Source organism: Mytilus californianus, unplaced genomic scaffold (genome assembly GCF_021869535.1).
Source record: "Mytilus californianus isolate M0D057914Y unplaced genomic scaffold, xbMytCali1.0.p SCAF_3, whole genome shotgun sequence".
In the NCBI taxonomy this organism is placed as follows: domain Eukaryota; kingdom Metazoa; phylum Mollusca; class Bivalvia; order Mytilida; family Mytilidae; genus Mytilus; species Mytilus californianus.
The window spans coordinates 115,374,888-115,446,976 of NW_026262679.1; the positions used below are offsets into that span (position 1 = coordinate 115,374,888).

General features: G+C 32.4%; 1 protein-coding gene across 11 annotated transcripts; it reads right to left on the reverse strand.

Annotated features, from left to right (window-relative positions):
• Window positions 1-20,981: 20,981 nt before the first annotated feature.
• Window positions 20,982-60,073, reverse strand: LOC127735899 (G-protein coupled receptor dmsr-1-like). 11 transcript variants are annotated; one of them, XR_007998643.1, is made up of 4 exons: window positions 46,952-47,024; window positions 24,315-25,969; window positions 24,235-24,274; window positions 20,982-24,156 (listed from the first exon to the last, which is right to left on the reverse strand). XR_007998643.1 is itself a non-coding variant. In XM_052246322.1 (2 exons), the coding sequence occupies exon 2, from the start codon at window positions 25,903-25,905 to the stop codon at window positions 24,679-24,681; it is 1,227 nt and encodes a 408-aa protein (XP_052102282.1). In that variant the 5' UTR covers window positions 25,906-25,969; window positions 59,966-60,073; the 3' UTR covers window positions 20,982-24,678. The 11 variants fall into 11 exon arrangements, 2 of the variants coding, with proteins under 2 accessions (XP_052102282.1, XP_052102281.1); XR_007998649.1 differs by lacking the exon at window positions 24,235-24,274 and having other exon boundaries at window positions 20,982-24,076; XR_007998648.1 differs by lacking the exon at window positions 24,235-24,274 and having other exon boundaries at window positions 20,982-24,116.
• Between the last annotated feature and the right edge of the window lie 12,016 nt (window positions 60,074-72,089).

Consider the following 72,089-nt stretch of genomic DNA (forward strand, 5'->3'; position numbering starts at 1 on the left):
ATAAAAGGGCATTTTACTGTTTTCTCAAATATGGCGATAGAACAGGCTCATGAACAGAACGTTATTTTCAAAGGTAATGGGGTTGCCGAAGTGTTCACCACCCTAACCGAGGATCCAGCTGCCTTGAGACGTTGGATGGTAGCCGGACCAGAAATCAGTAGACTGATTAACCAGTTCGAAGAGAGTGCGTCTGGTAGAAGGAACGCAGATGACAGTCATCATGAAAGTTCTGTGTCATTGCAAAGATATTTCATTGACAAAGTGAAAAGACTGAAGACTGTTATGAATCATTATTGAATCCCATTTGTTGAGGATTCTGGAGATATCTACAAGATAGACAGCAAAGATATTGTACAAGCAGACACAGGGAAACTGTCGCAAATCAAACAAACTGAATGCAATCAGTAGGTTGACTTGAATGCAAAACAAGGCAAACATTTATGAACCGATAAAGAATAACAAGTTTCTGTTGTTCAATCCCCAACCAAAGAAAAGTTCTGGTGAAACAACAAGCAAGCTTGACCTCACTCGAGAAGATTGCCGTCTGTTTCATAAGCCTGGTACCTTTGATAACTACTTAAACCACTGGGTCGATGCCACTGCTGGTAGACGTTTCGTACCCGAGGGTATTATCAGCCCAGTAGTCAGCACCTCGGTGTTGACATGAATATCAATTAAATGGTCATTTTTATACATTTACTGTTTGCATAAGTATGAATTATTCGAAATACTAAGGATTTTCTTATCCCAGGCATAGATTACCTAAGCCGTATTTGGCACATTTTTTGGAATTTTAGGTCCTCAATGCTCTTCAACTTTGTACTTTTTTTGGCTTTCTAACTATTTTGATCTGAGCGTCACTGATGAGTCTTATGTTGACAAAACGCGCGTCTGGCGTATCAAATTATAAGCCTGGTACCTTTGATGACTACTTAAACCACTGGGTCGATGTCACTGCTGGTGGGCGTTTCGTCCCCAAGGGTATCACCAGCCCAGTAGTCAGCACCTCGGTGTTGACATGAATATCAATTAAATGGTCATTTTTATACATTTACTGTTTGCATAAGTATGAATTATTCGAAATACTAAGGATTTTCTTATCCCAGGCATAGATTACCTAAGCCGTATTTGGCACATTTTTTGGAATTTTAGGTCCTCAATGCTCTTCAACTTTGTACTTTTTTTGGCTTTCTAACTATTTTGATCTGAGCGTCACTGATGAGTCTTATGTTGACAAAACGCGCGTCTGGCGTATCAAATTATAAGCCTGGTACCTTTGATGACTACTTAAACCACTGGGTCGATGTCACTGCTGGTGGGCGTTTCGTCCCCAAGGGTATCACCAGCCCAGTAGTCAGCACCTCGGTGTTGACATGAATATCAATTATATGGTCATTTTTATAAATTTACTGTTTGCAAAAGTATGAATTTTTCGAAATACTAAGGATTTTCTTCTCCCAGGCATAGATTACCTTAGCCGTATTTGGCACAACTTTTTGGAATTTTGGTCCTCAATGCTCTTCATCTTTATACTTGTTTGGCTTTCTAACTATTTTGATCTGAGCGTCACTGATGAGTCTTATGTAGACGAAACGCGCGTCTGGCGTATCAAATTAAAAGCCTGGTACCTTTGATAACTATTAAAAGTGATGAACTCAGACACATTACACATTAACATGAGAAATACAACAATGACATACAAACAATTTAATGAAGAATATGACAGAAAGATCTACATAATATCTAAATCAAATCACAAAACGTTTGGTTTAAACAATACTTGTTTATTTACTCAAATCATGATAATATATATATGCATATATACGATGATACTTTATATGCAATTGGATTTAGGAACATGCAACATTGCTTATTTTAATCTATCTTAAAAATGATGACATACAACATAACTAGTACATTTGTACTTGGGGTCTGCTCTGTCAATTTGAATAAAGTAAGAATTGTAAATACAAATAAAACTTGATTATATTGTAATTTGAGAAAAAAAAGTGAGAAAAAAGCACAAGTGAATGCAATGAACTAAATGAAATGAAAGAAAAGCATATAAATGAAGTGTTCATATTATGATGTGAACCTTTTACTTTTCAATATTTATTTCTATACCAATGTATAAAGAGTTCTATTTTACTTCGTCAGTAAAAAAAATCTGACCTAGAAAGCAAAATATTCACATAAATACACTGCGGAACATCTGCAAGAAAATTCATAACCACTTGGCGTATGTTAGTTTAATATGGGCATGTTAATAAAAAATGAGAGCTTATTTCTATAAAAACCATAGCGACAATTTGGCGAATCTACTAAATTAGGTAAAAATGAATGGAAGATTAAAGGCACTAGGCTCATTTTCAAGCGTCCATGGAGAATTTTTCTAATGCGGTTTCCACCATAACAAAATATTTAGGTTTTTTGATAAACAATGATATACTTATTCAAAACATTTTAAATAATATAATGTTAATAAACTTACATTTTGTTTTAATTGAATGTCGAATATAGTAAAGTGGTCGAAAGAATGCGTTATAAATTTCATGCGTTTTAAGTGCTTTTCTGGATTTACATACATCTGGAACGCTCAAAGCCGAATATTTGAAAGCCAAGGATGTATAAGAACCGAAACAGTTGAAGAGCTATATGACCAAAAAGGACCTAAAAAAATAGCCAAATCCATATAAGGTCAACTTTGCATGAGGGAGTTGAAACCTTAGTTTATTTATAATTTCAAAATCTATAAACGGACAATTTGAAATGCACCGTAGTTTTCTTATGAAGTCTTGTTCACCTCTAGATAACCTTGTGAAAATAATGTAATTGTCCGAATTAAAATACAAATGAAATTGACAATAAAATTATCCTCGATGTATTTTCTATGTTATGATATAATTTTTTTGGGAACGTTTCAAATCTTTAATTCACAGTAACCCTTACATGAACTAAACGTACTTGATATTGCTGTCAGAATCCACACATAAAGAATCCTTGACATTTTTTTTTATATCAAAACATCGTTTTTAAACAAACATAAAACTTAATTGGATATTACATTTTATCCTCTAAGTCTATAAAAAATAAAGAAATTTGAAAATAACGTAATTAAAACATATCTAATTTAATTTTCAGACAGTTATATTGACTTAAAAATGTTTTGCTTTTTACCTCTTTTGTCTAAATATTAATGGAAAAAATTCATCAAAGATACTTTGGAAAGAAAATATCATTTTAATTCAAGATCATGTTTTGTTAATTACTTTCTTTTTATCACGATAATATAGTACTGTTATAGTTACTACACTACATAAAAGGGAAATCCTATGTAGGCGTGTAGTATATATGTGGGATGAAATCCTATGTAGTCATGTAAATTATGTGTGGGATGAATCTGCGGCCACATTAGTATCGTTGATGAGTTTGTCATTGATGTTTTATCTCATAAATCGACTAAAAAGATACAAATCAAGGTAAAAAAAAAAACAAGCAAAAGACTGGTGGAATAGTATGAACTTCTAAAAGAGCGAAACCTACTGCGTCTACAGTGTAAGCAAAAACAAAGTATGAGTAGTATACCTTCTGAACATCATACTCTCGCCTATCATGTGTTGGCCAGTGTCATCCATTGTAAACTGAATTGTGTATTTTACACAAGGGCAACGTTGATATTTTTTTTTCAAGCAGGATTCCAGTTTGTCGTGTATGATGCTGCACTGATTTTATTGTTAATTGAACTTGTATGCTTGTGTAAAATCATATATATGGAAGAGGTTTTTGGAAACCTCACATGTACCAAGGCAAAATATCCCATATTCTATTTTTGTAGCTTATGTTCTAGTATGACTGTTAAATATGATCTAATTCACCTTTTGTGTGGTATATTTGCATGATAAATTATGAAAAATAATTAAATTGCGTGACTGTATCGCTAATCGTTAACTTTTTACCTGAAATGTTATACTGTTTTGCGCTGCCGTTCTGTGATGTATTTTTCTTTCTATAGGGTAGCGTGTTTTTTGTACTATTAGAAAACATGTCATTGAGACCTTTTCATACATTCATTTTAATTCTATTTGATAAATGACAATCAGATATATGCCTTATTTGAGACTACTACTCAGTCAACCGCTCTTTTATTAAATAACTGCATTGTATTTCTGCCAAGGAGGTTGTAAGAGATCATACAACCTCCTTGATTTCTGCTTATGTTACTTTTGATATATCTTGTCTCTAAGCAGTCCCAAATTAATGAAAATTAGAAAGAAGAAACACACGCGGAAAAAACGGGTCGTTTTACATAGAAAGAGTTTCACTAAGTCGAAACCCGTACCGTTCATTTTTAAAGATTCCCAGTTATCAATGTCACTTCAATGACCTTGATTCACTGCGTTCATTTCTTAATTTTCTTTGTGAAGAGTTTTAATAATTTTACAAGAACTAAGATTGCAACTCCTACAGACAAAATTAAACTCAGACAGTGTTTTACTTTATGTTGTCAGTATAAAACTTTCAGGATTATTTCTGTAAATATTGCGTTGGCGGGATTCAATAATTTTAAACCTGTTACCATTCAAAAATCAATTTTCTAATTCAAAACTATAATGCATGAAATAAGCACGAAATAAGTTTTTTGTCTGTAATAGTTAGTAAAATGTAATATTTGAATAGTTTCGTAATACTTTCGAAAATTAAAAAAAAGGCATCTTTAAACAGAAAATAAAGTTCTGAATGAAATTCACTGATGATGCATCAATAACAGTTGTGGAATTGATGAAAGGATTCCCGATGAGAACGTTACAAAGGCGAACAATTCAGTGGTGACAATGCAATATGTTTCATATAAACTTTCCTTCAAATACTTTGTAGATATCTATAATTTAAATCCTCAACAAAAGTAAAACGTTGAAAACCAAGTTAAATAAAAAAGAAAAAAAATCATATTAAAAAGCATTACAAAACAAGTTGAAAATATAACAACTCTTTCTATAAAACCTAGGTTTAATACTTTTTCACTCAATTAGTGACAACCACCTGTAACTAATATTAAAACTAGATGTAATTTAGTCTGATATTGCCATTTTGACAATTATATCATCTTAAAATGCATATATAGGGTTATATTTTAGTGGAAAAATCTAAAACTGTTCAGACCTTTTACTGTAAGCTTATCTGGAATTTTACTATTTTGTTGTTTCAGTTTAATCTAGAACTGTTTATATCTTTTGTACCTGTTTTACTTTTAATTAATCAAGAACTGTTCAAACTGTTTGGTTTGAGATAATATAATATAATATTAAAACTAGATGTAATTTAGTCTGATATTGCCATTTTGACAATTATATCATCTTAAAATGCATATATAGGGTTATATTTTAGTGGAAAAATCTAAAACTGTTCAGACCTTTTACTGTAAGCTTATCTGGAATTTTACTATTTTGTTGTTTCAGGTTAATCTAGAACTGTTTATATCTTTTGTACCTGTTTTACTTTTAATTAATCAAGAACTGTTCAAACTGTTTGGTTTGAGATAATCCAGAACTTTTCATACTTTTGATTTAAATTAATCGGATCGAACAATTGAAAGGCATCAAACTACCAATTTGAAGAGCATTGAAAACCAAAAGTTCCAAAAAGTTTTGCCGAATTTGATTATGGCTATCTATTTTTGCGGGTAGTAAAGCCGTATTATTTTGACTGATTGTAACAATTTTATGAACAATAAATTACACAGAAAACGGATCATGACTTAGTAAATAATTGTTCAGTCTTTCAATATCAAAACTGTTTTTATTTCAGTTCAAACCTTGCTGTCTAATGAACCGGACACACGGTCATGAAAAATAGTAAGACATCATACAGATACAGACTGGTTGACGTCTCCATTCCGGTTTAGGTTCGGTTCGAGTTATTCAATCGGTAGTTGTCTTTTGTGCTTATTTGCAAACTTTTGTTTGCCTTTATTCTTTTGGCTATGATGATGTATGCTCTATTTTGACTTAGGTTTTGTAAACCATCGATACATCTTAATTATCTTGATAACGCCTTGGCGGTCTCTTGGTAACTTCCTCGACTCAGTGCGGGAGGTCGTTTGTTCTCCTCCCGGCCCTGGCCAAATTAACAACTTTAAAATTTATATTTGCTGCTTTTCCGCCAAGCATATGGCTTTTAGGATTACGATCAAAGAATGGTCGGTTAGAAGTCAAAATAATGTGTGTGTCCGGATCAGGTGACATGTCTTCTTGCAGACTGTTATCTTGTGAAATGGCATTCTAAATATCCGAGTCAGAGTGTCAGTCTTGTACAAGAGGGTTCATATACGTATCTCATTAACATGTTCTCATCCTAAAATGCATTAAAGAATTAGAACAAGACTAATGATAAAGTTAAGATGCAGGACAGTTTAAAAAAAAAGATAAATTAGAGGTAAAAGTAGTTGACCGATGTTCAAATCTCATTAATTCATTGAGAAGATACAATTCATGGTGAACAATCCTAAAAGGTGTCGTATGAACTCCAATACGAGCAAGACCAGGTGCGTCAAAACGCTCAAATCCAAAACATTGAAAGCCAGGGATGTATAAATACATAGAATTGTTACGACCTATATGAAAAAATGGAAATAAAAAGAATAGCCAACATTATCTATGGTCAACTTTGACTAAGGGAGTTGGAACCTTAGTTTCTTTATAATTTCTTAATCTACCACTGACTATACCGAGCTGATATCGTTCCCTTGGAGACTAACAATCCACCAACAGTGTAATCGACAATAATTGGTTGAATTAACAAAGGCATTTTAAAATTTAAGACATATGTTTTTCATTTTGAGAGGCACCTATAAACAACCAAGATTTCACAGCATTTGTAAGGTATATGTTTGTGGTTTTTTTTTGTGTTTTATATATATATTTATAGTTTTCGACGGTCATGTACAGTTTTGCATTGGCTCATGGTCGAAATAAAACACGACCGGTAAGAAAGTTAACTTTCTTTTGCGGGTCAAATTATTACATTGATTCACTTTTCATTTTTCAACAAGTCTTGTTGGAGGTAAGAATCGTTCTCCTGTACTAAAGATGACGAAAATGTAAGGAATTTGTGACATTACTAGAATGCTACTTTAGCATTTTTTTTTATTTAGAACATAACCTTTCAAAAAATGATTCATTTATTTTCATTGGTATGCGGTCGGACGAAAAATGAACCTTCATGGATACTTGGTTTTGTGGTTTTGAGTTATGCACACAAGTCTGTTGAGCAATTTATTTCGTGGTTCACCTTTTCTTACGAGATTTACGAAAAGTATTAACCCTTGAAACATTATGAACCCACAGAATATGCCCGCCGTTGTGGTATTGTGCTATGGTCATTTTTGGTATTCTTGTATTTCATTTTGCTTATGTGCTTTGTCTATAGAGTGCTATATGCCATTTTATTTGTCTTTGTTGGAAAAGTTATTTGTTTTATACACTACAAACCAGTAAAAGTCTGAAATGGCCTATATTTGTACTCGACTGTACTGATTTTTACTCGACCAGTCTGAATTAGTCTGAAATTTACTTGATAATACTCGACTGTAGTCTGAACCATACTTAACAGTCTGAACTTGTACTCGACCTTTACTCGACCAGTACTAAACCATTTTATTTTCGTCTGAACCATGCTCGACCTAGTCTGAACCGTGCTCGACCTAGTCTGAACCATACTCGACCTAGTCTGAACCATACTCGATCTAGTCTGAACCATACTCGACTAAGTCTTAACCAACCCAGACCTAATTTTTGTATCTATCTATTGTATTTCATCAATTTAGGAACTGTTTTTAACAGCTATTTCCCCTGGCTAGAAATTTGAACAACAATTTAAAATTTAAAATGTATTCAATATGGCATTGAAACCAAAATTTCACAATAAACATAATATAAATTCAACACCATATTTATCAACACTTACATATATATATATCACCTTTAAAATAAAAATAAAACAAACTGATCAAATAATCTCAAAAATGAATTGTGACTAATGTTTTCAATGTTATTCAAATTTTTTTGAATGTTTCAGATATATTTTATGATTACTTGACAATTTTCACCATTTACTTAAGCCTTGTATAGATTTATTGTGTCAGTTGAGTTTAGTTAATAATGCAGTGAACATTTTTTTTATTAAAATATATTTAAAATAGTATATAAAGCAACTTAATAAATTTTTAAAAATCACACCTTTGTTTTGTAAAACCAAGAATTTAATATAATCATGATAATAGAACTTCCATAGCAATCCTTGATAACCATTTAAAAAAGGAAATGTGTTCCAAAGTTGCAGAAAAAATTTATTTCAATTAAATTTAAATAACTTTTGTCAAGATTAAAGACATGGCATACAAGAAGCACTTTAATAAGGTTTATTTACCTCAGTACATGTGTGTTTTACAGGTAAAAAGAAAGCCTTTTTTCTTAAACTTGTGTATTACTAGTGAATTCAAAAGGCCTTGCAATTTAAGTTTTACAGGATGTTGCAATTTTTTATGAATGTTAATTACAAATTAATACTCTCTGACCAGGTGTGATCTTTTTAATGAGTTTGCCCTAAGCAGGAAGTATTACTTTATACTTTACCACTAATCAGAAGAAATTTTTTTATCTATTTCTTTAATTTTTTTATCCCTTTTTGATATATATTATATATAATATATCCCAAATTATAATAAGAATAGATATATTTCTAATATAAGCTTAAACAATTTCAGTGATTTTTTTGGCTGTTGTTACCTCATTAAAAAGATAATTATATAACTTTTGTATGTAACCATGAAACCTATATAGTTTTTCTTTAGGAATTTAAGAAAATTAAGTTTAAAAAAACTAAAAAAAAAACACATGCCAAACAAGAAGCACCTTAATAAGGTTTTATTACCCTCAGTAAAGGTGTGGTTTTTAGTTAAAAGAAAATCTTTTTTTTAACAAAACTCTAAAACTTTAAAATTAATACAATTAAATTATTATATCAGATAATTTAATTTAACTATCTCTATTCGATAAATCTGAGAATCATGTAAGGATGTAAAAATATGTTTTTATATATATCTTTATTTTAATGTGGCTGTTGTCATGTCAGAAAAAAAGAAATTAATTTTAACAGCTAAAATTTAAAAAAAGTATAGGTTTTTTGGTCAAGTATGGTTCAGACTGGTCGAGTATTATTCAGACCTTTGGTCGAGTATGGTTTAGACTGAAAAAATTGGTCGAGTACAGGTCGAGAATGGGTTAAGACTGTTTCAAACTGGTCGAGTAATAGTTCAGACTATTTTCAATGGCAAAGATAAGGGTCAAGTACAAATCAGTACGGTCGAGTATGGTTAAGACTGGGGTCGAGTAATGTCGAGTAAAATTCAGACCAATTCAGACTGGTCGAGTAAAAATCAGTACAGTCGAGTACAGATATAGGCCATTTCAGACTTTTACTGGTTTGTAGTGATAGTGATTAAGATTATAAGACAATGTTGACTGCTGTACCTCAATTTTTTACATTTTTACCTGTTATGTCTGTTTGTTTTGCTCACACATTGTTGTCAATATGATGAAATTCTATGCAACTGTCATACAAGTGAGAAATTTAGCTAGCTGTAAAACCAGGTTTAATCCACCATTTTCCACATAATTAAATGCCTGTACCAAGTCAGGAATATGACAGTTGTTTTCCATTCGTTTCATGTGTTTGAGTTTTTGATTTTTTCATTTAATAAAGGACTTTTTGTTTTGAATTTTCCTTGGAGTTCGGTATTTTTGTTTTTTTACTTTTCAATAACGAGAAATAGATGTCGGTTTCAAAGTAGATAGCTCGTAAAATATTCAGCAAATTTCAATCATCATTGAACATACAGGATAATAATTTATTATATATGTATATCAATTATTCATATTTTAAGATATATTGTCAAATCCGTTTTTCAAAGAAATAAGATTTGCTATTTTTCAAAAACATAAACGTTTGCACAAAGTGAACGAACAATACGAAAGATAAATGTTGATTAATTAGGCAGGCAGAGCTTATAATTCTATAATCTTTCATTGGCACGAGTTGCTTTCATACGGCATGTGTTTTTTTTCCATACGAAATGAAAGCATATCACGAAATCAAATGATTTGTGTTTCAGCCAATACAAGATTAGCTTTTGTATGAATTGGACACCTACTGTAAATATTTAGAATTGTATATAAATATGAAACAAACCCTATTGTTTCTTTTTCATTTAAAAATGACGAAAATTTGTAACCTTAAAAGAATTCAAAACATAACCCGAGAATAGAGCATGGAAACGGGCAATGTGTCAAAGAGACAACAACCCGACCAAAGAGCAGAAAAACAGCCAAAGATCACCAATGGGTCTTCAATGCAGTGGGTAAATCGCGAACCCGGAGGCAGGCTCCGAAACATACAAATGAACCCAAATTTTAAAAAAACAAACACAAGATTAACAAAAGCTAGAGGTTCTTGACTTGGGACAGGCGCAAAAACGCGGCGATGTGAAACATGTTTTGTGAGATCTCCAAACCTCCTCCTATACCTCTAGCCAATATGAAATAAACAAATACACAGCAAAACGCACAGAAAAATTTAGTTCAAAATTTAAAAGCTAGTGAGTATTAGTACATTTACTTAATTTAAAAATATCTACAGATACTGCAAGCAAAGCTCAAAAATTATATTTTATTATAGGGATATAAAGATGAGTATAATTTAGTGAACTTGCCTTGCAGGCATACACTCCAACCTTATTTTCGACACACCCTCTGGCAAGAATCATTAACATCTTTCAGGGTACTCAAATTGTCTAAACTCGGACACTACTTGCACAGACACACACACATATACTTTGTTGGTATGTGGTATAAAAAATAAAAAAAAAAACAGTGGTGTGTCATTTCAATCACGTAAGTACCGAAACACAGGGCTCTTGATGATGACTTTAGGGACTAACCGTTTACTGTAGTGATACTGACATAGTGGTTCTTTATCTTTTTACCATGGCGTTTTCAGTTTATCTTGGGTTTTTTTCGTAGTCTTATGGTTGTTGATTACCCTCTAGTTATCCACCCCACATTTTAACGTTAATGTCTTACTTGACCCTTCAACAACGTCATAACTTGTTACTTCATTTAAGCAATTTCATTTTACCCATATATTGAAAGTAGTAATTAAAGTGTCTTTTGAAAACACTACCTTTTTTAATGAAATCATGTAAAAAAATTATCCTTTTACCTTTTATTATTTCCTCAAACCAGATGCCTTTTCTTGGTCGTTTTACAATACTTATTGATATTATAAATTTGAATAAAAGGAAACAAAGGGTGAAGACAAATAAAACGTAACCATTTAAAAAACGTAAACCAAACTAGCCATGTCAGACTTACACCGACACTGTATTGTGTACGATCTTTGTTGCTTGTCTTCTTTGTGTCTTGAGTAAGACCACTTCCATTTCATTTGTATATTAGTGTGGGTTACATGACATTTCTTGTTTTTGATATGATCAATGATGACAAAAACATATACTTAGATTCCGTGAGAGTTAAATTATCCATTGAGAGAGAGACTTCTTTCCAGATATCTTTTTTCAAATTTTTGTTGTTGATTTTTATTCTTTCCTGCAGTGTTGTATTATTGTTTTATGTAAAATGATTGCTAATAGAAATTCAGATAATTTCAATTGAACGTATGTCAGTGTGACTGGTATTATCATGGAGATTTTCCTATTCAAAATTTTAATTTCTTTGGCGGGAGTGAGCGAGCTGTTTTTTTTTTTTATTATTAAACTGTCAATAGTTGAAGTCTTTTCTTTCGTTCATGAATATATGCATGAAATATGTCTTTTCACTTGAGTTATTAATTCTACTATGTTAAATAGTTGCGTAATATCCATAAAAGTCAAGATTTAAGTAATTCCATATCCAAATTCAATGGTTAAGAACAATACAGAGGGATGTAAACGGAAATTTCCGTAATATTACACGCTTACATACAAAGCAGATTTTTAAATCTTATCGCATTCGAAGAATTTTGAACATCAGTCTTTTTCTTAATTTGATACTTTTTATAACATGGTTGTCTCTATACTTCAGACCAAATGAGACTTTTTTTCATAACAAGTCTGAATATTTCTACATACATAATAAACTAAAGCACCCAAATTAATAATTTAGATAAATATTTAAATGAATGAAACGATCATAGAAATAATATTGATGTAAAATTCACTGTCCTATTTCCCACCAAGGTCATATTGGCCACCATAGGCGCCAACAATAAGCAAAACCTTTACCATATAGTCAGACATAAAAAGCCGCGACTAAAGTTTTACGGATAAGAATAACAGTGATGAAACACAAACTAGTTCTCAAGAAGAATTATCCGATAGTCAATTCAACGATGAAGATATGTATCATTTAATGCAATCAAGTTTCGGACAACTTGATAAAAAAGCATTTGAAGATGAATTAATAAAACATATACCTACAAAAAATATGCGATCCGTTCGAAACTCACTTTTCGATGATAAAGATATGTGTCTGATGCATTCAAGTTTCGGACAACTTGATAGAAAAACATTTAAAGATGAGTTTATAAAACATACAACATCAAAATATATGCGATCCATTCGAAACTCACTTTTCTACCTTGTACGTAAGAGAGAACACACTCTGAAAGACGCAGAGCTTGTTGAGAGAGCATTGAGAGACGAGATCGGTGAAAAACTCGCAGATGATATTTATATTAATTTCCAGTTTCTAGAGGAAGCTAATTATATTTCAGAATTGAAGCAATGCATATCTAAAAGTCTGTGACGTATGATGATAGCGACTTGCAAATTATGGATATATGTGTAAAATTAGCAAAGAGAACAAAAACAAAACAAACAGATACCGTCGCATTTATTATAGCGTTGATTTTAGAACTCAAACAAAGTTTTGAGGAACATGTAAAAAGAACGAAAGGGAAAATTGACAAAATGGTAACGAAGTATGACACAGAAATTAAGACTTAAAGAAATAATATTGATGCAAAAGACATTGAACTTATAAACCTTAAATCTCAACTCGCAGAATTCCGCGATAAAAATACAAAGTTAAAATCTGAATTGAAACTGAAATCATAACAATTACGAGAATTAGAAGATAAAAACAGGCAAAAATATGAACAAAAAAAAAAACAACGTTAAAGATCTTGAATCGTTTAGAATCGATCGACGGAAATTGTTAAAAGTTGTCGAAAAAGCATTTTTTGGACGTCCTTAAAGATTCAACATTTGTACGAAGTAACTGCGCCGAATCAATAAAACCCGAAAACGAAACAGAACAGATGGGAACGGAAGCACGAAGGGAAAGTGTGAACATGACGACTCCTGAACAGCGACATTACCCAACTTATCAACACTCACAGGATACATATAATGAGAATGATGAAAACACAAACGGACGTTTTGTCAAATCCAGTTGTATCATCAGGTAATGACCAAATAGTAGAAGGCAACACAGGACAGTCAATTGAACCATTAGTTTCGGACAGTGATACTTCCGTATTTAAGGGAGTAGTTCGTAAAAAGACTAAACGAATCGTACTTTACAATGTTCGAGCCGACAAACCATATGAACTTGTAAATGGAGCCGTAAAAAAATATGCAGAAATTATTAAATAAAGTGTCCTGTTGCAAGTCTTGTGCACTGAAAACGGCATTATACGTTTGAATCTCGACTAGTGCGATAGTACCAATGATGGTGTATTGTAAATTCCCCACGGTTTCACTATTCCATTAGTCAATGACACAATTTAATATATATATTTTGACTCTAAAGTTTCGGTTTAAAAACAATGAATTGTTCTAAACTAAGTTTGTTAATCCCTCGACGAAAGTAAGCACTTTATCAAGTAGATTTTCCTAATTTGATTAGGATTCTATAGACTTCTTTTTTTGTCATTCCATTGGACAAAATCAATGCAATTTCTTAAATGAATGGAACATTAGTAAAATATATGAATCTGAAAATGAACTAAACAACCGAATGATACCAATTATATTGCATAAGACACATGTTTCTTAAATACTGAACACTTCCCGGTATGAACTAAATGACTACAAAACATCCGACTAAACCTATGGCGTTTATATATTTCGGTTGATACGATATGCCTCAACATAGTCACATGCTGGCGTTCAATACTATATATATCATTTCACAAATTGATTTATTGTTACCGTGTATCGCTTTCTCAAATTATAGGCGAAGATTGACTGATAAATTGTTGTTTGATAAACGTTCAGTGGCAAATATTTCACGCATATTCAGAACGAGAACACATATACGATCAATACAATAAATAGTTTTTGCAAAGTGTGTCTATTAGGATAAAGGGTGGGAAATTTAGACTGATAAAGGTTGACATGTTGGGAAAGGAACGGAAATTTTGCCTACCAACAGGTTATCTACCGACCACTCAAATAATTGTTGCAAGGTTTCTTACACATGCTTCGAACATATTATTCTCCTTACGCGAGGCATCTGATTGAATATCGCCGTTCTAACCGGATGTGGCTGTATATTGATACATCCCACACTGCAAACGGATGCCTCTCGTCAGCATTCTTCCCCAGATGAGTGAAGTCCAGGTAACCATCTTTATATAGACCTGTGGTTAAAATTTATTGAAGATAATCATTATCTGGTATGGGTTTTGTTTATTGTTGTATAGATTCAGTGACCTGTAATAGTTTACATCTTTGTCCTTTGCATTTATACTTTTTTATTAGATATGAAACCTTTACCTTATTACGATAGTGTATACCTATTGTCATGTTTGATATAAAATTATCCTAATATTTGTAATAGCCATAATAATTTTCGTAGAAGTGGAAAACTTGATGCCCGAATTTACGTAAAAACAATAAGCGGCGGCTCATAAAGTTGACAGAAGGACATACATAATAATAATCATTTAGGTGAATCAAGAGCTTCAAGAATGACAGTTTTTTGGCAAAATGTCCGACAATTTTTTAAAAAGTATTAACAAAAGTACCGAACTCCAAAGTAAATTCAAAAAGTCTATAAAAACTGACGAAATTAAACTTAAGACTATATCACCCAACGAGACGAATGGAAAACAACTGTCGTATACCTGATTTAGTTTATATTTATGGAATCACTTCAGTAGTTTAAACTTTACCTCTAAAATGACCAAAAGAGTTTATTTGCACTTAAAAAAACCAATAGCGTCGAGACAGTACAAAAATGAAAATTATATATGTTTTCTTGCATAATCTATAAAATACAAGATTTTACATATCTGACATATACTAATTTTTGTACTTTTATAAACTAAAACTTTTAATTTCTGACATCTCATACGAAATTAATCACGAATTCAAAATTTAATGCGACTTTTATAAGAAAAGAACACTATTCACGCTGGCTAAAATCTCAAGCACGTGGAGTATCTATTTGACTACAAAAGTCTGTAAAATACACTCTAGACTTCAAGAATACGGCATCAAACTGCAATCGTCAAATCTTTATTAAACATGATTTTATTGTATACAATCTTCTCGGCATATGCTATTGTTCTCATGGATGGGTTTAGCACACGACTGAGAAGCTGGTGCATCGTATCAGTAATGATTAACCAGATACATGTTACTTAATTGGAAAGTACATATGCTCATTAATTGTGCAATTTCAATGTGAGCAAAAGTCAAAATTTATAAGACACAAGTGACCAAAAGTTATCGTTGTTTTTTTCTGTTATTTTTAGACTGAAGACTTAGATAAGTACAGAATGTACAACAGGAAAACAGAGATATGTGTAAGGAAGGAAAGTTATTGGTATGAGGGAGGAAGGTCATACGTGTGAGGGAGGAAGGTCACGAGTGTTGGGGAGGAAAGTCATAAGTGTGAGGGAGGAAGGTCAAAAGTGAAGGATAAGAAGGTCAGTACTTTTTGAATTTTTTTATAAGAGTAAGGAGGAAGGTCATAAGTATGAGGGATGAAGGTCATTAGTATGAGAGACGAAGGTAGAAAGTGTGAGGGAGGAAGGTCATTAGTATTAGGGCGGAATCTCATGAAAGTGAGGGAGGAAGGTCATTAGCATTAGTGAGGGAGGTCATTACTGTGAGGGAGAAAACCATTAGTGTGAGGATGGAAGGTTATTTAAGTGAGGGATGAAGGTCATCAGTATGAAGGTCATTTACATTAATGAGGGAGGTAATTAGTATGAGAGTAATGAGGGAGGTAATTAGTATGAAAGATGAAGGTCATATGTTTGAGCTAGAATGGTCATGAGTGTGAAGGAAGGTCCTTTGAGTAAACCAGGGAATTAATTTATATGAGGGAAGATGGTCATTAGTATGAGGGAGAAAGGTCATTAGTGTGAGGGAGGAAGGTCATTAGAGTGAGAGAAGAAGGACATTCACTTTGTTATAACTGATTAGGTTGAAAGCAATATAAAATAACAAAAATAATCAGCAAAGTAATATCTAAAAATAAGTCAACATGAAGAAAATCAAAATAGGAGTAATTGCCCTTTAAGACTGATTTTTACCCAAATTTTGTAATTTTGCCAGGGACAATTGGAATTACATTGTATCAGTTTTATCAAAAAATGCTCGTTTGGCGATACATACTCCTTGGATCCTCTAGATTAAAGATTATATTCCTGATATCCACACAATGATTGCAGACTAGTATGAAGATAAACAGGAAAAAGTGTTTGATTGATTGGTTGATTTTTGTTGACTCAACGTCCCGTGGCAAATATTTCGAGTATATTTAGGAAGAGAATAAGTTAACCATAAATCAAAACGGTATGATCTGCAAATTTGGTCGACCAGGATGAAGAGCGAGATTGTCACTGAAAAATAGGACTGGAATTTTACTGATCATTATGCCTTGCAACGGACGCCACTCTTATTACGAGTGGGAAAAATCCAGGTAACCACATTTCCATAACCCGCATTATATTAAGTCTGAGTGTAGTTTTTGAATGTTAATGTAAAGTTCCAAAGTCAATAAAACTTCCGATGTCAGTCTTTAATAAAAAAAAACCCCAAAAAGGTCATTAGTATGAGGGAGAAAGGTCATTAGTGTGATGGGGGAAGGTCATAAGTAAAAGGGAAGAAGGTCATTAGTATGAGGGAGGAAGGTCATTAGAGTGAGAAATTTCAGAAACATCGGTCGACTCACTCTTCTTGTTTCTTTCGTAAATTCCAAATTCATTCTGGTAATAAGTAATAAGATCGGTTAGAGGTTAAGATTGTGGTAAGGGTTTCTGGGTGGACATGTTATTCATAAATCACATGAAGTTACCCTTCTGCTTCTTCAATTCAACACCAGATTTTGGGGTCTCAATCAACTTCTCACAATGATTACAGTTTGTATTTGATAGCATTATAGGACAATGATACATATACTAGTAACCATGATTATTTTAGAGAGTGAATGCAGGGTTCTTTATAATACATTACCTTGAACATTCCATCCGATAAGCAGTCCAAATACATACTTTCTAGCTCGTTATTACAAGACCATCCTATTATCAACTCGTTTAAAAAACATTATTATCGTCCGTGTTTTCGCTGCGATTGCTTCATCGACTGGTTCCTTACTTGTTTATTTCTATCTTGTTTTTGACTTTCGAATAAAGTCTCTTATCTTGTATATACAGTTAACCTTTTGACCTGATAAAGTTGACATGTGTATAAAACTGGTGGTAATGAAAACCATTTGATTAAACTTGTAACAACAGTTTGATCTATGGCTTCTATTTTCTGACACCATCGTTTATGTCCTGTTAGAGTGCTTTATGCTTTCCGTTAGTTTCTTTTCATTCAGGAGATTGCCATTGATTTTGTGAATGAAAAGAGAGAAGGAATTAATCTAGAAAAAACTTCTTAATTAAGAATTTGTATATCCCCGAACAAAGAGATTGACTGCATATTGCATATCACTACTTACGGCTTGTCTCACAATTTTTAGGATATTTTATTCAAGCGACGTTTATATTTTTCCTTCAAAGAGGCTATTCAGTTCGTACTGTAAAGTGCTTACAAAAATGTACTAATTACTGAGGTCGAAATGGAGAAGAAAAATGAGAAAAACAAACCATACAGAAGCATTTTCGAACAGAGTTAATATAATACAAATGATAGAAGGATAGAAGGATGGATGGTTGTTTAACATCCAGTGGCAAATTTGATGCATATACATGAATATGAACTCTGCTTTGTACCAGACCGTAAGCTGGGACGGATTTTTAATGTGCTAGTTTAACAAGTAACAATCCGCAAGAAGATATGTCACCCTACCCGGGCACATTATTCGGACTCCGAACCGACCAATCTTCGCTCTAATTCCTTAAATGACGCGTGCTTAGCGGAGAAGCAGATGATACAAATTAAAAAAAAAAAAAAATACAAAAAATTATCAAACAAAACAAACTAACAGTCGACAAAACACTACACGAATCCTGCTTGAAACAGGGCTGGTACTTAAACAGGGCTGGTACTTAAACAGGCCTGGTACTTAAACAGGCCTGGTACTTAAACAGGGCTGGTACTTAAATAGGCCTGGTACTAAAACTGGGTGGGTACTTAAACAGGGCTGGTACTTAAACAGGGCTGGTGCTTAAACAGGGCTGGTACTTAAACAGGGCTGGTACTTAAACATAAATATTAGCACATCTGGCATTAGAAGAGAGGTGTTCCGTTAGTTTCTTTTCATTCAGGAGATTGCCATTGATTTTGTGAATGAAAAGAGAGAAGAAATTAATCTAGAAAAAACCTTCTTAATTAAGAATTTTTTATCCCCGAACAAAGAGATTGACTGCATATTGCATATCACTACTTACGGCTTGTCTCACAATTTTTAGGATATTTTATTTAAGCGACGTTTATATTTTTTCTTCAAAGAGGCTATTCAGTGCGTACTGTAAAGTGCTTACAAAAATGTACTTATGCCAATTACTGAGGTCGAAATGGAGAAGTAAATATGAGAAAAACAAACCATACAGAAACATTTTCGAACAGAGTTAATATAATACAAATGATAGAAGGATGGATGGTCGTTTAACATCCAGTGGCAAATTTGATGCATATACATGAATATGAACTCTGCTTTGTACCAGACCGTAAGCTGGGACGGATTTTTAATGTGCTAGTTTAACAAGTAACAATCCGCAAGAAGATATGTCACCCTACCCAGCAACATTATTCGGACTCCGAACCGACCAATCTTCGCTCTAACTCCTTAAATGACGCGTGCTTAGCGGAGAAGCAGATGATACAAATTAAACAAAAAATACAAAATACAAAAAATTATCAAACAAAACAAACTAACAGTCGACAAAACACTACACGAATCCTGCTTGAAACAGGGCTGGTACTTAAACAGGGCTGGTACTTAAACAGGCCTGGTACTTAAACAGGGCTGGTACTTAAACAGGGCTGGTACTAAAACAAGGCGGGTACTTAAACAGGACGGGTACTTAAACAGGGCTGGTACTTAAACATGACTGGTACTAGTACTTAAACAGGGCTGGTGCTTAAACAGGGCTGGTGCTTAAACAGGGCTGGTACTTAAACATAAATATTAGCACATCTGGCATTAGAAGAGAGGTGTTCCGTGAGATTCTACTCCTGATATGACAGTCGTAATATTGTCATATAGTTTATACCCATTGTTTGCAGTGTACAGTAATGATCGAGATGTAAGATTGGAACAAAATGAAAATATGTCTCCTATCATAATATTTCTGTGTTGATGAAACAAACGACTGTATACGACTATAATTTTATATTGTCTTAGACAGTACCCTTCTTAAAATGATTACAAACACATATGTATAATCTTGATTGTAATGCTTCATGTATTCCAAACACCAATTTATTTTCTTGTTCCATGCAGTCTCGAGAGCCTGCCGAAGAATTTTGTCACTGGTAACTCAATAAATGTAATGAGAAATCCATAGATCAACATATGCGGTCTCAATGAACGGAGCATGCGTTTACAGAAAAGGTATGTGTTTTGCTTTTAAATATTATAGGTACCAATAAACCAAAACAAATAATTTCAACAAATAAACTCATCATTGAAACTAGGCTTAAATTTGTGTATGCCAGAAGCGCGTTTCACGACAAAGGTATCACGACATTTCGGTTTTTCGTTTTAAAATGTTTAGTATTTTCAATGTTCAGAGCTTTCCCGATTTTTTAGTTCGGTTCTTTTGTGTATCGTGCCAATTTTCATAATCGTTTGCTAGTTGAAATCAAATAAAAAATCTAAGAATCCTGCTCTTTGATTTCAACTGTTAAACTATTTAATGATTTTTTAATTACTAGTTTGCTTATACAGGTTCAGCACACACCATCGCAATGTACTAAATAAACTTATCTCTCCGAACACACCTTTGGGACATCCTAGGTATACTATAGCATGCAAAATATCAATGAACATGTCAAAGTAGGTCCTCAGATCACATAAAGATACAATTTATAGGTATATGCATGTATTTGTTTTTTAGTTGATCAAAATGTACCTGTTGTGCTTTTGTATATGCATGTTTGCACCTAGAACAAAGAGATGTTTCTGAGATAGCAGTATCATGGGTATTTTCAATTAGATAGCATTAATGGCTTCGATATCAGTTTTATTTCCTATACTGAACACAATTACACACTAAACCGTTAAAAGCTTCACATTTGATACGGTGATGTATAGCGTTGCATCAGATTGCATCGAATACTCTTTTTTCCATTAAAGTCGAGGAGACTGTATTTCGCGGTAAAGATGGCACTTTTTAGTGTTGACGATATCAGCTATTTAAGTAATATTTACAGACTCATCTAAGAAAATCAATTTTGTGTGATTGTCATCTCATTTCAAACGGTCATATAATCAAAGGACCAATACAAAAGGACAAACTAACGATTTTAAATATCTTTATTGCTTAATTCATGACTATTTGAATAATATGTTGTTAAAATATTTGTGTGATACATTCGAATATGTGTTTGTAATCTTGAAATAGAATGATATTAATTATGGATATTTCTACAGTGAATACACTATTATAATATACACAGTAAAGACTGGCAAACAGAAAATATAAAAGTTTCTGCATAAAGGTTTCAATCTTTTACTTTAAAAGAATACAGACATTTTTCATGCTTAAACGTTTTATATATTCTGAAAATAAAGGACAGAAATAGAACTTCAATATTGCGATATATCTAAATAATACCTTATTTTTCAATTAATTTGGCAGCTTTTGAACCTGTCTGTACATGTAAGTAGAATTGATAAAATGTTTGTCGCATTTAATAGTCAGAGCATTGAAATATAACTACCAGTAACAGATCATTCCAATAAGAAAAGAATCGTAACAAGATATATGTTCAAAAGGTTTAATACAAGATATAAACATGAACTATAGCTTTTGTGTGATGCCGTTTAATTCACATTAGTCATCTACTATCTACACATAGATTTGGTTGTCCTTGTGTGTCTATATATTACAGAAGTATGCCCAACATCTCCTTTTATTAACTAGGAATCAAATTGTTATTTATAATGTTGTCTTTTCTAAGAGAAACTGCACACAAAATAAAACAGATAAATCTTAATAATATCCTTAACTTGTGTTAGCCTATAAAAGAAAGAAAATCATACAAAAATAAATGATATTTTAGAAACTTCCACTGTGTCAACTTCCTTACTTTATTGTTTAACGGTCATTTTGTGAAAAATCTATTTATCTGAATTGGATAATCTTGAATATTAGTGCCACTCGTATATGTCCTTCATTCTTGATTAAATCTTACATCTGCTGAAATTATTTTGTTAAATGAATCAATATTCAATATGCCTAAAATCATTTGCATTTTTGTAATCAACACGAACAGTGCCTTATATTTTTGTAACCCAGTTTTGAAGTTGCATTTGGACGTTGTTTACCAAGTTATTCATTGCAACTGATCATTGATCTACTGTTACGAAGTTATAAAAATCACATAATAATAAAATATTTGACGTAATATCAAAAGTGATTTTTTTCAAATGTGATCAGGTCGACCGGTGTAAGATTAGATTAGTGGAATCAAAGTTAGTAACTTGAAATTCCTGTGATATTTAACAATTGTAAATAAACATGATTGTTTGGAATTGATTGGTTTTTTTTTTCTTTAACGTCCAGTGACAAATAGTTCAGGCTTAATTTCGAGGGCTATTTTTTAAAATGCAAAATACGTTTTTAATTTGAATTTCTATATCTGTTCGAACAAGGATTTAGATTTCAACTTATCAGAATGGATTTAACAAAGGTTTCATGAAGATGATAGGATGATTCAACTTCTAAATCTATTAAGATTTTTTAACACACCTCTTTTATAATAATAATTTTGACATATTAAAAGACATAGTATTTTACATGATTCGAAGCAAATTCCCTATGCACGTCTAACTAATATCTTCAATATAAAAAACAAAGCCTTTTCTTTTTAATTATTATAACTAACTAAACTTATCAAGATTATTTACGCTGTATAGTTTATAAATTTACAAAGTAATCAAAATTCTTCACTGGGATGTTAACTTATATTACTTATTATCAAGGCACCACTACGACAACAGCAAATACGATTATATACAATTCTGGTTTATGCAAAATAATGTATTATCTAAACATAGCTATTCCAATCAATCCTGCATTTAAAACTCCTGAGAACTAAAAAGAAACCCCCGAAACGATTTGATGGAAAGATATCAATCTATATGTGCATTGTAAGGCTTGTGCGTAGCATTTAGGTTAATATTTTTAACCACATTTATAAATATTTGAAAAGAAATAACATGTATATGATACATCAGTAGAGAATGATTAATACTTACATTAGTTTTATAAGCTATAAAGTTATATTTTACAGCCAATAGGTTGCAGGATTTTGCAAGGCACAAAACTACAATGTACTGAATTAAGTACAATAGCCTAACTGATTTATAAACTAAATGTATGAGCAAAAAGAATCTTACATTTTCAACGTCTGCAATTTGCCATAACAACTTGATGCCAAAAGTGTGCGGGAATAATATCGGGTAAACAGTTTATGTGCAAAGTTATAAGCTTTAACCTGAAAATTACTTTAACTTTCTACTTCTTAACGTGTATTGGTCAATTACCTATTGTAATACTATCACCAAGATGTCGATAAATGAAATCAGGTACCCTGCATTTATCATGCTTTTCAATAACATATTATCAAATCGCTGAGAATTCCTCTTCAAAATTATTGAAAACTATCATTCTACATTGACAATAATATCTTTGTGTAAATTAGATACACCCATTCGGAGCTAACGATCCCAAGGTGTATCTAATACTTAAACAAATATCTTAGTTATTCACGCTAAAAGACTTTGACAAAGAAAAGTTAACATGAATCTACACTATTGCATATTTGACATTGTTTACCGGTATAAATTCGTTTTATTTTCACTTTTCAAAAAAACAAAGATAATGATAATAAATATAAAATAAAGAATAGTTTTAATATATATTTGAAAATAAATTAAATGTGTAACTTGTAATTATAATAAAGTCTGTAATTTTGGTAATCTTGAAACAGAAGTATTTTAGTATAAAATAGTTTTGAAGTTGGTTTGTAGCAACATCTGTAGATATATTCAGAGTTCTAGTTCACGGATAGATGATCAACTACATTCTATTTTGAATATTTCTTTTGATTGAAATTATTTTATCACATTCTCAAGCCATAAGTCGACAGATCAGTAAATAATAAATATGTAAAATAGATTGACCACCCTTTAAGAACAGTGGTTAAAAGAGAAACAACTAATATACTTATCTAATCATTAAAGGTGACGTATAATAACAGATGAGTGTGGATATAACCTTCTACACAGTGCTCGATCATTTACTATATGTTGCTTTCATTTTTATAACACAAAAATGAAAAGTACGTGACGGTTAAATATAAAGGACAGATGGGGGTGTTATGTCGAACCTGTTCTGTATAAAGGACAGATGGGGGTGTTATGTCGAACCTGTTCTGTATAAAGGACAGATGGGGGTGTTATGTCGAACCTGTTCTTTATAAAGGACAGATGGGGTGTTACGTCGAACCTGTTCTGTATAAAGGACAGATGGGGTATTATGTCGAACCTGTTCTGTATAAAGGACAGATGGGGGTGTTATGTCGAACCTATTCTGTATAAAGGACAGATGAGGGTGTTATGTCGAACCTGTTCTGTATAAAGTACATATACACCGATCTCTTGTCCCCACCAGAGTAGTTCCTGGTGTCTTGTTATCTTGTTTGGTTTACAAAAAAAAATTAAAATTATTTTAGCATATCCATAGAAATTTTCTGTATTTAACGAATTTCTCGAAAATAAAATGCCTATACATGTACTTATTCGGTTTTAGCGACATATTAATAATATATACAAAGAGGGTTGTGACCGGTTTGAGGCAAAAATATGCATTTAATGTAAACAATTATAAATCTATGCAGTCACGACCATTTTTGTCTTTGCTCACAAATGCTGAAAAATTCATGTGTCAAAATATTTGTTGTAATTTTAAATGACGGAAAAACTTCTATAATTATACATGAGTAGTTGTAACTGTAGCTCCATTCCTTTCAGCGTGTGCCACACCCATTTTTCTCCATCCTGGACGAATTTTTGGGCAACAACTACAGAATGTTTGACGAAAAGTTTCTCTGAATTGTGTGCTCATCGTACAGTATAAGACAAAATTAATCGCGTTATTACACAATGCCGTAATGTCAAATAAGTCACCGAGAGGCATATAAACACTTTCGTAAAATCTTTCAATATCAACTATGTTGAGAATTGTCATGATACCTTGTGGTAGTTCTGTAATTAGGAACAAAACCACAACTGCTAGCAACATTAACGTAGTGCGGTTGTGTTCATTGTGCTTGTCCGTGTCCTCTTTCTTACCCTTGTTCTTTAAAGCCATTCGTCTTTTGTATGCTCGATGCATGGCCACAACAAGCAAGATTGTCAGAAGTGTCAGCATTATACATGGAATTATCTTCATCAGGCTGGCTTGTACAAAAAAGTTTAAAGATTCGTTAAAGCGAAAGAAGGCATTTTCTTGTCGGAGTTTCCAGTGGTATATCCTGTCCCCTTGAGATATCACAGTACTTTTATTTGTTGTATTTATGGATTTATCGCATACATCCAAAAAATCAAAGTCGTTTGCAATAACGTTAGGTATTGTGAAAATAATTGTACTAACAATTATTACAACAATTACGATTTGAGCATGATCCAGTGAACACAAGGTGCTACCTCTTGTTGGAAACCATATATACAAAAATCTAAAAATAGCCAGAGCTATTGTCAGCCATATTGCTATTGTGTGACAACAAATGCTGAAGCTGCCATGGAACAGAAGAAAACAAATCCAACCGTAGCCTCGAGTGTACAATGGGGGTAAATCCACATCTTTCAGGATGTAAAAATGCACTGCAAAAGGGAAGTAATCAAGCATTGTAAATAAATCCGCTATAGCTAGCCATGTTAAAATAAAATTTGTCGATGAAATCATATTTTTCCTTGTCAATACTATAATGTTAGCCATGTTTGCCATGAAACCAAAAAGGCAAACACAAATACTGATGTATCCATGTAAGTAGGCATAGGCAACTCCAAATACTTGTAACGGGGTAAGTGACGAACTATTAACGCTAGTGAATAGCATGGCCCCGGGAGTACACGTAACCGATGTCGTATTTATTCTTTCGGTTGTGTTCATTGATGACGTCACAATTGACGTGATGTTTGAAATTGTCACAGACATCTTGTCGCTCAGGTTTCTTTATATATGTTTCAATGTCACATGATTACTTCTGTAATCTTGAAATCTGAAAAATAGAGAATGTTGGATTGAAAAATTTGCAATAAATCTCAAACAACATCTTAAAATCCATACATAACTAATGTAATTTATTTATCATTTAACCCCAATCAGGACAGATAGAGATAAGTTTGAACCATTATAAATCAAGTCTGGTTAGAGAATAGTACGGAAATACTTAATTCCATGGCGAGTGTTGACCTGTTAATGGAAATATGGTATTATTCATGATGCACAATGCCCCTTTGAACGTCATCAACAGTTATTTTATGTCAAAAAGAAGGTCAGGTTTACATAGTTTATTTTAATTCTCTTTACATCTAATGCAAGGAGGTATACCACCATTCCATTAAAAATCATTGGCAACACTCAGCATTTGAACAGGTGTGAGTGCTAAATCGGATTGTAAGTAAAGTCTGACTATAAAATAACTTAATTGATTCTGACAGAAAATGCATGTCGTAAAATAATGCAATAAAGTAATTTGATTTTTATTGAGAGCTTATAATTATAGATGATTTATGCAGCAATCGCAAGATGATTAGCAATTACCTTGACAACTGAAGTAATGTTGAATTGATGTATAAGTCACGTCGATTGAATGTACTCTTATATGAGACATAATATCAATGCTAATTTACAACTAAAGAAGTTACATTTCATAGTTTGAATAAAATTCTTGTAACACCAAATCCAACATTTTATTCACCCACTCGTATTTGCCTCCTGCACTAAAAAGCTTTATGATTGTATCAGAAGATCATAACAGATTTTACATAAAAAATAAGTCAGTTTTATAATATTTGTCCTCTGAAAATATCACGATCTTTTTACTACAGTCACAAGTTATCGAGGAAATTGGCAGGTTTATTTGGGCAAACACAATTTTCTGTTTTCATTATAAAAGAATGAGACCTTTTCATATATCTTGCAATTATTTAAGACAATTTTGACTTTTCCTACTTTCTTTTAAAACTCTACATGTAGGTTTAAATTGATTTAAATTTATCATCAAATTTCATACAGAATGTCAAATGATTAAACAATGCAATTTTAGTTTTTAGTGACATGTATTATTGGCATTTTGTCTATTTCCTTCTATTTAACAAACCAATCACGATCCTAAAATTCAATTTTAGCCATACTCCAAAAATTACTATCGCTCAATTTTTAATGTACCATGTTTTTTTTCTTTCTATTACAACTTGATTTGAAGTTTGATTCAATACGAAATAGAAAAATAAACAATTTCTTAACAGATTGAAAAATAAACTCATCATAGATACAAGGATTAAAATATTGTACCTCAGACGCGCGTTCCGTCTACAAAAGACTCATCAATGACGCTCGAATAAAAAAAAAACAAATAAAGGAGGAAGAGCATTGAGGACCTAAAATGTCGAAAGGTTTTGCCAAATACAGCTAAGGTAAGAAGTGGATGCTGCATTTATAGATTTATAATACACTAAAATGTATCTACAGTCACAACCCCTCACCCCAACAAAAGTTTCTTGACCTGTCAGCCAGCATGACGTGTTACTGAATTTGAAGCTAACATTCCAAATTACATTTAAAAAGTTAACGACTATGTTCAAAACTCGAGGCGATTTAAAATCTATCTATTGTTAAATAACGAACAAAATGTATATTGGCGTCAAAATGTTTTATGGATTTTTGTCGTTTGGTTGCTGTCCAACAATATGAATGACATCCCTTTTTATCATTTTATAATAATGATACAAAAATAAAAATGTGGCAACTATCCAAAGGACAAACTTAAAGGTATTTACAACCATTATATACATTGCCTGCGACACACTGTCCCAAAATTGACACAAGATGGACACACGATGCAGGAAATGTTCAAATTCGGATCCGATCGTAAAAACATCGCGCCATCCGTGAGGGCATCTTAAGGCCATCGTATATATGACCGCCGGTTGACTTTCCCAGTTTCTCAGGCTTCGGCAGCAATTTCGTGAACGGTAGCAAAATCTTTGGCACGCCAAAAAATTGTCAAAAAGAATTGCGAAGGTTCATTTTTGTGTTGAATTTGTGTGTTTATTTTGCCCTCCGTGTGTGTGGTTCTGGTGCCATCGTGTGACCTTCTGTAGGCATCGGACTTACTTCGGTTGTTGTTTGGCTGTTGACCAAGTTCGGGGTCATCTTCGCAAGAAATTGAAAATTTCATGTTCGTATGACCATCTGGTGTCAATTTCAGGACAGTATGCCGTCTTCATATGATGCAGTGTCAGGTTTTGTTTTCTTCACCTTTATGGATAAATCTGTGTGTCTAAGGAATATTTACTTTTCCAATCTTTTACATCGATAGTATGGATGAACGAAAAAAACAACTTTTCATCAAATGTAACTTTAATTTAAAATTAAAGAAACGGGATATAAGTAAAAAAAGGTTATTAAAAATATTTGTGAAATAAATTACTGAAAATGAAAAGTTATTCGTTTTCATTTTCATTATATTTAAAATCAACTTATAAGAAAAAAATATGTAGAACGCCAATCAACGGTAAAATACTCTACGTTAAAATATCAAAGCATAGATTCCGCAAGATAATGAAGAAATTACTCAATATAAATGCTGATTACTTTTTAGATTTTATTTCTTTTCGTAATCTTCAATCAACAATTTTCAACAATGCAGAATTTTCAATTCTATTATTACCTCAAAGACATTTTAATTTAGTTTTATTTGGGTGTACAGAGTTCTGTAAATTGTAATGATGCCTGCACAAAGATCTTGGTCATTTCCATAATGCCGACTGAACCAACATTACTACACGATTACTATTAATCGTCGTAAATACTTAATTAAGCCTGTACGACAAGAAAAAGTACTGTACGAACTGTGGATTTCAAATGAAATAAAGAATCAAATCTTCCCTGTAAAGGTGGCACGATAGTATTTACATTCCGAGAACTAGGTCCCTACTTAGGTCAATGTATCTGAACACTGTGATTGGACAAAAATACAGTATTATATGATAAATATGAAATAATTTTACATACATGCAGGGGAAAATGATTTTTGATAATTTTGTATTCACTGCACGATAAAAGACATAAAAGCACTAGTTGTCTTAGGTTTATAAAAATAGCAGAAAAAGTAATCGGTCATCATTCTATATGTGGCTGTCCCAAGTCAGGAACCTGTAGTTCAGTGGTTGTAGTTGGTTCATGTATGTCATATTTGTTTTTCGTAAATTGGTCTGTTAAAAAATAGGCAGTTAATTTTGTCAATTGAATTGTTTCATATTTTTCATGTCGGGGCCTTTTATAGCCGACCATACGGTATGGATTTTTCTCATTGCTGAAGGCCGTACGTTTGCCTATAATTGCTTACATCAACTTCATTTGAACTTTGGTGGATAGTTATCTCATTGGCAATCATACCACATCTCCTTATTTTTATATCATACATACTCACATTTATTTCTGAATATTATAATGAAAGTACTTCAATTAACTGTTCATGTTGATTCTTGGGGAGTGTTAAAAAGTGGTGAAAATTCTAAAAAGGCTATCATTATCCCTATGGGCCAGGAAATACTACCGTGCCACCTTTACTGGACAGAATACTCATGTCTCATGTACATATATAGACATTGATATAAACTTATATGTAACAACAATTGCATCAAATATAAAATAATGAGAAATGACGTGATCGACAACGAGACAATCCACCAGAGACCAAAGGACGCAACAATCCACTAGAGACCAAAGGACGAGACAATCCACCTGAGACCAAAGAACCCGACAATCCACCAGAGACCAAAGGACGAGACAATCCACCAGAGACCAAAGGACGCGACAATCCACCAAAGACCAAAGGACAAGACAATCCAACAGAGACCAAAGGACAAGACAATTCACCAGAGACCAAAGGACAAGACAGACAATCCACCAGAGACCAAGGAACCCGACAATCCACCAGAGACCAAAGGACGCGACAATCCACCAGAGACCAAAGGACGAGACAATCCACTAGAGACCAAAGGACGAGACAATCTACCAGAGACCAAAGGACGAGACAATCCACCAGAGACCAAAGGACGAGACAATCCACCAGAGACCAAAGGACGCGACAATCCACCAGAGACCAAAGGACGAGACAATCCACTAGAGACCAAAAGACGCGACAATCCACCAGAGACCAAAGGACGAGACAATCCACCAGAGACCAAAGGACGAGACAATCCACCAGATACCAAATGACAAGACAATCCACCAGAGACCAAAGGACGAGACAATCCACCAGAGACCAAGGGACGAGAATGTACGCAACTGTAAGTCACTGAACGGCCTTCAAATATGAGCAAAAATATCAATGTAAATGGACAACTTATTCTTCTTGCTGAAATCCTGAAAATTATACATTGTACAAACTGAACATCGTTTAGTGAAAAGTTTGACAAAAACTGTTCTTGTACTCGTGTATACTGTACAAATTTAGTTTTAACAAAATGTGGGTAGATTTCAAGAGTTTCATCATTAAGAATTGTAGATAAACAAGGGAGCGCACATAATTTTAACAATGTAGTATTTCATATTGAAAAAAAAGACAGCACTGACGAAGGTCATGTGTTGTGTCGACAAACATACATGTAGTTCTATAATATACGGGTTATGTTCTTCTCATATATTTATGATGATATGATACTAAACCCCTGACGGGAGGGATTGTGCTTGATTTTCATATGATGAAGACATAATCTTTCAATCAGTTTAATTGAGGTCTGGAGCTGGCATGTCAGTAACTGCTGGTAGTCCTTTGTTAATTTATGTATCATTGTCATTTTGCTTAGTTTCTTTTGTTACCTATTCTGACATCGGACTCGGACTTCTTTTAAACTGAGTTTTATTGTACGTATTGCTGTGTGTTTGTTTAATATACATTGGCTAGAGGTAATGGGGAGGGTGGAGATCTCACAAAACATGTTTAACCCCGCCACATTTTTAAGCCTGTCCCAAGTCAGGAGCCTCTGGCCTTTGCTAGTCTTGTATGTTTTTTTTAATTTTAGTTCATTTATATGTTTTAAAGTTTAGTGTGACGTCCATTTTCACTGAACAAGAACACATTTTTGTTTAGGGGCCAGCTGAAGCCCGCCTCCTGGTGCTGGATTTTCTCGCTGTGTTGAAGACACATTGGTGGCCTTCGTCTGTTTTCTGTTCTTTGGTCGGGTTGTTGTGTTTTTGACATATTTCCCATTTCCATACTAAATTTCATTTTATAAAATCGATTATTTTTATACAATTTCTTTGTTCTAATCTTTACACTTGTATATGTTTCTTTGTGTGTGAAGCAATTTCCAGGTTTTCTGGTTGGATGATTTCTTAAGACTCTTACATATTTATATACACTGACGAAAGAATACAATTTAAATAGCATATGCATGTATTTCATTTTTAAGCAGAATTTTTTATCAATCTTATTAACGCTTTCCTTTATTTATACAATTTAGAATATGAAATGGTAATAATTAAGAGTTGATCTTGACCTGCTTAATTATCTCATAATCATTGCAATCTTCTATTAATGTTCGAAAATTTACATAAACAAACATGTACTAATGACATGTTATGAAGAGTAGAGATTGAATGACTTTCAGTTGTAATGTTTCCCCATAAATATTCATAAACCAAAACTGCAGTTTCATTTATACCATATGAAATGCTGTGCAAATTTTTTCAAGTTGAATGCAGCAATTATTTTCAGAATGAAAATTGCATTAGAAAATCTAATAATGATCTCAAAGTACTTCTAAAAACAAATGAAAATGTAATTTTAGGGTGATGTCATTATTCTAAATGCATTTTAATAGTTATTGTTATTGTAAAATGATTTTCTATTCCGGGACATTTGAATTTCTGTGTTTTACTTGATAAATCGAATAAACCGTTAGAATAAACTTTCGTTCGGAGAAAACAATTTAATTAAAACTAATGTTGTTGTAACTTCTCTGCTTTAATTTAATTCGAACTTTCGTTATGCAAAAAAAAAAAAAACAGCATGATTTTCCTTTTTTCAAATACATTTGCATTGTGAAGTTTTAGGATTATCTACCCGTTTGTTGTTTCAATGCTACACATTTGAAAATTGTATATAAAATCAGCAGCATTTTCTCTTGTACTCTTAAACTTGATTTAATTCGATACTAAATCGGTAGGGGATTACTGAATGCAGTGCTACCAATGATTTCCCTAAAACAATTTTTCAAGAATACATAATACTTCAAAGCAAGTACAAATATGGATCCATTTAATTACACTTTCTAGTGTGCAGTGACTCAGCACTTTTAGAGTGTAAATGATTTTGAGGACCTTTTGTAAACAATAAACGGTAGCATAATATAAATAAACAAGTGAATAAAATAGGTTTAAAATCTGATAACGAAAAACCCAGAGGTAAAGTCTGTGGATTTTCTGTAAAAACCTTGGCTTGATTTGCCAAAAAATCCCCAATTTTCATTAAATTCAAAGGAATAATAAATATATTATTGATGTGAACGACGTTTCCCTTTTGCATATAAACAAAATGACACGACTCCTTTATTCAAGATCTTTGCTGTTTTGATATTATTGCACTTTGAAAATTTCGTAATAATGATTTCATTGTAGTGGTAATTATAGGTCGATCTTATATTGGCCACTGTACGGCTAAATAAATTTCGAATTCCAACGTCATAAATTATATTAAGCTCGACATAGTGCAATGTCCATTTTTGTATATATATATATAAAAAATATACAAAACGAGATTTTAATGTTATATATCATACTTGGTTTATTGATATCGGTCATCATTTTGCTTTGACCTTCAGGGCTACTACTGTAGGAAAATAAAATGAAAGATTTATTTCCACAAGTTTCTACAGTAAACCCTCACCTTCTTTGGACTTCCAAAAATGTTCCTATATGGATCGAGCATAATTTATGAACATTACAAAAACGATATACACGTGCAGCCTCTACAAAATATCCAACTTCAAGTAGATACAACTTTCAGTACATAAAATCTGCTCGGAAAAAATGCTAAATTTTGGGGTTGAAAAGAATACAAACGTTTAAAGATAAAACAGTGTCCCACAGTACCTCTCATTAATTAGACTTCAATGTTGTCTTTACAGAAATTCCCTTGTTTTAAAGTGCAGTCAAAGTTTACCCGTCCTTCATCCCAGACCACTATGTAGAACCTTATAAATAGTTTCATTGTTTAATTAGTGCTCGTCCTGAATATGCACGAAGGTAACAATATCTTATTACAAAAGAGTACCGATGAAACAACAATACTATTTTCCTCAGAGATGCACGTGGGGATGTAATTTCTAAGACAACAGGGATTCTATTTGTAGTGACCTAATTAAAATATCAAATTAAGAACGTTTCATAATATATTTAAGTGCACGGAACGATGCAACTAAAAAAAACCCAAAAAAAAAACCCAAAAACAAAGCCAAGTTCAAAATTAAATCAATATTGTTCTCTTTGGATTACAAAATTTTCACCTAGTGCTTTTAGTTCTTGTCATATTTATTCACTGGACCAATAATTCTCTGGACCAATAATTCAATGGACCAATAATTCACTGGACCAATAATTCTCAGCCTTTTCTTTTCAATTAGAGCTTCAAGCGATACTATCAGATGAAAATATAATAGATTTATTATACTCCATTATTATTTCCAATGAACGACTGAAATGAACAAAGAGATTTTTATAGAAAACATATCATGTTGTTTACTAAACCAATTCTTTTGATCCATTTCAAGTGAAATTCCATATTTCTATCTCTCGTTTTAATGGTTTTTTGGTTGAGATGCTACTTTATGACATATTTTCTCAATAAAAAATCTAAAAATATTATTTAAATTTAATCAAAGGTAAAGTAAGTTAATACGTTTCATTGCCAACTTAAACAATGGTTAAGTAAAAACAAACATGGACCCCAATTATTTCAATTATTTATGTTATTTAAGCAATCTAAATTAAAGTTCGATGTTTTATACACCGTTTTAACAATCATTTAAAAGAAAAGACACGAGAGTTAACACGTGAACTTCTGCAATTGAGCATCGTTATTATGAAAAGTAAATAAAAACTGTTTACGAAAATGTATTTGATTCATAAAAACATTGTCAGTTATCAACCTGTACTATACAGGTCATACAACTTTTGCACAAGGTACATGTAAAAATACTTACCACATTAAAGCGGTGGAAATTGATAAAATCGTTAAAATTTACCATTTACGCCCTGATTTACACTTAAAGTATCTATGTAAATACAGAAATTTAATCAATCTCATATTACTTTAGCATAAAAATTTAATAAACTACATTTTTTCTTCGTGAAACATCGGAATGGTAGATAAATAAATGAAAATGCCATTATGCAAACATGATCATTTAAAGTTATTGTTGTGAATTTTAAGTAAGATGAATGCCGTGGTTATTGATCGAATACTTTCCTTTCCGCCCTGTATGGATGTGGAAAGACTTTTCCGGTATTAAAGCGCCGTGTGTTTTAAATATAAGGTAATATATCAATACCACGCTGGTAATTTAGCTGTAATTTGAATGTAACATGACATAATAAAAATATATTTCAGGCGCATCACTCTTAATAATTATGGTAATAGAACAGCTCCACGTCTAAACGGCTGAAAATTATGTTATTTTCACTCATAAAGATTGGTTCATTGAATCATTGTACAAGAAATTGACATGGCAAATTATAACTATACTGGTTCGTAATTTGATCTAGTCACACCTGAAAACTTAATAACATTTACTACCAGAACCATGTCTTATGGTACGGAATGTCTTATATAAACAATGTATAATACCACAGAGAACTCTTTAACCCAGAGTTGGAATGTAATCATAATGGGATATATGTACCTTCAAATGGACTTTAAAAAAAAAGAGTAAAAAATATCTAATGCTTCGTTTATTATTCTTAGTAACGATGTCTTTCAATTTAAAAAAATGTTTAACCTATTGATTATTGAATAAGCATGTCATTCAGAATTTAACATTTCTCTCTCTGTTCTATCATTCAGAGTATAACCTTTCTCTCTCTGTTCTGTCATTCAGAATATAACATTTCTCTCTCTGTTCTATCATTCAGAGTATAACCTTTCTCTCTCTGTTCTGTCATTCAGAATACAACATTTCTCTCTCTGTTCTGTCATTCAGAATATAACCTTTCTCTCTCTGTTCTGTCATTCAGAGTATAACCTTTCTCTCTCTGTTCTGTCATTCAGAATATAACCTTTCTCTCTCTGTTCTGTCATTCAGAGTATAACCTTTCTCTCTCTGTTCTGTCATTCAGAATATAACCTTTCTCTCTCTGTTCTGTCATTCAGAGTATAACCTTTCTCTCTCTGTTCTGACATTCAGGGTAAAACCTTTCTCTCTGTTCTGTCATTCGGAGTATAACCTTTCTCTCTTTGTTCTGTCATTCAGAATATAACCTTTCTCTCTCTGTTCTGTCATTCAGAATATAACCTTTCTCTCTCTGTTCTGTCATTCAGAATATAACCTTTCTCTCTCTGTTCTGTCATTCAGAATATAACCTTTCTCTCTCTGTTCTGTCATTCAGAATTTCTCTCTCTGTTCTGTCATTCAGAATATAACCTTTCTCTCTCTGTTCTGTCATTCAGAGTATAACCTTTCTCTCTCTCTGTTCTGTCATTCAGAATATAACCTTTCTCTCTCTGTTCTGTCATTCAGAGTATAACCTTTCTCTCTGTTCTGTCATTCAGAATATAACCTTTCTCTCTCTGTTCTGTCATTCGGAGTATAACCTTTGTCTCTGTTCTATCATTCAGAGTATAACATTTCTCTCTCTGTTCTGTCATTCAGAATATAACCTTTCTCTCTGTTCTGTCGTTCAGAATATAACCTTTCTCTCTCTGTTCTGTCATTCGGAGTATAACCTTTCTCTCTGTTCTATCATTCAGAGTATAACATTTCTCTCTCTGTTCTGTCATTCAGAGTATAACCTTTCTCTCTGTTCTGTCATTCAGAATATAACCTTTCTCTCTCTGTTCTGTCATTCGGAGTATAACCTTTCTCTCTGTTCTATCATTCAGAGTATAACCTTTCTCTCTTTGTTCTGTCATTCAGAGTATAACCTTTCTCTCTGTTCTGTCATTCAGAATATAACCTTTCTCTCTCTGTTCTGTCATTCGGAGTATAACCTTTCTCTCCGTTCTATCATTCAGAGTATAACATTTCTCTCTCTGTTCTGTCATTCGGAGTATAACCTTTCTCTCTGTTCTATCATTCAGAGAATAACATTTCTCTCTCTGTTCTGTCATTCAGAGTATAACCTTTCTCTCTGTTCTGTCATTCAGAATATAACCTTTCTCTCTCTGTTTTATCATTCGGAGTATAACCTTTCTCTCTGTTCTATCATTCAGAGTATAATATTTCTCTCTCTGTTCTGTCATTCAGAGTATAACCTTTCTCTCTGTTCTGTCATTCAGAATATAAACTTTCTCTCTCTGTTCTGTCATTCGGATTATAACCTTTCTCTCTCTGTTCTGTCATTCAGAGTATAACATTTCTCTCTCTGTTTTGTCATTCGGAGTATAACATTTCTCTCACTGTTCTATCATTCAGAGTATAACATTTCTCTCTCTGTTCTGTCATTCAGAGAATAACCTTTCTCTCTGTTCTGTCATTCAGAATATAACCTTTCTCTCTCTGTTCTGTCATTCGGAGTATAACCTTTCTCTCTGTTCTATCATTCAGAGTATAACATTTCTCTCTCTGTTCTGTCATTCGGAGTATAACCTTTCTCTCTGTTCTATCATTCAGAGTATAACATTTCTCTCTGTGTTCTTTCATTCAGAGTATAACCTTTCTCTCTGTTCTGTCATTCAGAATATAACCTTTCTCTCTCTGTTCTGTCATTCGGAGTATAACCTTTCTCTCTGTTCTATCATTCAGAGTATAACATTTCTCTCTCTGTTCTGTCATTCAGAGTATAACCTTTCTCTCTGTTCTGTCATTCAGAATATAACCTTTCTCTCTCTGTTCTGTCATTCGGAGTATAACTTTTCTCTCTCTGTTCTGTCATTCAGAGTATAACATTTCTCTCTCTGTTTTGTCATTCGGAGTATAACATTTCTCTCTCTGTTCTGTCATTCAGAATATAACCTTTCTCTCTCTGTTCTGTCGTTCGGAGTATAACTTTTCTCTCTCTGTTTTATCATTCGGAGTATAACATTTCTCTCTCTCTGTTCTGTCATTCGGAGTATAACATTTCTCTCTCTGTTCTGTCATTCAGAATATAACCTTTCTCTCTCTGTTCTGTCATTCGGAGTATAACTTTTCTCTCTCTGTTCTATCATTCGGAGTATAACATTTCTCTCTCTGTTCTGTCATTCGGAGTATAACATTTCTCTCTCTGTTCTGTCTTTTAGAGTATAACCTTTCTCTCTCTGTTCTGTCATTCGGTGTATAACGTTTCTCTCTCTGTTCTGTCATTCGGAGTATAACTTTTCTCTCTTTGTTTTATCATTCGGAGTATAACATTTCTCTCTCTGTTCTGTCATTCGGAGTAGAACATTTCTCTCTCTGTTCTGTCATTCGCAGTATAACATTTCTATTTCTGTTCTGTCATTTAGAGTATAAGATTTCTCTCTCTGTTTTATCATTTGGAGTATAACATTTCTCTCTCTGTTCTGTGATTCAGGATATAACATTTCTCTCTCTGTTCTGTCATTCGGAGTATAACATTTCTATCTCTGTTCTGTCATTCGGAGGATAACATTTCTTTGTCTGTTCTGTCATTCGGAGTAGAACATTTCTCTCTCAGTTCTGTCATTCAGAGTATAACATTTCTCTCTGTTCTGTCATTCAGAGTATAACATTTCTCTCTGTACTGTCATTCGGAATATAACATTTCTCTCTCTGTTTTATCATTCGGAGTATAACATTTCTCTCTCTGTTCTGTCATTCAGAGTATAACCTTTCTCTCTCTGTTCTGTCATTCAGAGTATTACCTTTCTCTCTCTGTTCTGTCATTCAGAGTATAACCTTTCTCTCTCTATTCTGTCATTCAGAGTATAACCTTTCTCTCTCTGTTCTGTCATTCAGAGTATTACCTTTCTCTCTCTGTTCTGTCATTCAGAGTATAACCTTTCTCTCTCTGTTCTGTCATTCAGAGTATTACCTTTCTCTCTCTGTTCTGTCATTCAGAGTATAACCTTTCTCTCTCTGTTCTGTCATTCAGAGTATAACATTTCTCTCTGTTCTGTCATTCAGAGTATAACATTTCTCTCTCTGTTCTGTCATTCGGAGTATAACATTTCTCTCTCTGTTCTGTCATTCGGAGTATAACATTTCTCTCTCTGTTCTGTCATTCGGAGTATAACATTTCTCTCTCTGTTCTGTCTTTTAGAGTATAACTTTTCTCTCTCTGTTCTGTCATTCGGAGTATGACATTTCTCTCTCTGTTCTGTCTTTTAGAGTATAACCTTTCTCTCTCTGTTCTGTCATTCGGAGTATAACGTTTCTCTCTCTGTTCTGTCATTCGGAGTATAACTTTTCTCTCTCTGTTTTATCATTCGGAGTATAAGATTTCTCTCTCTCTGTTCTGTCATTCGGAGTATAACATTTCTCTCTCTGTTCTGTCATTCGGAGTATAACTTTTCTCTCTCTGTTTTATCATTCGGAGTATAAGATTTCTCTCTCTCTGTTCTGTCATTCGGAGTAAAACATTTCTATCTTTGTTCTGTCATTCGGAGTATTACATTTTCTCTCTGTTCTGTCATTCGGAGTATTACATTTCTCTCTCTGTTCTGTCATTCGGAGTATAACATTTCTATCTCTGTTCTGTCATTCGGAGTATAACATTTCTCTCTCTGTTCTGTCATTCGGAGTATAACATTTCTCTCTCTGTTCTGTCATTCAGTGTATAACGTTTCTCTCTCTGTTCTGTCATTCGGAGTATAACATTTGTCTCTCTCTGTTCTGTCATTCGGAGTATAACATTTCTATCTCTGTTCTGTCATTCAGAGTATAACATTTCTCTCTCTGTTCTGTCATTCGGAGTAAAACATTTCTATCTCTGTTCTGTCATTCGGAGTATTACATTTTCTCTCTGTTCTGTCATTCGGAGTATTACATTTCTCTCTCTGTTCTGTCATTCGGAGTATAACGTTTCTATCTCTGTTCTGTCATTCGGAGTATAACATTTCTCTCTCTGTTCTGTCATTCGGAGTATAACATTTCTCTCTCTGTTCTGTCATTCAGTGTATAACGTTTCTCTCTCTCTGTTCTGTCATTCGGAGTATAACATTTGTCTCTCTCTGTTCTGTCATTCGGAGTATAACATTTCTATCTCTGTTCTGTCATTCAGAGTATAACATTTCTCTCTCTGTTTTGTCATTCGGAGTAAAACATTTCTCTCTGTGTTCTGTCATTCGGAGTATAACATTTCTATCTCTGTTCTGTCGTTCGGAGTATAACATTTCTATCTCTGTTCTGTCATTCAGAGTATAAGATTTCTCTCTCTGTTTTATCATTTGGAGTATAACATTTCTCTCTCTGTTCTGTCATTCAGAGTATAACATTTCTCTCTCTGTTCTGTCATTCGGAGTATAACATTTCTCTCTGTGTTCTGTCATTCGGAGTATATCATTTCTATCTCTGTTCTGTCATTCGGAGTATAACATTTCTCTCTGTGTTCTGTCATTCGGAGTATAACATTTCTATCTCTGTTCTGTCATTCGGAGTATAACATTTCTATCTCTGTTCTGTCATTCGGAGTAGAACATTTCTCTCTCAGTTCTGTCATTCAGAGTATAACATTTCTCTCTGTTCTGTCATTCAGAGTATAACATTTCTCTCTGTTCTGTCATTCAGAGTATAACATTTCTCTCTCTGTTCTGTCATTCGGAGTATAACATTTCTCTCTCTGTTCTGTCATTCGGAGTATAACATTTCTCTCTCTGTTCTGTCATTCGGAGTATTACATTTCTCTCTCTGTTCTGTCTTTTAGAGTATAACCTTTCTCTCTCTGTTCTGTCATTCGGAGTATAACATTTCTCTCTCTGTTCTGTCTTTTAGAGTATAACCTTTCTCTCTCTGTTCTGTCATTCGGAGTATAACTTTTCTCTCTCTGTTTTATCATTCGGAGTATAACATTTCTCTCTCTCTGTTCTGTCATTTGGAGTATAACATTTCTCTCTCTGTTCTGTCATTCGGAGTATAACATTTCTCTCTCTGTTCTGTCATTCGGAGTAAAACATTTCTCTCTCTGTTCTGTCATTCGGAGTATAACATTTCTCTCTGTGTTCTGTCATTCGGAGTATAACATTTCTATCTCTGTTCTGTCATTCAGAGTATAAGATTTCTCTCTCTGTTTTATCTTTTGGAGTATAACATTTCTCTCTCAGTTCTGTCATTCAGAGTATAAAATTTCTCTCTGTGTTCTGTCATTCGGAGTATAACATTTCTCTCTGTGTTCTGTCATTCGGAGTATAACATTTCCATCTCTGTTCTGTCATTCGAAGTATAACATTTCTATCTCTGTTCTGTCATTCGGAGTAGAACATTTCTCTCTCAGTTCTGTCATTCAGAGTATAACATTTCTCTCTGTTCTGTCATTCAGAGTATAACATTTCTCTCTGTTCTACCATTCGGAGTATATCTTTTCTCTCTCTGTTCTGTCATTCGGAGTATAACTTTTCTCTCTCTGTTCTATCATTCGGAGTATAACATTTCTCTCTCTGTTCTGTCATTCGGAGTATAACATTTCTCTCTGTGTTCTGTCATTCGGAGTATAACATTTCTCTCTCTGTTCTGTCATTCAGAGTATAACATTACTCTCTGTTCTGTCATTCAGAGTATAACATTTCCCTCTCTGTTCTGTAATTCAGAGTTCAAGGTTTCACTTTCTTCTCTAATAAGTTGAAGAGCGTTAGCAAAGTCTGTGTTAATTGAGAAAATGTCTTCGTATACCTTTATTGATAAAAAGAGTCATGAAGAAGCTAAATAAAAATATAATGCGTTGAAAAGATTTTGTAATTATACACTGTTTACTATTCCTCAAACAGCACATAGTTCACTATCCCTCCTTCACGGTATGGCCTCACTTGTTGTTATATAAAAATCCACAATTTCGGCAGACAATTATCATGTATAAAGAAAGTTAACTTAATCAATGTCAAAATTCCGATTCATCTATTTGGACATTTTTCTTCAGTTGGTTTGACTAGAATTGTAACTTTTCACCTTAGAGTGATCAGTTATGAACAACTATCAACACACATTAATATTCTATTACAAGAAAAAAACATTAAAGGTGTCCCCCTGTAAGACAGAAAGATTCAAATATTCAGACTCAAGAGTAGACCAATGGCGTTATTAGTAGTTATAAACTTGGTTTGACTACTCTTTTTCTTTCAAGTATACGATGAAGCTAAGACAATGAAGTGCATTTTGATTAATATTCCTTCATTTATTTAAATTCTGCATTGTATAAAACTGGAAACCTAATAACGTTAGTCATCATGCTTCATGTGACATCTTTTTCAATATAAAATTTCAATCCAAAATGTGAAGAATTTATAGTCAGTTTTTGAGAGTTAGATTAAATAACCATTCCCATGGAGATCTAAATGATGCTTGTATTTAGACATTTTCATTTTACAGTTAGCCCATCAACAGCGAAACTTCATTGAGTTGAAAATTTTGGTATCAATATGCTGCATGAATTGAATTTTTATTAGAAAAATCAATGCGAGAGAATCACGTTTGATACTTCTAGCAGAACTTCTAATAGTACATCTTGGCGGCATCTTATTGAATTTAGTCAAGTTACAGAAATCATCAATGTATATTACATGTTAATGTTTTATGAATAACATAATTATTTATCCATTCATAAAGGATAGGGCAAACTTCCCCAAAACACAAATTAAACGTGAAATATACGATTTTGTTATGCTTACCTCAAAATGCCTTTAAATTTTTGGTGTCTTTAAGTTGCCGTCTCATTGATAGGTGTCCTTCCAATATATAAAGTACTTATTCACCCCAGTCTTAATTAGTTTCAAATAAATTTAGTGACAATTAAATATCTGCGAATGAATTTCACAGTAACTATCAAAGATCTGCTAAGAGATTTCACAGTGACTATCAGGATCTGCGAATAAGTTTCACAGTGAGTATCGAAGATCTGCAAATAATATCACAGTGGCTATCAGGATCTGCGAATAAGTTTCACAGTGATTATCAGGATCTGCGAATAAGTTTCACATTGACTATCAGGATCTGCAAATAAGTTTCACAGTGACTATCAAAGATCTGCGAATAAGTTTCACAGTGACTATCAGGTGAGTATCAAAGATCTGCGAATAAATTTCACAGTGACTATCAAAGATCTGCGAATAAGTTTCACAGTGACTATCAGGTGAGTATCAAAGATCTGCGAATAAATTTCACAGTGACTATCAAAGATCTGCGAATAAGTTTCACAGTGATTATCAAAGATCTGCGAATAAGTTTCACAGTGACTATCAGGTGAGTATCAAAGATCTGCGAATAAATTTCAGTGACTATCAAAGATCTGCGAATAAAATTCACAGTGACTATCAAAGATCTGCGAATAAGTTCCACAGTGAGTATCAAAGATCTGCGAATAAGTTTCACAGTGACCATCAGGATCTGCGAATAAGTTTCACAGTAACTATCAAAGATCTGCGAATAAATTTTACAGTGACTATCAGGATCTGCGAATAAGTTTCACAGTGACTATCAAAGATCTGCGAATAGGTTTCACAGTGAGTATCAAAGATCTGCGAATAAATTTCACAGTGACTTTATATATGAAAGATTTGTTAACAGCATCAAATTCCAAAATGACAAATTCAGAGTCTATATATATATAGTGATCAGAGTTCTCACTTGTGACAGACGCATGAATATATAGCAGAAATAAACAAGATATCTATTTATAGCTCAACCCCTTTTAAGCTCGATCAATTGAATAAAAAAAATATAATTTTATAAAAGAACGTTCAATTAGAATAAGTTCAGAATTTCTGCTTAAGTCTATCATAACGGTATAGAATGTATATAACTACAAATTCATACTCTCTGAAAAGGAATCATTAACAAAAATATTACCGATACTTTATCGAACAAACCTTGAAAAACCTACTCGTTAGGCCATTAAATATCACTTGCAATGGTTTAAATTAATACATTAAATGATAGTGCGTTAATTGTCAATACTCGACATCTCCTTGTATTTTATTTGTATTACAATTTAACATTTGAAGCACACATAAATAAGTGGTGCTGAATCAATGGTAACTGTTTACGCTTTAACGAATCAATTTGATTACATGTTTCTCTGAAAGCGAGAGAAAAAACATGACCTCCAATTGCCTTATGCATATTGAACATATCCCTTATTTATCCAAAGCCAAATATTTAGACAGACCAATTGATTTATTAGAGCGAAGGCTTACAAACGAATCGCAAAATAATTACGTTTTCATGTGTATACAAAGACCCGTTGATAGCGTTGAGCTGCAACTAAATCTTCTGTAGGCAGATGCCAATAACTCGTTAGCTTTGTACTATTAGTCTCCTCCAAAAATATTTACATATTAAAATACAATAATAATTGAATGTTATTTGACGTTCAAATTGACAACCGGAAATCCACGTCATATTTTGACAATTTAGCTGTGTTTTATGTTTTAAACATTAAAGCGGAAGTTACTGGCATATTACAATTCTAAAAAGTGTTCATGTTACGAGCTGATCAAGATTGATGTAAGAAAACAATGGATTTTTTTTCTAGCTTTTTGGTGTTTTGGAAGAAAAAAAAATTAAGTCACTGCAAAATGACGCACATTACTAAAATGGCGAACAATTAAAGATAATTAATACATGTTTCGTGTACAGAATTAAACAGATAACCAATACTATTTTTACACATTTGGTACAAGATTTTGGTCAATATATGATGTTTATGTTTTATCGTTTATTTAGAAAAAAATTAATAGCAGTGCTTAAATGGAAATGATTATAAAAATCAACTTTTATTGGGTTGAAATCTTAGAAATTAATTTACGTTTGAAGAATAACATCAACCTTGGAAATTGACCTTTTAAGATTTTAGCTTTTGAAATACTGGGGTATTTAAAAAAAAAAAACATCAATTTAACGACAAAGTCATTTGAATGTGAGATATTCAGATATCAAATTTAAGTTTCTATTGTATTTTTTTAAGAAAGACATCATATCAAAAATATAAATGAAAATGAAAATAAACATTACAAAAAAGATAGAAACTACACACTTGAGATGCATGGATTTTAAGAATAAAAAAGTAACACCTGTATTTCGTGTTACCAATGCAAAAACTTGATGTTAAGGTATATCCTACAAATTCTATTATACACTGTCCAACAAATTACTTAATAAAAATACTTTAAAACCAAAACACAATTACAATCAATTATTTAAACAATCAATTAGAGATGTCTCCATGAATTGTATGGCATAAGTGCATTCATCTTCCAATGCTTTAATTAAAAAAAAGCACTGAACGCGGTAAAGCATACTGAACGATGTCTTTTATGCCACAAACTATTATAATGATTGATATCTTTTTAAAGGTAAAAATAAATCCACTATTCAAAAAGCGTGTAAATAAAAGGAGATGTGGGGTATACTTCAACGAGACAGTAATCAATCAAGAATAACCAAATACCTAGGTCAACATACAGTGATCAACACGAATAATTCAGTCCCTCCCGGTAATCGATCTCTCCTACTCCCCGTAATCGATTTCTCCTACTCCCCTGTAATCGATCTCTCCTACTCCCCGTAAACGATCTCTCCTACTCCCCGTAATCGATCTCTCCTACTCCCCTGTAATCGATCTCTCCTACTCCCCGTAATCGATATCTCCTACTCCCCTGTAATCGATCTCTCCTACTCCCCGTAATCGATCTCTCCTACTCCCCGTAATCGATCTCTCCTACTCCCCGTAATCGATCTCTCCTACTCCCCTGTAATCGATCTCTCCTACTCCCCTGTAATCGATCTCTCCTACTCCCCTGTAATCGATCTCTCCTACTCCCCGTAATCGATCTCTCCTACCCCCTGTAATCGATCATTCCTACTCCCCGTAATCGATCTCTCCTACCCCCCTGTAATCGATCATTCCTACTCCCCGTAATCGATCTCTCCTACTTGCAATGTATGCAATCGTAGAGCAGCGGAACAGATGAGTTGTCTAGTAGAAAACAGTTTCTCGAGTATAAAACCTAAATTGTACGCATAACTTTGAAAAAATTTAAAGGAAAGAAATAACCCGACCAAGTAAGTTACCATCAGCAATATGCATGGAAAGTTTAACACAAGAATCCTTGATTTTGATACATGATATATACCTAAAGCAATAGCTGGCATATCAGGGAATTCCTCCTTACAACGAGTCAATAAGTGTTTACTATGACACATTACTGAATGTCATTTTTTTTCTGTCTGCATAGCATTTAATATTTCCTGGAAGAACGACAACTCGGTGCAGTCAAGGTAAATATTTTGAAACCGAAGGCGTGTATTGTGTGAAGGAAGTGGTCTTATAATGTTAAAGTTTTGACATTTAAGAAAATTCTTATCAGATTGATCAGCATGGATGAAATCAATTTCAAAAGGCGATGTATGATTTACGTCTTTTAACACAATGCATTGTTGGCTTAAACATAAAAATTGATTGGAACCGCTTTTCTGCCTTCCTTTAATTGAGAAATGCCATTGTTTGCATGGTGCAATAATATCGTTCGAAGATAACATTGATTCAGAAGAAAGAAAGCCAAGGCTAGAAAGCTCAACACGAAACAGGTTGGCAATTAATTTTTGTTCGGCAAGGTGTTCCGGATATTTGTTTACGAGTCAGTGAGTTTTATATCGATATATTATCAATGTTTAGAACTGGGCGTTCTTCTGTTATCAACCTACATAAGAACGTACTTACACTTTGTAATAAAAGAAACAAAAACAAATAAGCTAGAATTTATTAATTACTATGCACCTAAAATTTCGGTGTTTTATAGTCAATGGTAGAATAAATGTATTTCATGCATATCATCTTATTTGTCTGCTGTTTTAATTTTCAATGTAGTAATACAGGAAGTAAAAAACATACATAGTCATCCTTACGTTTTCCCTGATCGCGCCATTTCTTTCTTCCGTAAATAATGTTATAATTTCATGCATCGATATTACGATACTACAGTAGCATATTGAAATAGATAATCATATATCCTGTTAAATTCTGATATTTGAGAAAACTTGAAGTACGATTATGTAATCCTCACATATAACAGTACCATTATTATTTATAGATCAATATCAATGGATAAATATTAGGTGTTCTTCACACAACAGCACCATTAGTGTTTTTAGATCAAATCAGACTGAGTGGTAGATATTAGATGTTGCGTATAAAGATGAAAATGATAACCAATTAACCTGTTTCTGTACAAAATGAATTAAAAGAATCTTAAAAATTTATATTTTCACGATATAAACCAATTCTATAATGTTTTTTAAATGGGTGCGCAACATTATTCCAACAATAAAATAAAAAGACATCTGCATGCAGGTCGACATACGGATTTTTACATGCAGGTCGACATTGATTTTTGCATGCAGGTCGACATACGGATTTTTATGGTGCATAGGTTACTTTGTCATACTCTAATCGCCGGGAGTGTAGAAATATTGTGAACAAATTGAATCGAAACTACAACAGACTTGAATTAACAAAATAATTACATCCTTGTGTGACAAATATCACCAAAAAACCACACAAAATGACAAGGTTCCATCCTTAAGAGACAGAAGCATATGTTGGCAGGTAAACTAGTTTTGCAGGGACTCATTCCTTAAAATACTAATTTTCTCCTGCTAAGAACACTTACCTTAATCAATCGTCTCGCAATCATTCAATCTTATTCACTTTATAGTGGAAATTAAAACAACATGTGATATGAGGTTTAAATTTCATATAAGGAAACAATTTTCTACGTCTGAGGGTAATATCTTTTTATTGAAAGTTAGTAAAGCATAACGAATAGAAAGGTATATTTGTTACTTCTTTGTCCTATACATTTGTAAACAAAAACATCAGTTTTGCAATTGTAGACATGGCGATGATATAAGAACTTACGACGAGAACAGACTCGCCAATAAAAACTGAAACGTCGGTGAACGCTCCAACATTTTCAAATGACTAAATTTCAAGGAAATGGTCGATTTAAATGACTGTACGGACTCTTACTCATAAGCACTCCAAACACGTATTTTGGAAACTTCAATTCCATCTACGCTTCAATTACGCAAGTTTTTGACAAATCATTTATACCCGAAAATGATCAACTATATTGGTCATCGTTCAAGTTTTTAATTAGGAGGAATTCCCTGATATGCCAGCTATAAGAACACAAAAGACCTATTGTATAGTAAAGGGATCTTCGCTATAATGTGACTGGTTAAATTGCATTTGCGTACATGTATAACACATGTATTATGTCACACTACTGTATTTCTAAAGTGCAATATAAAAGAAAACCAAACACTTCCTAGAAGAATGCATTAATTAATTTGTTTCTGATCAACACAAACTATTTCATTCTATAGACAGATGGTAAAACTCTTCCTATCTGTTAAATAGCATGTGGTAGACTAATAGGTTACTAATCACAAACTATTTACAATATTAACATTGCTGCCGTTTGTAATTAATAAACACTTATTACTGTAATTCCTGGTAAAAGCATACATCTGTATATGTATTCCATGCTGGAACGCCATGACCAGATAAAAATAATAACATTTAAATTTGCAGCATTAATAAGTATATTTACAAATGCCTGGTTTTTAACGGAGTCTAGTACGTCAAAAGATTTGATTAAGGCGAATTTGGTATAAAATGATAAAAAAAGTCCACAACACCCAATGATAATCTACAATGTTTTAGACACGATGTGATTTATATTGTATAAGATACATTGTTTCATTTCATAAAACAAATTGTTTACAATTGTGTGGATTAAAGTTTTTATGAATCGATATAGAATATTTTGCTTCAACCGAAAACACGGATATTGATGTACAACGAAAATACCCGTACAACTAAAAAAAAATAGGAAATAGACATCACGGATGGATACCCAATATCCTTTTTTCTATTATGAAGAAATGTTAGATTCAAAATTGCCAAATGAAAATTACTATTAACTTTATGTACTGATTTTTGTGTGTGTCAGCAAAGCAATTTATTCTATAATTACCCATTACATTGGTACCATATTGAACATTTCTCAGCAGGCAGTTGTATTGTAAATGACGTCATGCAATGTACCAGTTGTTTCATACACAAATTGACGTTTCCGTGATGTCACGTGGTAACATTTTTTAAATCATTAGGAGAATAATGTTCTTTCTTTAATCAGATTGAACTATATATAGACACAACAAAGGAAACAAAAACTAGAACTTCATTAAATCTTTTCAAATATTCTATTTCATGACAATAGTTGAACTCAAGTTTAACTTTTTCTGCACTGACATACTGTAAGTACGTACAAAGCGTACTACCAGATACATTTGTCGGGTAAAAATCAAAAATCGGGAAAAAAAAATTATTAGACATAAATAATAATTTCTTTCATCTGACTAACATTTTTCACCTTAGACTATTTTTGGTATTATTTAAATCGGTTTGTATGTTTTATTGTTGTTTGTGTTTAAGAACAGCTGACGCACAGTGTACAGTTTGATAAATTTAGAAGCTATTCCTTAGATTTCGTCTCTGGTACAAAACTTCAGTAATCTTTGACTTTTACAAGGTTAATGCCACGCTTTTCGAAATAAAATGGCAATTCTAGTCAATTAATCTGACATGTTAGTGGAATAAGAAAGTAGAACTTTTATGTTTTTACAATAGTGGGTGTTTTAAGTATTCTGAAAGATTGGTTCAAGGTTGCATAAAGATATGTCTAACAACCAGAAACAGACAAAAGCATGCAGAAAAATATAAAACGTCGCAATATTCTTTTAGCGAATTAAGCATATATGGACAGAAAAAAATAAGATAAAAAGAAATACGCCAATAAGACAGCAAACCGACCATAAAAAATAAACAAAATGACACAAACCATATCCACTTATTTTTTTATATTTCATTTAGCCCAGTGGAAGTAACCAATTGAAGACCAGATTCAGGTTTACACAACTGAAAGAAAAAACGTGTATAAAGGAAATTGTGACAATGTAGTATCTGTGAAGCCATTAACAGCCTGATATGATATAAATGACACTGTTACATAATCGTCCCATTTTTTTCAAAGGCAACGCAAGGCAAATTGTTGAATTTACAATTCTTGAACACTCGAATTAAAATTTTAAGATTGTTATTTCATCCTTTAGAGACTTTTTAAGTGGAATTTAGCTCTAAAAGTTGAAAATTAATACATGTTTGCGTGTTTTAATTGTTAAAGAATTAACATATGATATTCGAATAAATAATTCTCCAAATATGTTAGTTTGTACGTCACATTCTTCATATTCATACGATTTTACGACAGTTAGCTTTATTGGATTGATTGATTGATTGTTGGTTGCTTAACGTCCAGTGGCAAATATTTCATGCATATTCGTGCAAAGAGCGTGCCACTCTCTTTACATGAGACATCGGATTTAAGGTCCCCATTCTGACCGGACGTGGCTGCAAATTTGTACATCCCGCACAGCCAAACGGACGCCCCACTTTGGCAAGGGTTTTACTGTCGGTCGGAGGAAGACCAATGGTGACCATACTTCTATTCCCCAGTCACCCTTGGGGGTTAGCTTTATTGGAACAAACCAGCGTATTCCAAGGATACCACCGATCGTCGGAAAGAAACCGAAAATTCTATAAATTGTTTGTAAACCGAATGCCTCCTAAAATTTCTGCTAATACTTGCGACGAGGCTCACACCCTCGTAATATAAGAATGAGGTCATCGCTACATGCAGTCTAACAACTACGCAACACATTTGACTCTGACAACTTCGCCCCTAATTGTATTACAAATACATTAACTCAACATTGTAATTCTAAAAGTAAACATCCATGTCAGTAACTCTGCTTCATATGCACTACATCATTGATTGATTGATTGATTGATTGGTGTTTAACGCCACTTTCAACACTATTGTGCTATTTCGTGGCGGTCAGTTTTTATAGGTGGAGGAAGCCGGAGTACCCGGAGAGAAGCATCGAACTTCGGTAGGAAAACTGACAAGACTAGTCAATTAAGATCGGAGTCGAGTGCACCCGCCCCGTGCGGGATTCGAACTCACAACCTCAGTGTTGACTGGCTAGTGATACAGTAGTTTGACTACGTAGACCACTCGGCCACTTAGGCCCCCACTGCATCATTGGGTAAATGTGCTAATTATATATATATATAATGTCCTTATTTACTTCAGGGACTTTCAGTGGTGAGTTTAACGACTACAAACCTACCACATTCTATCAATACCCCAGATAGCTGAGAGACAGATAAAACAAAATTTCAATGTTTCCTTTACTTTAGATCCCAAAATTGTTGGAAGGACACGAATTATTCTGTTTAAAACTTATTACATAGAGTAATGGTAATATTTCAATGCAATATCCAATGAAATACAAAAGTAGAAGCGTGACGCTAGATTTAAGTGCTTCAAGATGATTATGATTTTCTTGTTTATAACCTCTAATTATGTTTTTGGAATATATATTGTGATATACAGTAATTATGTTAAGAACTACATATAATATAACAGATACTACACGCCAATACAATTTGACGTAATTGGCTATTTATCTAACACTGATAACAATTTTGTAGAATTCATTCTCGTCTCAGATATGAAAATAAAAATTTAAATTCGATATTATGAAGCAAAGATAACAATATTCCTTGCTATTACCGATTGATGTGTCTGCCTGTAACGCAAATTTCACTGAGTGTACCGATTCCATGCCATTTAAAGTACAGGGATCCAGATTTTGGGAGTAAAGCACTGACTGTTTCCCCGCGAGGATCTATGATTTATCCCTTTAACCATGAAGATGTATGTTGTGCGTGCACTCTACATGATAAGGTGACATATGAGATTTACAGAGAAAAATCTCCCACGAAATAATTGTTTTAAACTAGATTTTTTTGTAGTTCTTGTTCACAATAAAGTTGTTGTCCATTCTGATTGGGGACGTTATGACACGCAATTTCTAAGGACTGGAATGCTCCTTGTAGAGTTATAGACAACAGTAGTGTACCGATGTTCTAATCTTATAAATTGATTGAGAAGATACAAATCAAGGTAACAAACAAAAAACTGAGGGAATTCCATGAACACAAAAAGGAGCGAGACCGGGTGCGTCGACATGGTAATCATCTTAAACCCGTAATTCCACAAAATAGAAGAAATACCGCCGAGTGTAGCGAGGCTAAAAACAATTTTAACATTTTATGCTAAAACACCATATTTTTCCAATCAAAGGATGAACATCTTTAATCAGTGTTTCAAAGTCGAACAAGATAATAATTTTGTTTTTAAATTTCTGCCAAAAAGAAATGTATTTTAGAATATCCAAATAACTGAAATCTTATTTGGATAAGTTTCGTGCTCAATGGAATTTATTATGACTTTTCAAATATTTATACTTTTCTAGTGCCTATTTTGGGATCGAATTTAATGGGGTTCATATTTAAGTATGTGCCAAAAACAGGGAGAAATAAGCTGCAGATAAATCAGACTTCGTTTAGATGCGACATATCTTCAAAATTAATACAATAGAAAAATTGTTGGGGTTAAAGATTGAAAAGTGAAACAGTTTTTTTCTGTTTACTTTGCACTATAAATTTAGGTACATCTCTTCTCGATTCATCTTTTTGTAAGCATATTCTTAAGAGAAAGAAAAGCAATAAATCTATACTCAATAACCCTTTTAGTTTTGATTTGTCATAAACCGATTTAAAAATACACCAAACGGAACTAAAACTTTAGGAGATGTGGGTTATATTAAGACAGCAATGATTATAAGGTAGACAATTTTTTCCTCTCATACTGTATTGGATTTTACTCTTACAAAATAAGTCATGAAACATGAAAAAAGTCGAAATTGCATTGACTTACCTATTTATTTACGTTTTTTACAATGTTAGATTGTCGCCTAGCCTATTCAATAACGAGTGAACACGTACATGTAAGCAAACAAATCACCATGAGGGAAGATTTATTTTCTGAATTCAATTTGAAAAACATCTAGTCAAATACAAAATTCACAAAAAAGTAAATATTAAATACTTGAATATTTATATCTTTGGTATGTTTGAAATGATTAAAAAAAAATTATAATACAGCAAATGTTATCAGCTGCTAACCGCGAAATGTTTTCCTTGAAATTCCCAAGATAACATCAAGTATATTCAATTGTAAATGAATATTAGCATTTTGATTATTTATTGTATATCAGAAATAACCAGTTGTGCCTGGAGAACATCTTTGTTTGTTTTTCCAACAGAATTATAACAGGTCGGGCAGATAAATAGTTTTTGATCGTATTTTTGATTATATCACTGACGCGCGATCGGCTCATCGCTTCATTAGAGTTGGTCTGATAGCAAGAAATTATTTAGAAAGCATCGCTTTATCTCTGCGATTGCTCTAACGATCTAGTCAATGTAAATCTAAGATACCATTCCCTTAAAACACATACTTCTACTTGTTTTCCGTTATTATTGTATGAAAAACTGGTGTTTAAGTAATTTATCAATAGAGAATCGACATATTAATGGATAGAGGGAGAACAAATCGTTTAAATGTGTCATGTTGATAATGTTGAAAACTGAATATATCTTGAGATTGTAAATCTCTGTTCGAACTGATTGATAGCAAGTTGATCATTTGCTTCAAAAACCATTAAAAAACATATTTAGTAATTGGTGTACTAACTGCAATGCAAGACTCACTGCACATTTAGCCATTTGTAACAAATTTCAATTTATATGTCATTACAGAAACTGATTACTAGCCATTCTTAAACGCTATTCTGTAGTTCATCGGTAAAGTAAAAAACATGTGTGTGTATGCGTGTGTTTGTGAGTAAGATAGGGCTAAGCATTCTCATGAAGAAGAAGAAAAACATCAGTGTTCCTTGTTAAAGACCGTACAGTGACATACAAATTATGTTGTCTTTATCGTCCTACATCTTTGATGGATATGTTTGCCATATACACCTCGATGCCATTAATCGTAATAGGATACCCTTCATTTATCTTTCTTTACCATAAAATAAGGTCAAATTGCTGAAGACCCCTTCTAATTTATTAAAATTTATAACTTTGCATTAACCATAATATCAGGGTGTTAATAAGATAGAATCGATCGGTCTAACACCCTCATGTGTGTAACTCATACTTGTAATCATGCATCTCCCCCTGTTTTGCTATTATGTTCTTTCTTCCTTTATCTCGTATGGTTCAGATAAGATTCTTTCTGCAATATACGGCTCATAGATTGGACTTGTGACATTCGATGGCTGAACCTTTATATCTATACATTTACAATTTAAAAGATACATTTCTGTTTCACTTTTTTACCGGATATTAAGAAATACAACGAAAAACTCAAGTTGAAAGTTTCACTTCTAGTCTTAAAGTAACTAACACAAAAACAAAAGTTTTAGAATTGCTGATTCTTTAAAACGTAAATATTAATACAGTGAAATTTCATTCAGTAGTGGGACTAAACAAAGCATTTTAAAGGCAAAGCGCTAGATCTTTTTTTGTAAAGAAATAGGGCCAATGTCCCCTGCATTTGTTTAACTTTCAGGGTCAAAATGTAAAAGTTGTCGAATCCTACTGACATTTGATTATTAAATTGAGTATCACACTTTTAGATATTTCCATAAAACCACGAAGTTATTCAGCACTACATGTTGGTGTTGAAGGCATTTTGATACAATACTGCACATTTCACATTTTTTGGAAAATTTTGCTTTGCAGGACATCGCTAACAAAACTGAATTAATAGTATCCGAAATACAAAGCATAGTTTTACTTCCAACAAACTGTTGGTTTTGGTTAACGATGTCCTTCTTGTGCATTTATGGGAAACATACTCAAAATTTGCCTAATTATCTCATAATTTGGTTTTTGGGCATTCTCCTGTCCTTTATAATTTGCTGACAAGCTTAGAAATAATCCAAAATATTGCTAGAACCGTAAAAGGTTGATTTTTAGGATGTGATACTATGATTCTACGACATTATAAATATTGAAAGACTTTTCGAAATTGGCTTCGATTTGAAATTAATTCATGGGAAATTGGCCCTACTCCTTTCGCTAGTGAAAGCAAACCTTCCCAGGACATTACATAATGTACTTTAATAGGGGAAAACCCATGAAATATGACTTATCATTTACATTTTTTGTGAATAACGATTTCAAGACAGCTGTCTGAAATGTGTATTTTATGGTGTGACATTTAAATATACAATTTCATTACTGCACCAAAACACAAAATGTCCATCAAATTTTCCACTTCAAAACATTTGTTTATAAAGAATTTCATACTTGTAAGTTGGTATTCAATAATTCATGAACATTAATATATTGTTGAATATTGTGATTCGATACGAACATTACAAGCTTCGAAATACATACATTACATATTACCTACAAAGTACATGTAGATTTATAAAAAAAAAAAAACTGTTAATTTTTCAACTTTACGAAGACTGTCAGGATAGCATTCATTTTTCTTTTTATCGTGAGTTTTTTCAAAATTTTTGAAAAAAATGTTCATGTTACACTTAAAACAAATTTTAGAAAAAGTAAAATAAATATAAATAATTTTTGTGAGATTCTTATTTTCGATGTTATTCTTAAATCATAATTGAAAATGTTGCCAAAAAGATACGGTATCGTAGTACAATTGATCGAATATGTTGATAAAACTCAAAAACGTTTCTATGATACATTGCAATTCTTTTTATCTTTTTTTCCATTTTACAAAGCACTTTTTAACGTCAACAAAATTTCTTTCTATTAAAACTAACAACCAAATTGAGAAAATATGTTTTTTCCATGAAATCTTTACAATTTTATAGATACTAGTAAGCACGTCAAGGACCAAATACTCTTATCGCAACTGACGATACTGATTCCAAGAATGAATCCATTGAATCTATCATAAACCAAGGTCAGTTATATACATTTTGTAACTGCTGAATGGTTTTATACCGTGCAATATGCTGGATTGAAAAAATCAAATAAAAAAACCATCAAATCTAGAAATGAAGCCTTCATAAATAACAAACACACTTATCAAGCGTTTAATTGTTTCAAATGGACGTTTTCAAATGTACCAAGTATTCAGAAATGTCATCGCTCATCAAAATATAAAGTGTTTTTCAAAAATACAAAGGCTAGCTTTGTCGTGAGTGTACTTAATTTGTTTATCGATAGTGGTATTGATTGTGGGGGTTTAATCAAACAGATAAACTGTAATTATAAACTGAAAAACTGACAAAACATCAAGGCTGGAACGAAAGAAAACAATACGTCATTTAAAGTTTGCACTTGTTGCCCTTCTCAGAGACGTATCTAAATATCGAATAAACTGTAGGCACAAATTGTGGCATGGGGTCTGGGGGCCGCTAAAGGCCCCCGGCAGGTCCAGGGCAGATCCCTGGTAGGGGGGTTCCGGGGGGCGAAGACCCCCGACGGAAAACGGTTTTCAGCATTTTTAGTTGCAAAGTTTTGTATACAAAAAACATAAAATTTACTGGTCCAAAATGCATTTTATCATGCATGATAATATACATGAAGAAAAGTTCGAAGAATTACAAATAATTTTACAATAACATCATACTAATGAATTAACGCATTACAATCGGAAATCTAAAAAAAAATATTAACGATATGCATTGCCCAGCGTAGATCAGCGCAACCCTTTAATTAAGCGGTACATCCTCTTTAGTATTTTCATATCTATTCCTTTTTGATTGAGGATAATTGATATATATGTACATATTGACTATCCTTCATTAAAGAAATAGGCACGTAAACACTGAGACTACTACATTTATATAATAATACTATCCTTTTGACTAGGCATCGACCATTCATCTTTTGATTCTTAAACCTTTACCCTCCCCGGCCACACAAACACAGTCGATGCCTAATGCAGAAGTTCGGTTCTGTTTATACTATCAAACAAAATTCAAGAAATTCATATTTTTTTATATCCTGTACTGTAAAATCCCTACCTGCCTAAGAATTTGAATAATTATTGTCATTACTCGTAGATTTGAGACTACTCAAAATTACTGAAAGCTAGTTGATTTATTGATTGATTGCTAAACGTCCAGTGGCAAATAGTTCATGCATGTTCAGGACAAAAACAAATTTACAACAAATACAACAGGTAGGTACAGTAAAAGGGTTCGTCCAGGATGAAGGTCAGGAAATTTTGAAATGCCTTTGGAAAATGAGGATATTATTGGATAGGGACAGAAATTTTGCCTTGCAGCAGACCACCTACGGACCCCTGAAAGAGTTGTTGTGGGTGTTTTTTACGTGCAGATAGCGTGGCATTCTCTCTACACTAGGCATCGGATTTAACGTCCCCTTCTATTCATACATCCCGCACAACCAAACGGACGCCCCACTTTGTCAAGGTTTTTATTGTAGGTCTGATGAAGCCTAAGTGGAAAGCTAGTTGAAAGCCAACAACTAATAAAAAAAAAACATGTTTCTAAGAATTAAATGTAAGGGTTTTGAGCATGTTGAGGTTAATTCAAGTATTTGTTGATAGAAGTGAAATGATCTGAACCAAAGTTCTAGTTTTTAGTTTCTATATAAGGTGGAATATCATGTACATACAATTCTATCTACTACTCGGAATCTCCTTTCACTAAGGATGATAGACTAGCGTACAATTAAAGAGTTTTAACGACTTCACGTGCGTCTACAGATAACGTTGTCCGGCCATTATTTAAAAAAAAATATTTGTGAAAAACATTATGTGTAGGCACGTGCCTAAAGTACCTAACGGCAGCTACGCCCCTGCTTCTGTCACAATATAAGATCTCAGTTTTTTTAAAACAAATCAATGTTAAAAAAATATGATGAATAAAGTTATTTTTACTTTGTTTATAGATATAAATATGCCGTACAGTATAGGTGCCTCTGAAGGATAAGAAGTTCCTGTATTAAATGAATAAGCGTGATTTGAAAAGTAATTGTTTGTATAATGGCTGTATGAATGTTTCCCCCCTGATGCTAGAAGGAATTATAGATATTTATTTTTTTTCCGATGTGTTAAACTGCTGTCTTAATGGGACATGCCCCATATTTTATCTTATTTATAGCAGAATTGCAAAACGATATACTTATGATTTATACCGCTTCATACCTATATTTTTATAATTGTCTTTGAAGGAAAATAAAACTCTTCATATACGTTCAACCATTTAATCTGACATTGTAATTGAGTTATTTCATGAAAATCAAATTATAAACTTTTCATTGTTTAATAGTGCTGGTACAACTAACTTTTAGATTCAAAATTTCAGCTTTAATTTTTCAATAGATTTAGTTTTCTTTGGATACTGGTGATACAAATTTTTGTTGCATCTCGGAGCAAAATTTAACAATCTTTTAAAAGTGCGAGGTTATGATGCCATAAAAAAAGAAAATGTGAGGTAATAGAAAATAGGCAAACATTGACCCGGTTTGCAGTTGTTCTTATAGCATCTGAAATTTGTTCCATTTTGCCAATATAATTGAACCTTCAGTTTCATTTGGACTGTTTTGCAAAATTTTCTGTTTCAAATACGCGACATATGTTGAATATTCTTCCTATTTGGTTTAAAACAACACAACAAGGAAGTTCTCAGTTACAATTAGATGTTCTAACAGAGTAATACAATCATTACGTCCAATCCTTTATAACGCATTGTAAACAGCTCAATGTTATAAGGTAAATTAAATAATACAACCTTAAGCATTCGTAACACAAAACATAAACATTTCCTTAGTGATTAAGTGTACATCATTTCTTTTCAACTTTTTAATTGTTGATTTGAGAATTGACGAGAGTCTTCTAGGAATGAAACCGCTCACATGCATTCATCTTCAAACGACTTTAAAAAAAGCAGCTAAATATTTAAGAGATTAGACCAGTTTTCTCTAAATTTGTTTCACATCGTGGTTATTTTGAAAATATCTTTAAATTCACAGTATCTTAACGTTGAGGTTGTAACAATAAATTCTAAACAAATGACCAATAATGAATGCTGGATGATAGCTTAAAACTTGACACGTTTGAGTATTTACCAATATTTCGTATAAGCAGGACATGTTTAACCAAAACTAAAATTCTAACGGAAGTGAAGCTCTACATTATATTCCAGATACCAATTAGTTCGTTTTGTTAAAGATATCTTTTGATGCTAACTTTTTCAATAACAGGTAAAACTTGCAACAGCAAATATGTAGCACTGACTAACATTTCTAGTTCACAAAAGTGTAAAAAAAAGAACATTGTTTTCAATATGTTATTATACAACACCTAAGATATTAAAAAAAGTAGGTTTAACACCTTCCGTGCTTTTATCTTCTGAGTGAAACTGATAGAGGGGAAAATGGCCCTTCCCTTTTTGCACTTGTAAGATTTATTAATTTTGAATATTTGAAAAGTGACATCAGCTGAAACCAAAGTTTACAGTATTTATATTTCATAGATTCATTTAAATTTTTTAATAGACCTTATCTATTACAGGAGTCAATATTCTGATTACAACAATTAAAAAATCATGACTCGAACTGAAAGCGGAATATTGGTAATTTAAAGATAACATGTAAATACGTGATGCATTTGTAATTTCTTTGTGGTTTTATTCAATTTCAATTTTTATAAATTTGATGAGATATATTTTATTGCATATCTTGAATTCGACACAACTTTATAGATTTTTTTGTTTTGTTCGTTTTAATTTTTTTGCCTTTCAATCAACAGCAAATTTGCCAAACGTATATTTCCAACATTTGTTGTTGAAACTAAAGTAATAACAGACCACATGTAGATGAAAATCAAAATAGTTTTTTTCAGTTTTTCCTTTTGTTTTCTTTTATATATCATCTTTCGCTTCTACTATGTAGCTCGTGTATCATATGCAAATGATTTTGCATGAAAAAGCCATCAAAACTATTTAAAGGTTTAAATTTTATAAAAGAACAAATCTTTTCACAGACGCATCAGAATTTTAGTTCATTCATGAAATTTTCTAAAGACGAGGTCAACACTGCAATCGAAATCAGAAATCGGGATTAAGAAGATAATTTGCAGTGTTATTTGATATGTACGACAGACAAAATATTTTCATTTCGTATATCTTAAAATGAAACAGTGCACAAGGTTTAACGAATGAATTTCAACTTTAGAAACTTTAGAATTCCAGTCCTTTTACTTAGGTTAAAACAAATACGTCTAAAGAATTTGAACTCAAAGCAGTCATTCAGTTATATAATGGAATACTTCCTAATTTCATTCCAGTCTTGTTAACGTTTTTCAACTAAATATATTCCATGGTTCAAAGTTATTTTTGCTCTGTTGTACTTTTACGTGTTTCTGCTTCAGAAACGTGGTGATACCATCATATTTATTATCCATTAAAGAAACACGCTTCGTTTCCACAATTCATTCATTAATAAGACGTTATGTATTAAAGAGATTACATACAACTTAAACTATTTCTTATGAAATATTAGTTATAATAAATGAAAAAATTATCAGTCTGGAAATATAGCTAACTAAATGGAAAAACAAATTATTTGTTGACAAAAAATCTTTCAAAAAAATTATTAAATTCAAATATTGAAAATTAAAATAACTTACATAAGGATAACTATACGAAATTTCCAAGTTTGCGTTCCTCTCTCTCTCAGTTTCAAAACCATTAACTTCTCTGCTTTCAGCAGATTATAAAAGAAGCATAATTTCATGAAATCGATCACACCAAACTGCCAATCAAACTCCGCCTGAGATAACCGTTTATATTGTCAATACTTAATGGTAACTAATTTCTCTAAAATACTGTCAAGACGAGGCTAATTGGAAGCCGTATTAATAATTGCGGTGAATTGTAATTTTACTGTTACAAATAGCACCTTTTAATCATTCGCTGACAAATAATTAATTAGGATTTGTTTCTATATTTATCATTCATTATTAGTTATTTGTAAAATTATACACCTTATTGGAAAAAAAAATAGATGAAACAAAAGCTTTCAATATTTTTTTCCAAAATCAGATAATATGGATAATATTGATGATGTCATCAGCTAAACAAAAATGCTAACTTATTATGAAAGAGGATTTTTGTTCACGTATGAAATATTGAAGTTCAATAATCGGTATGATTACCATATCCTATTGTTTTTTGACAATGAGTTATAATAAAACAATTTTATTTAACAAAAACTCAAAACATTTCCCCTTTGAAAATCACAAAGAATAAAGAGTAAATGTATCGATAAGTTAAGCTTCCAATTTAATTAATCTGTTTAATAAATAGAATACGACTATTCTGAACAACTGATAGTGGACCAATAATTATATTTATGGAGAGTATCTTTAATTAGTTTCAATTTATATAAAGGATGTTGTTTTCAATAAATAGATATCAATCAATTGTATAATAGATAACGAAAGTAAATCAATTCCTGGTTACATTTCACAATACGCAAGTAATAAAATCGCTGTCATTGACCACAAAAGGAGAAATTGTTACATTAATACATTTATAGTCTAAGTTTATATGGTCCAAGTGGAGAAATTGTTACATGAATACATTTATAGTCTAAGTTTATATGGTCCAAGTGGAGAAATTGGTACAATAATACATTTATAGTCTAAGTTTATATGGTCCAAGTGGAGAAATTGGTACAATAATACATTTATAGTCTAAGTTTATATGGTCCAAGTGGAGAAATTGGTACAATTATACATTTATAGTCTAAGTTTATATGGTCCAAGTGGAGAAATTGGTACAATAATACATTTATAGTCTAAGTTTATATGATCCAAGTGAAGAAATTGGTACAATAATACATTTATAGTCTAAGTTTATATGGTCCAAGTGGAAAAATTGGTACAATAATACATTTATAGTCTAAGTTTATATGGTCAAAAATGGAGAAATTGGTACAATAATACATTTATAGTCTAAGTTTATATGGTCCAAATGGAGAAATTGGTACAATAATACATTTAAAGTCTAAGTTTATATGGTCCAAAATCCATTTTGAATATACGAATCAATGTAAAACAGAGGGAATCACATTACATTTTGTGTAACTGCAAACGAAGCGAGACTAGATGCGTCTCCTACTCTGCATGCATAGCCAGTCAGGCGAATCTACGTTTAGTCAAAATATCAAAATACGGAAAAAGACGCAATCGGTAAATTTACAAAAATAAAAATAATGATGAAAAGGTACTAGAATAAGTATTAAAATTATTTGTATAAAACAATCAGAGAAAGTCTATGCAATATGACGAAAAAGATAAGTATTTTTGAATAAAACAGTTTATCTAGGTATAAGTATGAAACTCAAGTTCAGATAAATTGTACAAATGGGAAAACGTGCACATTGTCATACGTACTATTCAAACAAACATTATTTGCATAATATGTGAGTTCAATTGGAAATTAAATCACAACGGATTGAGACCAGATAAGTGTGTCCTAAAATGGAAAAATGACACAAGGAAAACTGAGCCATTGCGTTTGTCATAGAATATAGTATTCAGCTGTCCATCACCAACAACTTCAAAAAGAGAAACATATCTTAATATGAACCAAGATATTCTCAAGACCAAGTTCACAGGGATATGTGAGAATTGATTCAAGAAATGTATTTTGGAGACAGATTAAAATAAGCAATGCTGCTTTTTTCTGAATCTTATTATTTTGTTATGTATTATCTTTTATAGCATGATATTTTTTCATTGAATAAAGTATTGTTTAAACAAAGAAAAGAATTACTAGTATTCAATACTGGTTCATCAATGATATGTCTGAAATCGTATGTTGTTTTATGATTTTTTCTTGTCATTATGAAGGTTTGTAGTAAATGTTCTTCTCAAGAGTTAGTATGAGCTAGTACAAACTGACTATCGAGTGAATGTTGACATTTCAATCCGTCAAAAAACAACAACTTTATTATGTTATCAATCAAAAAGAACAGTAAAGTGTGATAAATTCTACTTCAGAGTATTTGTTTTTTGGACTAGTGTGCGATCTAAAACAAGTTGACATTTGCACGGCCAAAATAGAAAATACAGATACGTAATGAGAATTTTAAACTAAGGGAAAACATAGAAAAAGAGGAAGAAAATGTAAAAAAAAAGGATCTCCCGTTTTTTGTATACCTAAACTTCACAAAAACCCTTTAAAATATCCATACATAGACGGGTCTTCAAACTGTTCGAATTAACATCAGTCTAAAGTTCGTAATTCCATTCTTTCTACAACAAGAGAAATGGCATTACGAATTATTGTGACGAGGTATATTAAACCAGCGGTGACAAACAGTTGTAAATTCTTAAAATTCTAAGGATCTACTGCAAAAATTTCGTTCACAATCTTACAGTAATATCAAAACTTTTTATTTTACTACGCTTAACACTACTATTCCCCATGCTCAATTGAAGGATCGAATACGTCATCTCATTAACCAGAGCTTTTTTTAATTCAAAATGGAATTTCTTGTTTAAGGTCACTAAAAATATTACTTTGTGAAGAACTGAACGGATTTCAAAAACAAATATACCGAAGTTGATGTTATCAAAATGACGTTTTAGTCTACAACACATTTTATTGAATCTTGAGGATTTAATGGGACGATTATTCTATTTCTCAACCCACTCATATTAGATCTTAGTATTCCAGAATAGTCGCCTTATCTGTAAATTTACCGATTGTGCCCTATTCCTGATTGTGACTTGTTGCTGAGTGAAGATTCGCATGGCAGGTAATGAATGCGAAGCAGGAGACGCTCACCATGTCGACACACCGGTCTTGCTCCTTCAATTATATCAGATTTTGTTTGTTACTTTGATCTGTTTTATTAATCGATTAATGAGATTTGAACATTGCATAACGACTGTTACGTAAATGTATAGCAGAAACTTGTAGGAAACATGCATGCGAGAAATTTTGTCTTTAAAACAAACTTAGATAAGATGAAATTAAGATTTAAAGTTAATAATATATTTTTAATAAAATTTACAAATAAAATCACAAAAGAAGATATTAAAGGACAATCCCTGGTCGAAGACGGACACAAAAAAAGCAAACAAAACAAACTCTATAAAGTTCAACTATATTTTGCAAGTTGACAATTTTATTTTAATGAACATAAGTTTCTAACTTACAGTATTTGATTGCCCTTAATGCCAATTCTTTTAGTAAAAATATCACAGTAAATTTATCAATCTTATAATCTATTGGATTAAAATGTGCTACCATTCAGTCAACATCACCACTAGTTTTGACATAAGTAAGAACGTAAATATCTATCGGGATCTTGGAAATAGTTTAAAGGTATAATTAAATTTCACAATATAAATTGTAGAAAGCTAGTAGGGAAGGTTTGTGCTCGCGCAGAGCTGGTTAAACACCACGATGATGTCCAAAAAATAAATGACGAAAAACACAACAGTCCACAAAACATTACACCGTATACTAAATATTAAGCAAATCCACGTTATAACCTCAACAGCAAAAGATGAGGAAACGTGTTGCGTTACACTTGTACTATACGAAGTTATGATAGAAAGTTGAACAATCCGTAAATCATTCTTATTCATTTGTTAATCGTGTTCGTTGAATTGTATTGAGATTGTGTTGGAGATTATGGTTATACGAAAATGGATTATATCCATCAACTTCAACAGAATTTTTAACGGTCCACCAACCAAACTTTGGGATTTGACAATTGTGTTTAGGGCTTTTGTATGATGGTATACACAAGCAAAGAAGGCAACACTATTTGACTCAATCGGGAAAAGCACGAAGATTGCAGTCATCTCAGACCGACGAACTGTGACATTAAGCATACATGTAAGCGTATATATTCTATTGTACGTATAGAGAAACCGTAACAAGCGTACAGTGCTCATGTCGACTACAGAATTCGGTTAAAGTGTACTAATTATAACAGTTCCACTACTAGAGGAAATTCACAAAAAAGAATATAGACCACTACGAGTTTAGTTTGATTTCAAGTAAATAATTTGATATCGGATATGTTCCTTATGTCGTAATTACAATCCACTTCCTTTTTCACCACGAATGTGACCTACCGAATAAGATTATTTACCGGATTTGTAATAACATGAGCAACACGACGGGTGCCACATGTGGAGCAGGATCTGCTTACCCTTCCGGAGCACCTGAGATCACCCCCAGTTTTTGGTGGGGTTCGTGTTGCTTAGTCTTTAGTTTTCTATGTTGTGTCTTGTGTACTATTATTTATCTGTTTGTCTTTTTATTTTTTAGCCATGGCGTTGTCAGTTTATTTTCGATCTATGAGTTTGACTGTGCCTCAGGTATATTTAGCCCCTCTTTTAGGGACACAGCTTATTTATGCAAGCCTTTAGAACTGAATTGAATTCAAACTTTACATAGAAATGCTTCCAAATACGATATTTAACGTACACAATTGATATTTATTTTAAAGTAAATGAAATAAATACCTCACAAAACGGTTTCAAAGTTTTCACAGCATATTATATTTGATCAGCATATTTTCAATTAAAAATTCAGCTCGTAATGTTGACATATCGTAATTGTTATGTGTAACACGGTTCACTGTTGCATATTACTAAACCCGAGTAATTTTCAAGACAAATCTGAATTTCACTGAATAGTTTCGTTCAAATATGTTTTAAGTGTCGTGCATTCATCAATAAAAGAAAAGATAGCAATTGATATCAAACTTAAAGGAAACGTGAAATCCATATTACTACTTCAAAGAATACTAGATCTAAATATCTTCTATTCTTTCGTGACGGTCGGATATTCTGGTAAAATCCGTTGACATGGAATAGTTTTTTATAACAGCATCTTGTAGACATATGTTGTGTATTGAGATAAGTTATCTTCTGTGCACGACTATTTACACAGACTGTGGTAAAGTAAGACCTTTGTTCCGGATCAATGTATAGAACCAGGCAGAACGGAAACGTCGTACAGCTCAGGCTCAGTTCTAAGCCAAGATATCAACATGTCAAAAATCTATTGAATACTGTAGTACACAACCTGGATTTACATGATTAGTTTACTTTGCAGTATTTATGCACTTGGAAACCATCATGTTGCCATACAAAAAGAAAGAAAAAAAAAACCAGAAGTGACCGGGAAATACCAGAAAATCCGAATGACAAGTTTATATATTTATTATCAAATACGATGCAATAGTAGTTTACTGATGTTAATCATTTTTGAATATATAGATTAAGAGCAAAATGACAATTCGAAGGAATAACCTAAACTTCAAACGGAGCAGAACCGGACAGGTCAACAGATTTAGCGTATCCTTCTATGAAGTATCTGTTTTATCACGCATTTGTTAATGATCACAATCATATTGATACGGTTTTCGTTGCTCAATCTTATATTTCTGTGTAGTGTTAAACTTACTTTCGTTTGTCTGTTTGTCTATTTTCTTGTAGCCATGGAATTTTATGTCAAATTTTGATTGTCCACTTATTATTTCCTCTCCCTTTTTATTGTCTTCGCATCTATTTACTTTGTCACTCTCTTGTTTTTCCTTCACGATTCATGGCGATGATATGTGAAACTTAATGAACTGTCTAAAGACCAATGTAAGAGAGCGCTTTATTCAAAAGGTTAAGTAACTTGCTTAAAAAACGTCCTTAACCGAAGATAAACATAATAGAGGGTTGGTGTAATGATTAGGGCAGATCATTCTGTGCAGTAGCTTACATCTAATATTATTGCTAGGACTAGGCATATAGAATATGTACGAAGGAATAATCTAAAGCCAGGTTTTCTTTTCAAATGAGATACGACTTGACGCACAAGATAAAAGAATTATTAATAAGTTGTATATCTAACATCTAGCATACTATAAAGTTAATTAATATATCAAATATTGTGATGACCATATGGGACATGACGTGAGGAAAATTATCATTTAATGTCTAAATAATTAACATTAGGTGTAAAAATATAATAGCATATACCCATTATTAACGCATATGTTCTATACTGATATCTTAATTATCACTCAAATACGCGAAGTCAACATCATACGCAACTTGTTTTGTTAATCAGAAAAAAATCTACTTGACAATAAATGAAGACATTGCTATATTGATGTAGAAATAATTATATATATAAATTATTACTTAACACTATCTAGAGCAAGGCAAGAAATACAATTAAATTCACACCATACTTTGAACATTTTCCTAATTAATTTTAATTTATGAAAAATATATCGCAAATTGGTTATTAATTATATTATAAAAATATGTTGGTTGATTCTTATATAATATAAGTGAACTCAAAGACCGCCATTGAGGGAAAATTTCAGAATCTGGCTATACTTTAGGTTCTTTTTGGTTTGATAAGTTCTTCAATGTTTATATTAGGTTTCGGACCTGAAAATATTTTGGCCCCGAACATCACTAAAAAGATATTCATTGTCGAAATGCGCATCTGGTGCCGTTTATGTTATTGGATAGGCTTTATAGTAATATAACTTAACTTCAATAAAGGCAAAAAATAAATTTCTAGTTTTATTTAAAGTGTCAATAATATTTAGGCGGATCTAAAGGTACACCACATCTTGTATACTATCTCCTATATTTGTTTTCTATATCTTTTTTTTCTTTCTTTCTTTCTTTCTTTCTTTCTTTCTTTGTTTTTTTTTTTTGCAAAACATAAAGATCCTTTACGTCACAGAATGATTACCTAATTATCTAACAGTGAGTATGTACTATTTGTTTATTTGTTTAAAGACAGTATATTGATTTAGACTACTCGAAAGATAAACACATACATTTTAGTCTAATTTATAAAGCATGACAAAGTTTTGTACTAAAAATAAATTAAATTCAACGTCTTCTACAGAATATCACCGTAGTGATAGCCACGAACATTTTTGAACTCCTATACATATAATATAACCAACTCTCCCTTACAGACTTTCTCGGAAGTAATAGCTTGGAATATATATTTATACTCCTATACATATAGTATAACCAACTCTCCCTTAGAGACTTTCTCGGAAGTAATATCCTGGAATATATATTTATACTCCTATACATATAGTATAACCAACTCTCCCTTACAGACTTTCTCGGAAGTAATAGCCTGGAATATATATTTATACTCCTATACATATAGTATAACCAACTCTCCCTTACAGACATTCTCGGAAGTAATAGCCTGGAATATATATTTATACTCCTATACATATAGTATAACCAACTCTCCCTTACAGACTTTCTCGGAAGTAATAGCCTGGAATATATATTTATACTCCTATACATATAGTATAACCAACTCTCCCTTACAGACATTCTCGGAAGTAATAACCTAGAATATATATTTATACTCCTTTACATATAATATAACCAACTCTCCCTCACAGACTTTCTCGGAAGTAATAGCCTGGAATATATATTTATACTCCTATACATATAGTATAACCAATTCTCCCTTACAGACTTTCTCTGAAGTAATAGCCTGGAATATATATTTATACTCCTATACATATAATATAACCAACTCTCCCTTACAGACTTTCCCGGAAGTAATAGCCTGGAATATATATTTATACTCTTATACATTTACTTCAATTAAGGTTCCCTGACAGAAGTCCTTACAAATATTACAATCAACGCTTCGTTAGAGATTTCACTAAGCGTTTAGTAATGTCCACATTGTCTTACCCCCGTATTTATAGCATTGGAAATATCTTTTTCCTCTTATAGTTGATGGGTTTCCCTCGGTTTTAGTTTGTTACCCGGATTTGTTTTTGCTTAATCGAATTATGACTATTGAACAGCGATATACTACTGTTGCCTTTATTTACTCCAATACATATATATATATATATATATTATATACCTCTGCATCGAGTGTGATACGATATTTCTCCACTCGACAGTTAAATTTAAAATTTAAAACACGAGGCTCATCGAGCGATTTCAATATTTAAAATTAAACTGTCGAGAATGGAGAAATATCATATTGCACGAGATTTGGTGGTGTTGCTCTAATGATATTTAGACAATATGCAGACTAACCATATCGTTTTTCAATATGACCCGGTGTTATAATCAAACTCATCATAGATATCAGGAATGAAATTGTGTACGCCAGATGCGCGCTTCGTCTAAAAAAGACTCATCAGTGACGCTCAAATAAAAAAAGTTAAAAAGACCAAACAAAGTAAGAAGTTGAAGAGCATTTAGGACCCCAAATTCCTAAAAGTTTTGCCAAAAATAGCAAAGGTAATCTATTCCTGGGGTAGAAAATCCTAAGTATTTGAAAAATTCAAAGTTTTGTAAATAGTTAATTTATAATAATGACCATTCTAAAGATACTCGGCCTACGGTATCTTGCCGTATGCATGTATAGCAGGAAACGCTTACCCTGTCGACGCACCCGATCTCGCTTTTTTTTTTTGGAGTTCATGCAACTCCCTCAGTTTTCGTTAGCAATCTTGATTTGTCTCGTATTAATTGATTTACGAGATTTGAACATCGGTAAAGTACCCATTATCTAAATTTATTATATTAAACGTGCCAAACATATAACCTCCGTTGTAATAACTTGGTTTCATGCCATATATATATTATATTCAACATCCCCTACATATGATCCCCATAGTAATAGCATGGCATCCTGCCATATGTATATCATATTTGATACGCCCAACATATTATCCCCGTAGTAACAACTTGGTTTCATGCCATACATATAAAAATTCAACGTCCCCTACATATTTTTCCTGCTGTTATAGCCTTGAAAACTCCAATCCATTAATAAAATTTAACGTCCCCTATACATTATTCCCTTTTAACAACAACAAACCCCAATAAACTCATTAAAGATACCAGGCTTATGATTTTGTACATCATAAGCACGTTTCGTCTAAATATGACTCTTGAGCGGAGCTCGAATAAAAACAGTTGGAAGGCCATATACGAAGTATAAAGCATAGAGGATCCTGACGTATATAACTTTGAACGTCCTTTTTTAGACAGAACATGCCTCGAATTTAAACAACAAAAAACGCACACACCCTCCGTCGGATAAAACAGATGCGTAATTAACAATTTTATATCGTATTGTGGGGATGTAAAAAAAACTGAAGGAAATTATTCTCTACGTTAGTCAGATTAAGAAAATACAAAATCATTCTTAGATCACATCACATATCACCAAAAACAGGTTTTAAGGTTGTCATCCTGTTCCCAATTTTTGTTTTCTTATGACCTAGCAGGTCGAAATATCAGACTTCGTTTTAGAAAAACGAAAGTTCTCTCAAAGTAAGACACTTTGAATGTAAATTGTTAGCACTGGAAATATGTTTTTAAATTTTGTTGGTGTCCAAACTGCGTTTACTTTCTGTTTACTCTGACCCTCTGTTAAGCTCTGAGACTGGAGGAAGAACAGATGTAGAACACATTACAGCGTTGAATTGGCAGAACTCATGGTGACCGAACTTGACGTATTCCAAATCGCCTCAAAACAAACTTGTTAAAACCAATTTATCACTTTTTCTCACTTTGTGAGATGTGTGTTATATTTTAGACAAATGTATCTCTTTTTGACAGATTTATTTCTCTCGCAAACGTAGATAATCTTCCTTGCACTATAAGCTGTGTAACTATTAATTTAGCTAACATCATTGGGCCGAATTTGCTAAATATTTGTAAACCTTTATCACTCAACTATGTCGGTGAAATAAGAATAGTTTTTGAGATTATCAAAACCGTTCCATTATCTAAACTTTTTATTTCGAATGAATTCGTTAAAATGATCTTCTTTTATCATCCTGTCAACATATGTTGCTTCAAATGGCTAAAAATCCATTATTGATAATGAGAACAGTTATTAACTCAATTCAAGAGATTCCCTTATTCAAACCTAAAAGGCTTTATTTATCAAATTGTTTAAATTATGTGTTTTTTATAAATTAATATATTGTAAAAACTCCGCATTATATCAACTGTATTGGTTTTGCGATATACAATAAATTATATACAAAACGATTCGAAGTCAAGATATTGTAAGATGTTACCCTGTATCATCTTTGTATAACAGATAGAAATAAAAGATAAAAGAAAAAGGTATACATGCACTCACATTACATCTTATGCACAGCTCTCAAATTAGATATGTCCTTAAAGCTTAGTTCTAAAATGGATACGTCCTTAAGCATAATTCTCAAACTATTTGTTTACAAAATATCGATAGAGAACAGTTATGTTAAACAGAGACGCAAGATACGAAAGCAAGGAGAAACAAACTCATAAGTCGAAGAGAGATCGATAATACCATGACAAAACTGCAAAACGACGAAAAAACAAAAACGCAGCTTAAAAAAAACTAAAAATCTAAGCGTAAAATGAAAGAAAAAACAAATGTTTTTGAACGTATTCGTTAATACATGAATTATACGTTTCTAGCAATCGTAGTATATCTGAACTTTTAATCTTAAATGAAATGCTCTTTAGACACTTTTATTAGTTACATATTGTAACATACGATATGAAAAATAAATGATTATTACTGCTGCTTTCAATTTTTACAAATAAAACTATTTTCTCGAGTCCAGTTCAATGGCAAAATTAGATAATCATCAGGTACGGATGAAGGACTAGCTACAATGTTGATGCCTTTTTTTTCTATCCGAAAGTTCTTCATATGCAACAAGACACTTTCTCTGTGACGCAACCGGTCTCGCTCCCATAAGAATTCTATCTGGTTTTGTTATTCCCTTGATTTAAATGTCCTGAAGGGATTCATGAGATTTGAACATTCATTGAAAAACTTCAGTTTCCTCTAAATGTACACTGAAAGACCCAATCTGTAAATTTATTAACTATTCTCAAACAGCCCACTAGAATTATAATATTTTGAATAAATATAAAATCGTAAAATGAATAATAGATGATTCGAAACAAGCGATAAACATATTGAGGGGTGATTGAATTTATTTTATAAGGTTAGAATGGACAGTATCTTTGATGTTTTTAAATGATTAAATTGTCTTTTCTATTTTGTGATTTATTAGATAATGAAAATATATAGTTTTCGGAAGAATTTGTTATTTCAAAATTGAGTGACTTTATCAACATCGCATGATAAAGGTAAATATATATGAGTCGTGGTTATAAGCGTACTAACCTGTATGACAATCAATATATCATTTGATAAGAACCTTTTACGCAAATTATATTCATTACTTATACGGCTCTATACATACTCTACATTGTGATTGTAATTAGTTGGTTTTTTTATGTTTACCAGAAATTTGCATGTAAACATTGGTAAAAAGTACCAATATTTTGTTGTTGTTACGAAATGTTTACAAACAAGGATTCAATCTGTCCTTCGACAACCTGAGTGCTTAAAAAAATGAAAAAACATTGTTAAAGGTCATTTTCAAAATGTTTAAAGTATTAATGATATGAGATATCGGGTACATGTCAATGAGACAGCAATCATCTGACACAAACAACTAAATGACATTTCGAGGTCAACATACATCTCAGTCGACAGATTTCTGTACAAAATGTCAAGCTCTAAATCGTTTCTAGCTTAATAAAAAAATAGTGCATGCATTTACTGTGACTTGTTTGTTAGTGTTGCTCTCCACCTATTGCAGCTTATTCAAAATTCTGACCAAATTGCAAAACCAAATTGTTCAACAGTTCAGAAATTTGAACAAACTGCTGTGGAAAACCA

Coding starts and splice junctions, on each gene's coding strand:
- LOC127735899 (XM_052246322.1), bottom strand. CDS start 25,905: ATGTCTGTGACAATTTCAAACATCACGTCAATTGTGACGTCATCAATG.